This window comes from Coptis chinensis, chromosome 7 (assembly GCF_015680905.1).
Source record: "Coptis chinensis isolate HL-2020 chromosome 7, ASM1568090v1, whole genome shotgun sequence".
NCBI lineage: Eukaryota > Viridiplantae > Streptophyta > Magnoliopsida > Ranunculales > Ranunculaceae > Coptis > Coptis chinensis.
The window spans coordinates 68,302,008-68,374,096 of record NC_141462.1 but is presented as its reverse complement, the minus strand read 5'-3'; the positions used below and the strand labels follow the sequence as shown (position 1 = coordinate 68,374,096).

At 37.2% G+C, this 72,089-nt stretch overlaps 2 protein-coding genes across 5 annotated transcripts; both read left to right on the top strand.

Annotated features, from left to right (window-relative positions):
• Positions 1–40,141: 40,141 nt before the first annotated feature.
• Positions 40,142–48,802, top strand: LOC147488536 (serine/threonine-protein kinase AFC1-like). Of its 4 annotated transcripts, XR_015200686.1 has the most exons (13): positions 40,146–40,366; positions 40,531–40,702; positions 40,796–40,822; positions 40,930–41,083; positions 41,168–41,216; positions 41,337–41,451; positions 41,651–41,742; positions 41,898–42,054; positions 42,145–42,209; positions 44,015–44,112; positions 44,199–44,304; positions 47,653–47,920; positions 48,473–48,802. XR_015200686.1 is itself a non-coding variant. In XM_086569724.1 (12 exons), the coding sequence occupies exons 1-12, from the start codon at positions 40,265–40,267 to the stop codon at positions 47,809–47,811; spliced, it is 1,296 nt and encodes a 431-aa protein (XP_086425850.1). In that variant the 5' UTR covers positions 40,146–40,264; the 3' UTR covers positions 47,812–48,185. The 4 variants fall into 4 exon arrangements, 2 of the variants coding, with proteins under 2 accessions (XP_086425849.1, XP_086425850.1); XR_015200685.1 differs by having other exon boundaries at positions 40,142–40,366; positions 41,898–42,209; XM_086569724.1 differs by lacking the exon at positions 48,473–48,802 and having other exon boundaries at positions 47,653–48,185.
• Positions 48,803–50,927: 2,125 nt separating this feature from the next.
• LOC147488535 (metal tolerance protein 11-like) lies at positions 50,928–55,652 on the top strand. Its single transcript, XM_086569725.1, has 6 exons — positions 50,928–51,181; positions 51,718–51,827; positions 51,934–52,179; positions 54,029–54,109; positions 54,250–54,483; positions 55,113–55,652. The coding sequence occupies exons 1-6, from the start codon at positions 51,013–51,015 to the stop codon at positions 55,458–55,460; spliced, it is 1,188 nt and encodes a 395-aa protein (XP_086425851.1). The 5' UTR covers positions 50,928–51,012; the 3' UTR covers positions 55,461–55,652.
• Positions 55,653–72,089: the final 16,437 nt, after the last annotated feature.

Genomic DNA, 72,089 nt, shown 5'->3' with positions numbered 1-72,089 from the left:
TTTTTACACTGTAGATTGTTATTGTTTAATGAGTATAAATATCGTGCACCTTTCATTTTATGCCCGACTTTTGGAGAATCAATTCAATCGATACTAGATTGATAGTTGGTTTATATTTATTGTGTAAGCATTTTTGTTATGATTGCTATCGTTTTGGGCGTTTGACGTATCACGGTGAATTCATCTCTTTGTAATAATAGTTTCGAAGAAGTTATCAGGGCCTGAGATGTTGGACCAAACAGTTTGGGTTTGTTTATACAGGTTGATGAATATATTTCAGTAGTTTTAGCACAATATTTCACCCCAAATTTTTAGGAAGTCTTCCAACAATCTTTCATATAGTTGGTCAAAATATAATAAGTAATTCGAATTTTTTCTTAACACTGTTGGTTTGTCTATTTATGCAGAAGAAAGGCTCGGTAGCTACTGAGGGGCAGGTCGGAAAGGCACATGCACGCACAATTGAACTTGAAAAGTAGGTTAGTTAAGGATGGAATTGAAGAAGACTCCACCCTCTTGAAAACAATTATAAATGTTTAAGTTAGCTGATTATAAATGAATGTCTTTTAACCATTTATTTATTTATTTTTGTTGTCTGCTCTACGCACCTTAATTGAAAGTTGCAACATCTCTTTGAAATAACTCTCTTTCTCTGAATTGTTGTTTGTGTAATGCTTAAGAAGAAAGCTCTGCTCACTTGTTCTTTGATTGTCCTTACTTGAAAGTTGTCTGGCAAGACTTCAAGAAAGCAATGGGGTTAGCTGATCAAAAGAGTGAGATCCTCACATAATGAGTGGTATTACCTCATGAGAATATGTAGGGGGAACTCAGTGGCGTCTGAAGTTATACGGGCTTTAACTTGTGCAGTTGTGCAAGTTATATGGAATGAAAGAAACTGGCGCATCAAAAGAAAGAGATTCTTATCTGCTGAATCTGTAAGCTTCAAGGCACTGAACAACATGAGAGTATATCTCGGGAAATCACTAGATAAGGTAAAGGAAGATGGGGCTACTAGAATGGTGTTGACAAGGTTAGGCCACAATTTCAAACAGAGAGAAGAGCAGTGGGTAAAGTGGGAGAAGCCTACCACTAACATGCTGACTTTAAACACTGATGGCTCGCTTCAGCATGGAAGAGCTAGTTATAGAGGGGCTTGCGAGACTGGAATGGGGATGTGCAAATGGTGTTCACTGGAAGCTCAAAGAAATTATCAGTTTTACATCAAGAACTGTTGGGATCGGAGTACTTCAAGGGCTCAAAGGGGTGGCAGCCATGAATATCAAGAGATTGCAAGTGCAAGCTGACTCAATACGCATTGTGAAGATGTTGACCAAAAAAGAGGACCCACAATGGCACTGTTGTAACTTAGTTGCCTAAATTCTTGTGGAGCTAAGGAAGTTTGAAGAAGTGAATTTCAAACATGTTTTAGGGGAACCTAACCAGGTGGCAGACTATATGTCAAAGCTACATACTACTGATTTAGATGGAATCAGTGAATGTAAGGAACCTTTATACTTTATGCCCCCCATGGATCACAAAATTAGTGAATTGATCAAAGGGGATAAAGAAGGGAAGTTGTATTTGAGAAGTTGATATAAATAAAGGTTAGGGTACCATAACCCCTAGTTGTTTAAAAAAAAAAAAAACTCTCTTTCTCCCCACTTTACTCGAGCAAACATATATGTACCCTCGAAATTAGGAAATAAGAATAAGAATCCTTTGTATGGTAAAACTTTCCAAAAAACAAACATATATACTACTAACCACCGAGAAAAAACAGTTCGTTCAACCCCTTTATTTACTTTTCTTCACCGGCAAAAAGCTTTTCTTCACAACCCAAAAAAAAAAAAATCCATTAGAGCAAGTTCGACTCTCTTTAGTGGTTTCTACAAGTATTCCAAGAGCACTCCAAGTTCCACTCTTTAGTGGGTTTCTTCAATAGCGGCAATAGAAGGTGTTTTCATCCAATTCCTATGTGAATCTTTAATTCTTAGTTTGATTGTCACATTATTGCCTTATTTTTAGCAATTCACTGACGCTACCCCGTCAACTTATACCGACTGGCGACTACAATCCACTATATTCCTTGAGAAAGCTATCTAAAGTTTTTTTTTTTTTTTTTTTTTTTTTTTTTTGTATCGATCAACTTTACAATCTAGAATGGAGCCTCTAAATGAGTGTATGACTGAACTTTTCAGAAACTTAAAATAAGTGTTTTGGCAGGTTATCTTATGCAAGGAATGGACTCAATTTTTAATACTTTGCATGACTTTGAGATAATGTAGTTCCATAGTACCATGTATTTACGTTTTGGAATGTCCAAGCTAAGAACACCAATTCATCTAAAAAATTCTATTGTACATTAGACACCAAGGTATTTGTGTTGGATGCTCACACTCTTTTTATCAAAGGTGTATACACTAGAAAGTTAAGGAGTATGCACGATCAGTGAAGACTAAGCACTACTATTTTTGTGGGGTACCATTTGAACATTGATTAACTTTGGCCATTATTTAATTGGTTGTGTGATGATACAGGGAATCAAATGAATATGAAATGAAGCCTCTCTATTTTTCAACTTCAAAATTACGAATGAATAGCATTGATCAACTGGGAAAGCTATCCATACTTAACGTTAATCTGTTGTGCTTATTAGTCCGATCTGCATATTGTTTTATGTTCCATCATAACTAATGTGGGTGCTTACTATATATTTTTTGTTCTTCGTGGTTTGAATTGCTTGATGATAACGAATTGGAATTTTCGTTAAGTTATTGTCATAGTTCATAGTGTTGCTCTGTAATTATTTTCATTGTCTTCTTAGACATTGTTTGAGTTGTTGTATGCTTTGAAAATTGAATTTATAAATAACTAAACTGGCACATTGTCGTGTGAAGTTATTTATAATCCATATCATGTCTAATATCAATATGACGCATACAGGTTCATTTCATATGTAAAAAAAAAAAAGGGAAATCATGCCAAAATTTTAAAAAATAAATTGGTGTAAAATGGCGTTTGATTCAATAAATTCACCCATAATAACAATCGAGTGTGTTAGAGTTATCCTTCACATGAGGAAGAAGAAGAGAAATAGTACTGTTCGTGTGAAGAGGTCTGAGCGCACACGCGCTCAGATTGGTCGTGACCAAGGAGTGCCCGCGCCCTTGCCGTGAAAAAGAAGATAGTTTTTTTTCAGCCTCATGAAACATGTCTACTGGAGTTTTGGGATGAAAAATTAAAGAGGGCGGGCGCGCTCAGATTTGCCTATCTGAGAACGCGCCCGCGCTCATGCCTTAACATCTCAAGTTTCTAATTTTTCTACAGTAATGTGAAATTTCACAGACGCGTTGAAATTTTAGATTACTATAAAAACAAAAGTTAGGTTTTGGAAAACCAAGTCTTGAATAGAAACCCAATTTTGAGAGTAATCAAAATTTAGATAAAACTCTTGCAAAGAGAAAAACTTGTAAGGAGAGAGGAGTGATCTAGTAAGCTGGAGAGACTTGTGAGGAGTGATTGTAATCTTCCTTCCCATACTTATAAAAGGATTAGTTATTGTGGAAGTAGGCATCATTGGCCGAACCATGGTACATCTTTGTGTTATGGTATGTTTTACTTACTTTATATTTCTATTGCTTGTTTGTGATAATTATATCCATAGTTTAGGTTGTGGTTGTTGGTTGTTGGTTGTAGTTAAAGTTTAGAATTTTTATTGGAGTAAAAGATTGTCCAAGTGCAAGGTATCTTAGTGGGGATCGATTGGTATTGTTTCCCCAACAAGTGGTATTAAAGCCAGTTTGGATTAAGCCTAACAAGGTTGTTATCCAAATCTTGCCCAAAAGGTGTTTGATAAAATTCCTGAGAGAAGGTTTGAGTTGAAATAGCTTGTAGAGATGGACCATTCTGTAAACATTCGCATGACTAGTCTAAATAGAGCTAACTATAATATTTGAAAAGCTAAGATGGAAGACTTGCTCTATTGCAAGGACTTGGCACAACCCATTAAGAATGGAGGAGTAAAACCAGACACAATAGTGGCGGTTAAGTGGACCAAGCTTGACAGAAAAGCAATTGGGTACATTCAATAATGGATTGACGACAATGTCTTCCACCATGTATCCCAAGAGACTACCGCTTTTGACTTGTGGAAGAAACTCGAAGACCTCTATGAGAGGAAGTCGGTCGAAAACAAGATACTGCTCATTAAGAAGTTTGTTAACATGAGGTACAAAGAAGGTTCCCTAATGTCTGAGTATCTTAATGAAGTACAGAATACCATCAATCAGTTGCACTTGATGAAGATTGATATGGGTTGAGGTTTTGTTCTTATTAAACTCTCTACCCGACAATTAGGAGACGTTAGCAGTTTCTCTTAAAGGAGCTGCTAAGGATGGAATAATTTCCATGGAGATGGCTATCGAGGCCTTGTTGAATGACGAGACAAGAAGGGGTTCATGAAGCAGCTCTTCTCACTCAGAGATTCTTGTCACAGAGAAGCGGGGGAGAGGTAAGAGCAGAAAACCATCTCATTCTAGAGGTGATGACAGAAGCAAATCTAGGGGTGAAGCTAGAACTCCTAAGGCAGAGAGACAATGATACTATTGTACTACCAAGTGTCACTTCAGGTATGAGTGTAGAACACTGAAGAGGGATGAGAAGAATAACTGTGTACATGAAGACATGGTAAAGAGGAACGGAAGCACATGCAAAGATACTACCGCACTAGTCGACGATGATCTAGTGGGAATTGTGTCAGATTGTGGTGAGTGTTGTGTTAGTACCTTATGCCAGGATACAGAGTGAGTGATAGATACAGGAGCATCCTATCACGTCACACCGCACAGGGGATTCTTTACTACCTATAGCTGTGGTGAATTTGGTGAGGTAAAGATGGGTAACAGTGGAGTCTTAAAGATTATATGCATTGGGGATGTTCATGTAGAAACCAATGTCGACTACACCTTGACACTCAAGGATGTAAGACATATCCCTGACATTCAGCTAAGCCTAATTTCCACTGGGAAGTTAGATGATGATGGCTTTCAAAACTCATTTGGTAACGGGGTATGGAAACTGAGCAGAGGTTCCATTGTAGTAGCCAAAAGGAAGAAAGCTTGCTCACTTTACAAGACACAGGCTAGTTTGTGTAAAGCAGAGTTGAATGCGGCACAAGAAGAAGCTTCCTCCGAACTATGGCATAAGAGACTGTGTCATATGGGAGAAAAAGGCATGAAAGTTCTTGCCAAACATAAAAGGTACATTTTTAAATAGATGTACTAATTGTTTGGTTAGAAAGCAACACAGGGTGTCTTTCTAAAGATTCCTCTCTCATAAAAAGGACAATGTCCTTGAGCTAGTACACAAGAATTTATGTGGTCATATGAAAGTAAAGTCCTATGGGGGAGCTTTGTACTTCTTGACTTTTCATTGATGATGCGTCAAGAAATATATGGGCATATAGTCAAAAGACCAAGGATGAAGTACTTGGCATGTTCAAGACTTTCCATAGCATGGTGGAAAGAGAGACAAGGAAGCTTTTGAAGTGTATTCGCTCAGATAATGGGGGTGAGTATATTGGGCCATTTGAAGAGTATTGCAAGAGTCATGAGATTCGTCATGAGCAGACCGTTCTCAAGACTCCGCAACATAATGGTATAGCCAAGAGGATGAACCGGACTATTATAGAGAGGATGAGATGCATGTTGTCTCACTCTAAGTTACCTAGAAGTTACTAGGTAGAATGTGCACAGCCGTACATGTGATCAACCTATCGCTTTCGAAGTCTCTAAATAGTGATTATCTAGAGAGAGTATGGTCAGGCAGAAATGTTGATTATAGATACTTGAGGGTATCTGGGTGCAGAACATTTGTTCATATTCCCAAGGATGAGAGATCCAAGCTTGATGAAAAAGCCAAACAGTGCATTTTTCTAGGTTATGGGGATGAGAAGTTTGGCTACAAACTTTATGATCTGATCAACAAGAAGGTAATTCGAAGTCAAGATGTTGTGTTCTTAGAAGACCAAACCATAACAGACTTTGAGAATGGTGAGAAGCTAGAAGCTTTCATTGATGATCTTGTTGACTTAGAACTATAAGTTCCTACTGTGGAATGTGCAGAAGGCATTGAGAATGTAGATAACCATGGGTTTGAAGCTAATGATGATGATCTTATAGCTTATGATAAGATATAACCTATTGATATAGAAGATGCAAATGAAGTGCATGGACCACCACCTGAGCAAGATGAAGTGCATCCTCCTGAGCCACAAGAAGATGGGGGTAAGGAGGTCCGACAGAGAGAGACAAGTTTTAACCAGGTATCCACCACATACATATATTTTACTATCTGATTGTGGAGAACCTATGTACTATCAAAAGGTTCTTGAAGGTACAGACAAGGAGAAGTGGTTGAAGGCCATGCATGATGAGATGGATTCTTTGCATAAGATTCACACTTATGGCTTAGTTGAGAAACCAGAGGGAAGAAAAGTTCTCAAGAATAAGTGGATCTACAAATTCAAGCATGAGGAGAATAATCCACACCCAAGCCACAAAGCTCGCCTTATTGTGAAGGGATTCGGTCAAAGGAAAGGTATTGACTTTTATGAAATTTTCTCTCCAGTAGTCAAGATGACTTCTATCAAGGTGGTAATGGGTTTGACCGCAAGTATGAACCTAGAGGTTGAGCAACTAGATGTCAAGACAGCTTTTCTTCATGGATACCTTGATGTCTACATGGACCAACCATAAGAGTTTTAGGTCAAAGACAAGGAACACCTAATATGCTAGCTGATAAAGAGTTTGTATAGGTTGAAGTAGGCACCGAGACAGTGGTACATAAAATTTGATTCGTTTATGGTGAAGCATGGCTACATGAAGTCCGCTTCCAATCATTTTGTGTTTGTTCAGAAATTTCTATATAGGGATTTCATAGTGCTCTTGTTGTATGTGGATAATATGTTGATAGTTGGCCAGAACATCAATAAGATATCCAAGCTAAAGAAAGACTTGAGTAAGTCCTTTGAGATGAAGGATTTGGGTCAAGCAAAGTAGATACTTGGTATGCGGATCACTCATGACAAAAAGAGTGGGAAGTTGTGGCTTTCTCAAGAAAGCTACATTGAGAAGGTGTTGAAGAGATTCAACATGGATCAAACGAAGCCAGTCAGTTGTCCACTTGGTGGCTAGTTCTGCATGACCAAAGATATGTGTCCAAAGGGTGAGCATGAGCAGAGTCAAATGGAAAAGATTCCTTATGCATCTACAGTGGGCAGCTTGATGTATGCAATGGTGTGTACAAGACCGGATATTGCTTTTGCTGTTGGTGTTGTAAGCTATTTTCTGTCAAATCTGGGTAAAGAGCATTGGGAAGGTGTTAAGTGGATATTGAGATATCTCAAGGGCACTTCCAAAGCGTGTTTGTATTATGGTGGAAGTAAGACCTTGCTTGAAGGCTACATAGATGCAGACATGGTAGGTGATGTTGACTCGATGAAGTCCACCTCTGGTTATCTGTTTACTTTTGCAGGGGGGGGGGGGCAGTTTCTTGGCAATCTAAGTTGCAAAAGTGTGTTGCCCTCTCCACTACAGAAGCCGAGTATATTGCAGCCATTGAGTGTTGCAAAGAGATGCTATGGTTGAAGAGGTTTTTCGATGAACTAGGGCTAAAGCAGAAATAGTTTGTAGGTTTATGTGACAGTTAGAGCGTCATCCATTTGAGCAAGAATCTGAGTTTTTATTCTAGATCCAAGCACATACATGTGCATTATCATTGGATTAAAGAAGTTCTCGAAGACAAGCATTTGTATATTAAGAAGATTCATACCAACAAGAACGGGTCGGATATGATGACCAAAGTCTTACCAAAAAGTAAGTTTGATGTTTGTTGTGCTACCGCCGGAATGGTAACACATTCCTCCTATTGATTTGGGAATGCATGGAGGTATCCCCCCCTCACTTTTCGGGAGGGGGAGATTGTTGGAGTATCCCTCACATGAGGAAGAAGGAGAAAAATAGTACTGTTCGTGTGAAGAGGTCTGGAGCGCGCACGCGCTCAGATTGGTCATGACCAAGGCGCGCCGCGCCCTTGCCATGAAAAAGAAGATGGTTTTTTTTCAGCCTCTCGTGAAACATGTCTAATGGAGTTTTGGGATGAAAAATTAAGAGGGCGCATGCGCACTCAGATTTGCCTATCTGACAGCACGCCCGCGCTCATGCCTTAACATATCAAGTTTCTGATTTTTCTACAGTAACGCGAAATTTTGCAAACGAGCCGAAATTTCAGATTACTATAAAAACAGAAGTTAGGTTTTGGATAACCAAGTCTTGAATAGAAACCTAATTTTGAGAGCAATCAAAATTGAGAGAAAACCCTTGCAAAGAGAAAAGCTTGAAAGGAGAAAGGAGTGATCTAGTAAGGTGGAGATACTTATGAGGAGTGATTGTAATCTTCCTTCCCATACTTATAAAAGGATTAGCTCTTGTAGAAGTATACATTATTGACCGAACCACGTTACATCTTTGTGTTGTGGTATGTTTTAATTGCTTGCTTGTGATAGTTATATCCATAGTTTAGGTTGTGGTTGTTGGTTGTAGTTAAAGTTTAGAATTTTTTATTGGAAGAGAAGATTGTCTAAGTGCAAGCTATCTTAGTGGGGATCGATTGGTATCGTTTTCTCTAACAGAGTGGCATCGTCACGGGTTAAATTCTAGTATATATATATAATAACTTTTGTACAATGGTTTTTATAATAGATCTGCACTAGACAACATGCTATATCTAATGGTTCATAAAGAGGTGAGTTGGCAGCTATTATTAGTGTTTAAGTTGTTAAAAGACATAGTTTGAGCCAAGCCGAATAAAAAGAAAAGTAACCCATGTAATCTCTTCCATTCCTTCTTTTCGTAAGGAAAAAAAAAAGCTCTTTTTATCAACTTATTTTCTCTAGCTTGTTAATTCAATTAGATACCAATAAAAAAAACAATTAAACAAGAGTGCATTTCTCTTGTCTTGTTCTATTTTCTCTCTTTTAGTGTTTCGACGAATGCAAGTGAAACAAGGATTTGGGGGTGCTATGAACAAAGATGAATTTGGTTGATGCTCAAGACAGAGAACTTGTAAATCTACGTTGAAGGGTTGATGTGCTAAAACCTTGCGACTGTTTATATTTAACAAAAGATTCTAAAGCTTGTAAATTTGGGGTGTTGTACGTTTTTCTTAAAATTTTGTATTTTTGGTAGTGAGATTATGCCAATTTTTGTATGGGTAGAATGTTTTTGACAAAATGTCATTTTCTTCAATTAATATGAAAGGTTACTTTTGAAATATTACGTTTGACTATTATTTTAGTTGTCATCTACGGCCTCATTTGTAGCATGTTTCATTAAATTTTTGTTGGCAACTAGGCACAATGTGTCAATGTTGGTATGGAAACCATTGTATACAACATACTTTCTCACACTAGCAGCCAACACTGTCCAAGAACTATATTTTTCTCATTCATGTAATGCTTTGGTCTAAAGGAGGCAATGAAAGAGGTTGCTCCAAATACACGTCTACTTTACTGTAATGGAAAACAAGACAAGCTAAAAACAATTCAAATTACTTGACAACTGCAGTTACAAGATAAAAATAATTTAATGACCTGGAGCGTTCATCTTAGAAACTCGCCACTATAAATTACAAGAAAAAATCACCCATTGACGTGCCTTGCTGATTCAACTTTGAATTTTTTTTTTTGAAGGATTTTGAGGACAATTGTGACTATCATGATTAGCATATGAGTTACAAGAACAACACTTTCTTTTATTCTTACTTCTTGCTGCTTCTATAGGATGCACATATCTACCATGTTTTCCTTTCGCACCATCTTTCTTTGGATCCTCTTTCTTTTTGGGGTTTTTTAGACATTGGTCTTACTATTACTATGGTAATTAGACTTTGGTCCAGAAATGCTGAAATATTAGGTTTTGGTCCTACTTTTGTTACTTGACCGTCAGTCAACTTTGTTGACTGTGGTCATGTTGTTTGCTCTTTTGAGCATGCGTCACACGTGCTTACAAGTAGGACTAAACTCTAATATTTAACTTATAATAATGACCATGTCCTAACGATGACATTATTATCTGGGTCAAATACCAACTTATCTTTAAGAGTGAGAAAGGACGATGGTTTAGACAATGTGTTTCTTCCAATACTACTATTTCGATCTTCTGCAATTCTTCCTTATGCTCTCTAAGTTTTGCAAGTTTTTCTTCCAGTTGCATAATATATGCCTCGTAGAGAATCAAAAAAGCAAAAGAAAACCAGAAGAATTGTTTAGAAAGCACATACATAGAAGAAGGAAACTAGAAAATTTGTTTTGAAAACACATGCATAGAAGAAGCAGCACTATGGTGTCGTGAGTATCTCACTACAAAGTAAGTAGTCACAAAAGAAATAAATATGCATCTTTCTAGTAGGATCTTGGAACATGTTATCCAAGGTTCGTATAATCTTTACATGTTCGGTCCATTATATATGAGGTGGAACGATAGAACATATTAAGTTTTTACTTGAACATTGAATGACAATTTTACTTTCTGGAATTATACCCATAATCTTTTCATCGGATACATGTTCTTGATGTATACCCACAGAGATTCAATACATACACTTGTAAAACATCCATCGATCAAAAAATGTGTCATGAAAATATGAACCCTAGCACGATTAAAAATAAACAAACAAGAAAAATCTTTACTCTAGCAGAAAATCCTATAGATCCTAAAATAATTATAGTGTCCAATGTTTGTTATATGTTGTTTAGTTTCTTATCTATCATACATATTACTATTTCTGGCACAAAAGATGTCACTGAAGGTGGTGCTTTGAATTTATTCCCCACTGAGAGAATTGGTTTATATATGCAACATATCAGCCAATTTCGAGGCAATTTATTGTAGAACGTGAAAAAAAAAATTCCTCAATATGGGAATCAAATTACATCTGAATGGTCAATTAGAACTCTCAAGTAAAGAATAGTCTTACTGTAAGTTAGATATTAGAGTTTAATCCTACTTGTAAGTTAGATATTAGAGTTCAGTCCTACTTGTAAGCACATGTGACACACGCTCAAAAGAGCAAACAACATGACCACAATCAACTAAGTTGACTAACGGTCAAGTAACAGAAGTAGGACCAAAACCTAATATTTTAGCATTTCTGGACCAAAGTCTAATTCCATAATAATAGTAGAACCAATGTCTAAAAAACCCTTCTTTCTACCTTTAGTTTGTGATACATTAGGATATAAAATTGGGTGAGGTGAAGAACGATCATCCCCTGAATCACATGGAGCACTTGATTCGCTTGAAACATCTTCTTCAACAACTTTATAAATTCAAGAGTGATTTATGAAACTTTTGTACCAAGTTCTCTTAAACCATCCAAGGACACTTTGTAGCTTACTAGAGTTTGGGAGGCGACACACACCCATTTAGTGGCTTCTTGGCACAAGTAACTAAGGTTCATAGCATCAACTTGTTCTTGGCAAAGAGACCCTTCCTTGTCAACCCTCCTAAATCGGTTAGCCCTTTTCAACCATCTTTCATTAATGAAACATTTTGGAATTTCATAGACATCAAGTTTGGATACCACCTTAAGTATGTGAGCACAGGGTATTCCAGCAAACTCATAAAGATGGCACTCACAAACTCCTTCACACATCTGTTGATTCCATTTCACAATTCAATACTCACCTTCTTCATTGGTCTTGCTACGGATGAATTTCACATCATATGTCATTATCTCACCAGATACCATGTTAGCTTTGTATAACTCAACATTAAAGAACTGAGTCCTAAACTTTTCAAAGATTTTTCTTGTATATATCTTCGCCCCTTGTTTTAAAATGAAGCTTTTCTCAGTGATAATGCGATTCTTCTGTTCAGACTAAAAATCCTAATTTTTCTCTTTTACTTCCATAGTCTTCAAGGCTTGTTCATACTTTTGAACAAAATCCATTAAATTGGTCGTATGGTTGGTATGGTCTTTAAAGAAACCGTTGACTCCCTCACTACGGCCGGCCAATACTGTTCAAACCAGCAATAAAAGAAGTTCGATTGTACACAGGTACCCACGCCTCACGATTTTCATATAGCCCCATGAGCCAAGAATTTTCACTTAACTCATACTTTTCAATCAATGTGTCCCACCTTCTCTTGAAATCCTCAATTCTGATAGTAAATCGTAGACATTCTTTCATCGCTCTTTTGAAACATGACTTTTTAAAGTACAGGTGGCCTAACTTTTCACCAAACTTCTTTTTGATATGCCAATAGCATAACCTATGGTGTGTAGTCGGGAAAACTATAGGACTTGCAGCTCTCATAGCTGGATCTGAGTTAGTAATCAACGAAACTGGATCCTTTCCCCATACATTTTTCCAATTAAGTCTGAAATAGCCATAAAAAACTTTCTTCCGTCTCATCCTGTAACAATCCACATCCAAATTGGATTGTTTAAAAGTGGTGATTCACACCGGTGAATGGTGTAAACGGGATATTATTCTTGTTAGTCTTGTAAGTGGTATCAAACGAGACTCATATGACATACGCGACCTAGCATCAATCCAAAAATAATTTGCTGCTCTCTCTTATGTATCATATTGCATCGCAGAGTAAAACTAAGGATTCTCAACTTGTCTTTTTTTAAAGTAGTTAAAGACCCACTGAGCATCCCCAATATCAATTTTTTGCCTTATGTCACGAAGATGATTCCAACATCTATGGTCATTGAAACCAATCACATCACCTCTAAAAATATCCTGACTTTGTTTATTTGTAGGTTTGCATCACAAAAATGTTCCACCATTCCTTTCATTGCATCAGGCATGTTTGGTTTGACTTGAGGAGCACTATTTTTTAGGGTGAGACAAAGGTGTGATTGTGTTCATCACAAAATTGGCTAGCCTCCCACTTCATTGTAGTTTAACTAAGCTTAACATACATTTGAGCTTTGCATTCCCCTCTCTGGCTTGACGTATTCAAACACGGTCGTCTGTCCACATTTTCATTAATTTTTTTCTTGTGAGACCCAAAATATGAGCAAGCAAAAGAGATATTTGTCACTCTGTCACAATGCCTCCAGCCTTTGTTAGATGATCTCGTAACGGTAGAAAAAGCTTTGCTTACAACATACTGATAAGCACCTAAAATTGTAATATAAAACCTCGTAGAGACATAGCATTTTGGTTAATTATGTGTGTAATAATAATGAATTAATTATATTTTCGTGATTTTACATGTTTTCACAATGAATGTAAAAATGAGGATAAAGCCAGTATTTAAGCACGGAATAGTGTGTCTACATGAAGTATTCTGATTTAGCCCATGTGAAGCTCCATGAAACCGTACCAAAACTCAGGACTCAAACATGACATTTCCCAAATCAGAACTGGGTTAACATGCCAAAAAACATCAAACTTCTGACAAACATATCTTCTGAACCTAGACTCTAATTTCGGCAAGTGAACCATCAGAACGATCAGTGCGTTGAGCTCTATCCAATGCCAAATTTTGCAAAAAAAATCAACAGTCAGACCCACCACTGACCTTGCCTCTTTTATGTGTGAGATGAGATATGGATGATATGGATAGATGATGTAGATGGATGATGGTCGTTGAACAAAATAGAAGCATATCAAGACCTAATTATTCCTCAATGAGTAAAGGATGAGTAAGGTATCGTTCCACTTTTAAGTGTATATTTATATGAAGGACAGGACTGGAAAGGGGGTTTGAGGGATTAAAAACTATTATTATAGATATTATAGATTATAATGCTAAACTAAACTAAACTAAACTAAACTATTAAGAATTTATAAGAGAGGGAATTCAAGAGATTAGAATCCACCAATACTTTTGATTAAATAACCTTTTGCTTCATGGTTGTTCTCACAAGTAGACTACAATTAGGCAATCGAGCGAGTGTCGATGTCTTCTTGGACGAAACATCGTTAACGAATAACTCTACTCAAGGTTGTTCCTAAGTTTTATGTTACTAGTATCTTTTTTCCTTTTATGTAAGCTCGGGCAGCCATTCAATGTATTACTGAGAGCAACATCAAGGAGTACTTCCTAATAGGGCGGCCATTCAATGAATCACCACTTAAGGCAAACACAAAGAATACTTCCCCTAGGCCACTCCCTGAGCTACCCCTTCTAAGGCAACACAAATAATACTTCCCTAACTCTAAATAACTATACTACTAGAAGAAAAGTAAAGAACACTAGCATGATATATATTGCAAAACATAAACCCTATTCTATATATACTTCTATCCCCTGGTGTGGGCAATGAAACTAATAACTAAAAACATAAATAACTAACTTGATTGAAGAACACCATGAACCAGAAGAATCATTAAACCTTAAGCACCGGCTTCATCTCCTCCCTTGAAGGAGAAGATTAGCCTTCCATAAAGAAGGAAGAACACAAAGAACGAGAAGAAGAAGAGTCGAAGAACATAAGACTCGAAAGACTAATTTATTAAGACTCGGCTAGTTAAAACCTAATATTTTATTATTAATCTCTCTCTGCCTCAAGTTATGGAGATAAGAGTATAAATGAATTGACAAATTACATGAGGCACTTAGGTCCTCTATTTATAGGGGTTACAATGAGTTTTAGAAGCATTCCAAACAGCCATTTGTTTCCTAATATAAATAGACTTCTTTCAGAGTCCGACTTCGTCTCCAAAACTGAGAAGGAATTGGCTACAGTGTCGTTTCATGCATCTAGGACGCACGATCCATACGTCCCAGACGCGAGCAATGCGTCTGGACGAGCGATCCATGCGTCCCAGACGCAAAAGTCTATTTTGTCTCTTATACTCTATCATTCTATCCTCTTTTGTGGGCTTTGGTCCAAGCAACGAATTCTTTGGCCTTGGGCTTCCAAATAGGCTTTAAAATAGGTCCAAATCGCATTTTTAATAGCTTCAATTTCTTGGCCTTCTCCATAATTGTCCACGGCCTTCCCATGTGATCCTTAATGCTCCGAATTGCTCCGTTTTACTCCTTTTTCTCTAATATTCCACAAAACTCTTTCTTTCACCTGTAGAATCATAAAATATAACTTACAAACACTATTAGTCCACTAAGAAGGGTAAACAAGAGGCATAATTTAGGGTTAAATTGCACTTTTTGAGCACTTATCACAACTCCCAACTAGCCTTTTTCTAGCCTCTTAGCAAATAAGATAAAAAATATATAAGTGATCAAAATCACATCCTAATAACAAAAATAAAATCCTAACTCATTTTTGCAGGCACCGCGATTGTATTTACCATATGCAACAAGGCTTTAAACCTTTAAATTCCCAAAAAGGACGAGTTATAGTCTCGTGAAGGTTTTTAGGTGATATACCCACAAAATCAATCAATAGCATGTTCAAGAATGATAGTATTTTTCAGAGAGAGAAATTCCTTACCCACTCAGTGCTTACTCCAATAGACGGTCTCCATTGCTAACTACATTGCTGCAAATACTCATAGATTATGATGGGGGATTGTAAAAATTGACAAAATTCTCAATCAAGGCTTATGTGTGTACTTAGTCAATCTCCTATACTCTCCTATCCAAGAAACGAAATCCCTAGTTTACCATAGGTAGATAATCTCGACTTTCAATCCTTACCGGTCATACTCTCAGAAGATGGTCTACTATTTTACCTCATGTATGTGGGGAAAAGAATAATGAATACGAACATCCCACATACTACCTTGAAAAACAGACTTCTGGATGAAATCAGTCTCATGGAAAGAATGTCAATCACATACGAAGTGTCGGGTCCTTCACTTTAGCATCCTCTCACCTATTCTAGACTTCGTATCATACTATAGTGATAAGTCATAGGTTGTAACTTGGCTTGGGTATTGGTTTATGGAGGAAAGGTAAAAAGGATTCTAAGGTTGTTTCTGAAAACACTAAGGGTTTTGCTTCATTCCATGGAAGATTTCTTCAAATTTTGTATTGCAGAGAAAATTCTTCCTTTGTCTTAGCTTTTCCATCCATTCTGTTCAACTTTTTTTTTTTTTTTTTTTTTTTTTTTTTTTTAGCTCAGTGGTATATCCTTGATTAGTACTGGATATGCTTGTTTTCCACTAGCTTCTTTCACTTAGAACAGAATGATGGTCTTCATTGTATCTCTCTGGTATTTCCTTCTAATTTTCCTTTTGTGCTATTTCTTCCTCTTTGTGCCCCTCGTATTCTCAGAAACATATGGGTATAGCTGATAAAGATTTTGGCTATACTCCTTGTCTGGAGTTGGGTAAATGGTAAAGGGTGAAAGAAAATGGCTTATTATAAGGCTCAAAAGGGTTTAACATGATGGACCTACTAGGTGGGATAAAGGCTGAATGGGTTCACTACTTGACTTATTAGTATGATACTCTATTTTGAATAGACTATAAGACCTAATGGCTATCTCCCCTGTTGATGTCACTTCGTGATTAACCAAATCAACAAATAATGAGACTATATTACAACGACATAAAGAACTGAAAAATGTTGAGTCACTAAGACTCGGATTTTTCGTAAAAACTCTCCAAAGAATGGGTATAAAGCTCAAGTCTCATGGGCTAAGTTTAAAAATTCTACTTCCAGTTTACTAGGAGTTTAAGTCTCTCTTCTAGCAAAAGTACACAAAACTGACCAAGTATTATGGTGGTGCCTTGATAAAAAATTCTATCAACAAGAACTATGTTCGAGCATAATAAATAGTCTAAGCGGTAATGAAATCAATAATATCAACTATCTATCAAACTCAACACTAAGCAGTATAGAATATATATCCCAGACTCATCATTAAAATTCATTTTTCTCATGCTTATCGATATAGAAACAAAAATATTTTTGTTTTGAAAACTAATTTTCAAATTCATTTCTCAAGTACACCCTCCCCCCTACTTATGCATGCATTGACCTCAATGTATAAAGAAGTAAATGAAATGGATGAGAAAAAGGTAGGATATTACCATTGATGCCGAATATCAAGAATTAGTTCAAGAAACAAATATTTTTAGGTCTTTTTACGTCATATCCCCAAGACGTAATGTGAGTCTTTTAAAGTCAGATTCTCAAGACTTTTGAGTCCTTTATAGTCAGATCCTCAAGACTAGTATTCCCACCCACTAGGTTCCACTTTGTAGGAATTCTTCTGATCTCTCTCAGCATGTGATTGACAAAAGTATACCTTGTACCAACAATTTTCTTTTAATGGTTGTAACCCAGGACAAATTTCAGAATGGCAATTCTTACAACAACCTAGCTTACTTCCTGTAGACATTTTCCCTTGATCTACTAGAATTACTTCCTTTGAAACTTGGTGACCCAACACTATCTCTTCCTTTACCATGAAGTGACACTTTTCCCAGTTCAGAACTAAGTTGGTATTACAACAGCGTTTAAAGACTAAGGAGAGATGGTGCAGACAATCCTCAAAAGGACATGTGAATGTGGTATTCTCTTGGTCCTTAGGGTGAATATGGATCTGAAAATATCCTAAGTAACCATCAAGAAAGCAGTAGTAAGCTTGTCTAGCTAATCTTTCTAACATCTGATCGATGAATGGCAATGAAAAATGGTCTTTCCTCGATGCGCTATTCAGCTTCCTGTAGTCGATGCAAACTCTCCATCCAGTCTGAATCCTGGTTAGAATCAACTCATTGTTCTCGTTCTCGATTATTGTGGTTCCGAACTTCTTCGGCACAACTTGAACTGGACTAACCCATTGACTATCAGAAATAAGGTAGATAATGCTGGCATCAAGGAGTTTGACATCCTCTTCTAGAACTACTTCCTTCATCTTCAGATTAAGCCTCCTCAGTGGTTGCTTAGAAGTCTTGGAATCCTCTTCCAAATGAATCCTATGTTGAACTATCATAGGGCTGATCCCCTTGATATCATCAATTGTCCAACCTATAGCTGACTTGTGTTCCTTTAAAAGTGCTACTAACCTGGATTCCCGCTCCTCAGTAAAATCTGATGCAATGACTACTGGGTAGGTTCCCAAATCTCCCAAGAAAACATACTTGAGTGTAGATGGCAAAGGCTTCAATTCTAGCTTAGGCGGCTTCTTCTTAAGCTCTTTAGATGGTCCATCAGGCATAGGCGATTCAAACTTTTCTTTGAACTTGATGTCATCCATGACAGGTGATGAATCCAAAATTGCATTGATTTCCTCGACACTAAGTTCCTCATAGTCTGAGTCTGTCTGACCTTTCAACAACTCGTCAGTAGGATATGAATGAGTCATATAATCTTGTGCTAACGCTTCAATCATGCATACCTCGTTCACAGCACATACCTCCTGTGGTTGTTGTAACATATGGAAAACATTGGTCTCGACTCTCATATTACCAAATGATAATGTCATATTACCGTTTCGATAGTTGATGAGTGCATTTGCAGTGGCCAAGAATGGTCTGCCTAGAATGATTGGTATCTGCCTACCAAATGTAGGTTCTGTGTCGAGTACTATAAAATCAACCGGATAATAGAAATCTTTGATCTTGACTATGATGTCTTCAATGATTCCTTTAGGTATATCTTTACTGATCTATCTGCAAACTGTAAAGTAACATCAGTCGGTTTTAGATCCTTCAAGCCTAACTTCTCATAGACGAAATATGGTAGAAGATTCACACTGGCACCCAAATCTAATAAAGCTTGCTCCTCCAAAGAATCTCCAATTCTGCATGTAACAGTTGGACTTCCAGGATCTTTCAATTTTACAACCGCTAGATTCTGTAGGTACAATGAACATCTTTGAGCGATAAAAGCTTCTTTCGGAATGTTGGTCTTCTTTTTCACTAGATCTTTCACGAACTTGGCATACGAGGGAACTTGCTTGATGGCGGTCGAAATGGGATATTAATATGCAAATTTGAAATACATCACAAATCTCCTTAGACCGGTCATCCTTTTGGTATTCACTAGTTTGAAGGAAATGGTCGGCGGATTCTTCAATATCGGTTCTCTTCTTTTTCGGCCCGGTTTTTTGGTAGCGGATAGTGGAGTGACAGTGGAGTTACTCGTGATGGCTTCTTCTTACTTACTTCCACAGTAGTTCATTCAACTTCTTTTGCAACAGTTTCTTCAGCAAGTGGCACAACACTAGATATATCTGGAATGTTAGAACTGGGTAGGATGGTGGGGACATAAGTTACTTTAGGCTCTGCAGAATCTTTTCCTAGTTCATAGACAATCTTGTTATCAACTTTCTTGCATGACCTCAGAGTGGTGACAGAATTAACTTGGGCATTCAACTGAGTAATCTCCAGGTTATCCACCTGCAGGACACCTCTTCCTTTCGGATATGGCTCCAGCTGGCTTGGTAATGCTCCTTTTGATCTTTCCGTCAAGGCGGTAGCGATTTGCCCTATCTAGCCTTGAATGACACTAAAGTTATTCTCCAACTTCTGGGTTTTTTTATTTGTCTGTTTCAACTCATTGACAATGGTGGTGATAACTTCTTCCAGATGTGGGATAACTGCTTTGCTTGACTGAGGCGTAGGGGCAATGTTTCCACTCATAAGATCTAGTACTAACTCTCTATTTGTGTTGGCTTGGTATTGCTGGTTATAGTATGACTATTGATTTCTGTATGATTGATGGCAGTCTTGGAACTGATACTGGTTATTTTGGAATTGATTAGACTGATTTTGGAATCCTGGAGGAAAATTCCTCTGATTGGTATTTTGTGGATTCCAATAATTCTGTCCCTGATTGAACTGGTTATTTCTTCCTAAAGAGTTGATACTACATGCCTCTACATTAGTATCCAGATAGTACGAACACTCTTCAGTGGTGTGGCCTTCATCAGAACATAGCTCACAAATGGCATAACAAGGCTTGGTTGGCTGAGGTTTAGCTTGGAAATTGTTTGGTTTTGGAGGATTCATGGAGAACTAATCAAACTTCTTGTTCAGAGTTTCAAGTCCTGTTGATAGGCTTTCCATAATTAATAACATCGCTTGATTTGGGTCTTCTTGAATTTGGTTGCCAAATTGCTTCGGCACCCCCTCCACTCTAGCTATGTCCTCATTGTTAGTACTCCATTGTTGAGTGTCTTCAGCTAAATTCTCGAGAAAGTTGTAGTCTTCCTCTCCATCCAATGATGTAAACTTACCTTGATGCATTGACTGTATCATCTACTTGTTCATAGTAGAAAGTCATCGAAAGAAAAAATGAGCCAGTGTGCTCTTATCATAACCATGATGTGGACATGAGACTAGCAGATTATTGAATTTCTCCCAGCTTTGATGATATTCTTTAGTCACCTTCCCTTTGAAATTGTTGATGGCTTGCTGTATGGCATCTGTCTTCTGGGGTGGGTAGAACTTGTTCATAAACTTTGTTCTTAACTTCTCCTAGTTGTTGATTGAATTGATCGGCTATGCAGTTAACCATTCGGATGCTTTAACTTCGAGTGAGAGTGGAAAAAGAATTAACTTGATACTCTCATCCCTGATATTCTGGTTCTTGAAAGTTTTGAGGACTGATAGAAATTTGTTCATGTGGACATAAGTGAATGAACATTTGCGAACCATTGAACTTTGGAAGCATAAAGATTCCGATGCTCTAAGTTCAAAACCCGGTTAGCTTTACGTCTCTGGAAAAACAATCTTGCTTGGTGGGTCTCCAATGATTGGCGAATAGAAATCACTCAGCTTCTTCCTCTGTTATGCTTGCATGGGTGGGATAGCTTCAGGATTATTGGTGTCCATAACACCTCCATCATTGTGTGCGGCCATTGTATTAATCTCGTCTAGTATTCTTGTGAGTTGGTTATTAAACCTTGTCCACTGTTGTGTTCTTACCGGATGATGATATGGACGACGGGGCATACACTAGAAAATGCTATGAAAATGACGAAAAACTATCCTACAATGCTTATAGTATGCAATTATTCTAAGTTATACTAAAATGTAAAACTACTTTCCATCAACCGGATTGGGCTTTGCAGCTAGTATCTCGCCCGTTGTCTAAAGATGTCTCTTTAAGGGTTATGGTGAATCACTTGGATTGCTTAAGTACCACTACCCACAGACGATAGTCCGTTTGTCAAGATTCAGACAAGAAACACTAGAGTTTGATATTTCACTGTGTTACCTTACAACTTCAATTGTTGAAAAAAGTCCTAAATGCAATTATATTAGAAAGCAATAAAACTAAACTATGATGCAACTATACTAAGAATGAAATAAAAAGAATGAAGATTCAACTAACCTGGATGGTAGATCTTGTCTTTGAGATGTCCTTCAAACTTCTCTCTTTCTCAAAAGGATGGATGATGCGGCTAAAATTACCTCAAGATCCAAAATTCTAATCTTGAAAGAAAACGTTAAACATAAACAACTTAAAACGGCAGCGGCGCCATTTGACCTTGCCTTTTTTTTTGTGTGAGATGAGATATGGATGATATAGATAGATGATGTAGATGGATGACGGTTGTTGAACAAAATAGAAGCGTATCAAAACCTAATTATCCCTCAATGAGTAAAGGATGAGTAGGGTATTGTTTCACTTTTAAGTGTATGTTTATATGAAGGACATGACTGGAAAGGGGGTTTGAGGGATTAAAAACTATTATTATAGATATTATAGATTCTAATGTTAAACTAAACTAAACTATTGAGAATTTATAAGAGAGGGAATTCAAGATATTAGAATCCACCAATACTTTTGATTCAATGACCTTTTGCTTCATGGTTGTTCTCACCAAGGCCCAAAATATCGATATCGATGAATATATCGGTGTACCCAAAAACCGATATATATCGGATATTCGGATATCGGATATATCCATTTTTTTGGTAACCAGTCCAAACTATTTAAAATTTCAGAAATATCGGATATATATCGGAAATATATTGGAAATATTGGATTTATATTTTAAAATGGTCAAAAAGTCAACCGATATATATCGATTATATCGGAAATATCGATTATATCGGCGATATAAAATTTCATATCGGAAATTCCGATATATATCGGAAAAAAAAGAGTTCTATATTCGGTGGGTATATGTCGGAAATATCGATGTCGGTGTACCAAAATACCGATATATATCGGCGATATATCGGATATATCGGCGATATTTTGGTCCATGGTTCTCACAAGTAGACTACAATTAGGCAATCGAAGCGAGTGCTGATGCCCTCTTGGACGAAACATCATTAACGAATAACTCTACTCAAGGTTGTTCCTAAGTTTTATGTTACTAGTATCTTCTTTCCTTTTATGTAAGCTCGGGCAGCCATTCAATGTATTACCAAGAGCAACATCAAGGAGTACTTCCTAATATGGCGGCCATTCAATGAATCACCACTTAAGGCAAACACAAAGAATACTTCCCCTTGGTAGCCACTCCCTAAGCTACCCCTTCTAAGACAACACAAAAAATACTTCCCTAACTCTAAAAACTATACTACTAGAAGAAAAGTAAAGAACACTAGCATGATATTAATATTGCAAAACATAAACTCTATTCTATACTTCCATCCCCTGGTGTGGGCAATGGAACTAATAACTAAAAACATAAAGAACTAACCTGATTGAAGAACACCATGAACCAGAAGAATCATTAAACCTTAACTAGTACCGGCTTCATCTCCTCCCTTGAAGGAGAAGATTAGCCTTCCATAAAGAAGGAAGAACACGAAGAACGAGAAGAAGAAGAGTCGAAGAACATAAGACTCGAAAGAATAATTTATTAAGACTCAACTAGTTAAAACCGAATCTTTTATTATTAATCTCTCTCTGCCTCAACTTCTGGAGACAAGAGTATAAGTGAATTGGCAAATTACATGAGGCACTTAGGTCCTCTATTTATAGGGGTTACAATGAGTTCTAGAAGTATTCCAAACCGCCATTTGTTTCCTAATACAAATAGACTTCTTTCAGAGTCCAACTTCGTCTCCAAAACTAAGAAGGAATTGGCTACAGTGTCATTTCATGCGTCTGGACGCACGATCCATGCATCTCAGACGTGAGTAATGCATCTGGACGCGCGATCTATACATCCCAGATGCGAGCAATGCATCTGGACGCGCGATCCATGCGTCCCAGACGCGGAAGTCTATTTTGTCTCTTCTGCTCTATCCTTCTATCCTCTTTTGTGGGCTTTGGTCAAAGCAACGAATCATTTGACCTTGGGCTTCCAAATAGGCTTTAAAATAGGTCCAAATCGCATCTTTAATAGCTTCAATTCCTTGGCCTTCTCCATGATTGTCCACAGGCTTTCCATGTGATCCTTAATGTTCTGAATTGCTCTGTTTTACCCTTTTTTCTCTAATATTCCACAAAACTCTCTCTTTCACCTGTAGAATCATAAAATATAACTTACAAATACTATTAGTTCACTAAGATGGCTAAACAAGAGGCATAATCGAAGGTTAAATTGCACTTTTTGAGCACTTATCAACCACTGGTCAAAGTACATGGGCCCACTATGATGACTGATAAGAGCCCAAAACTATAGTTTTAACCCTTTAATAGTATTATATTTATAATAAATAAGAGTTAGTAATATTTACGTATTTTTGTGTATTTCAGGTCTTAGAATCAATTATGTGAATAAATACGTTACTTTTGGAGTAGTAAAAGTGAACGAAAAGGGTATTACAGTAAATTCCAACAGAGAAACCCTTTTTGGACTTAAGTAATTAGGTTTTGGGTTTGATTTAATTAGTAGCCCAAAACACAGCTCCAAATCCCATGCACGAAATTGTAAACCTAACCCTCTCCTATATAAAGAGGATGAAGGCAAGACTCTATGCTCTCTCTCTCCCACTTAGTTTAGTTTAATTAGGGTTTAATATTAGCTCTCTCCTACCTCATTTCTTTAGTTTAATATAGTTTAAGTAATTAGGGTTTATAATTGTAGCCACCATAAAACCTCCATTAAAATACTTTCAAGTTATTATTATTATTTAATTCAATTGCTTATCTTTCTATTATGTTTTCTTCTCATTCTTTTATTCATGATAGTCCCATGAATCAAAGCTAAACCACCATTAGAGAGGGTTTGAATGAAGCTTTGATGAAGACTTGATTTGTTAGTATAGAATTGTTGGTTAGAACTTCAAATTTAGCACTACAAGAAAAAAGACTTTATATCACTGTTAAAAACAGTGACAAAAAGTCTTTTGTCATTGTTTTTTTTTTCCAAAACCATGACGGAGTGGGGGTCATTTTTTTCCCCAAAACTGTCACAAATACTATTTAAAGAACAGTCACAAAAAAGCTGAAAACAGTCAATCAGTCATAATATAACCACCTTTTAGTGACGGTTTTTACTGAATAGTGATAAAAGTTATCCATAACCGTCATCAAAAGTAACCCTTTTATACCTGTTTAAAATTTTTACAAAAAAAAAACAAAAATTCACTGAATTGGTTATGCACTTCATATCTCTACTAAATGCTTATACACCTTTAAAAAATCTTAACATATATAATCCATTAAATTTCCAAATATCATTCACAAACACTAATTCCATTGAACCAATCAAATCCAAACTAGACTTAGATAATTGTTACATGTATTTAAATAAAAATTAAAATGAAACATCCCAAAAGTTAAAAAAAAATAAATCATCTTAGCCCGCCGGAGTCGTCACATGAATTTAAACACACTTATCATTCATTTTGAGCATAGTCCTCAACACGTTCTTGGATGAAGCTAACAAACTCGTATCCTTGCTTCTCAGCGTAGTACACTTCTAACACGACTACAATACTCCGGAGTACCTCACAAGGTGGGGACTACTCTTAGAATAGCTCCCTCCACAACTTATTTATGATATTCAATCCCTCCTGTAAGTAAAACAATTAGTGAGCGCAAGTCAAAACTTCTATATAGTGTAGAAATTACAAGGCAATACCTTGAACCATTTTAGAAGATTCTTGTTTGAATCAAACAGATTAACAAGTGCGAATTTCAAAATATAGAGAAAACAACGAATAATTTCAGTGGACTAAGAAAAGGTTAAAGAAAATATACCTTCAGCAAGTCACCGGCCACAAGCATTATAACGGTTCTCATCCTGAAAAAGCTCCATCTCAGTGAGGTGAAAAACAAGGAACAAATAAAAAATCATTCATAGCCTAGTTATCACAAGATAGAAAACTTAATATTGCAACAATCAACTCACCACCTAAATCATAATGAAAACGTGTTGCTGCAAGCACCAGCCGAACACCAGAAATCATAATGGGTGTCTTAAGATCTTAAGATTTACTAAACAAGTGTGGTCAGGGATAAAGAGAGTCATGGGACTCATTGCAGTAGTAATGAACTCTAACTTTAACGGTTTGGCTACTTAGGACAACAAGGAAACCTCAAGCACACACACACACACACACACACACACATATATATATGGTGTGTGCGAGTGCATAACATATGGAATGAAAGGAACTGCTGATTGTTTGGAGGGGGACATAGTGTTGATGTAGTGTGTACTGACATTCTTACCAAAACCTATACAGGAACTAACTCATACTAGTGCTGCAAGAAACATTATTACCTCCCAACACAATATACATGGAACAAACCACCTGCAGGCACTATGAAAATAAATGTAGGCGAATATATGAACTCAAATGGAACAGGTTATGGTGACCTAATTGGAATCCATAATGGCGAGACTATCTTAATGTTTTGTGCAAGCTAAGATGCAAGATGTTGACTATTTTAATGAAATGTTACCCAAGGTTCTATCTTAATTCACTACAAGCACAGTGGCTCATTCGCAAACATGTGAGCTGTCTTTTTGGCTTGAAATTGTACAAGGCAGTCTGCATGCTTGAAATAATTGTGAGTTTATATGCTAGCTATATATGTAAAAGACTAGTCGACAACCTAAAAGTCTAAAATTAACCAGTGATTGGTACTACAAGTCTACCAACATAGTTTCATTGATAAACAAGTAATTAATTCTCCTTTTGAATTCATGATACATAAGTGTATTTCCTTTCGTATAAGGACTTAGCTATGAACCTATAGAAAATATAAGAGAATGAAAGCCGCACTTGAGTCCTGTCAAAACTATAAAAAGTACGATATGCAATAGAAAAGACTGATTTCGTTGAGGTTCTGGCATACTTAGCGACATAAGTTTTTCCTAATTATACTAAATTACAATAGCTCCTTCGCTAAACCTAATGCTACCCTCCTCACTTCTAAGTTGAGAAGTTTCCCTATCAGTTTCGTTACCGTAACTAAAGCTATTAACAAAAGGTTTATTTTCCAATCAAGTTGTCAGTGGTATTCCAATAGGTAGGCACTACAATGCAAAGACTTAAACTTTGGTTAGCTGAAATGTATGTACTTCTAAAAGTGCGGTAGTCTAGGCATATCAAAATTTGGAATAAGGCAACACATAGTAAAGCATCTCCAATGGAGTGCTCCTCTGCATTCGAGGATTTACTATAGGTTTCATAAGTAGAAGCCTGTGTAAAACCAAAACCCAAGAAAACTTTTTGTTAACCTGAATGAAAGTAAGTAGTTCTAAAATTAAAGCATCTAGGCAAAAAAATTGAAAGCGTGGAACAGCCCAAAGAATATTGCAACCACAAGAAAGCATCTCTAATGGACTGCTCTTAATGATCAATCGACAAGGATAGGAGTATGAGAAGACTGCATAGCAATAACACTCTTGCTCGGGAGTAGCTAATGGTATAACAGAGGCTGATCATATTTATATTCAGACTCAGATGTTGTTAATTACAAGACTCATCTGCTACTAGAGTTTTGCTTGATAACATTAAAGTTCTTATTGCGTACAAGACTCCTGTTACTAAGTGTAGCTAAATAAGACCACATGCTGGTCCACTCAAATTGTGCACATAGGAATGTAATGTATATCCAACAAAGGGTTTGGAGTGGTTAGATTAATTTGTATAACACCGACTGATCGAGAACAAGACAAATCAAACCAATTCAAGATAAGGGGGAGGGCCAACTACAAAATTGAACCCAATGACAACATCAATTACTCGACCAAAATCGTAAGGCCAAAAAGACAAGCCGAGTTTACTTTGCTAAGAATTCAATTAAAAGAGATTTTATATTTCCAGAATTATCAAACCTGATACCATTTTAGGACCAAACCACCCTCAAAGAACTAGATTAGTCGGGTTACCCACACACACAAGAACAAACAAGATAGACAAATAATACAAGATCCAAAGAAACGCAGACAACCGAAAGCAAGATAATAAGTATCACTATTTTTGTTGTCAATTTCGTAATCTGATTGGACTCAAAACTCTTAGTAGGAAAAAAGAAAGAGCACAAATGTACTTAACCACCATCAATAAATTAGACCAAACCATTGTGTACTAACCACTATAGACCAAGACATTATAGGAAAGTAAGAATCAAGAAAAACAAACCCATTGCGGTAAGCAAAAGTCGCGACGCAAAACACGCATTTAATTTCAAACACGGAGAATACCTTTCAGGTCATTGACGCAAACCACGCCAAACAATAGTGCAAGCACGAGCAACACCTACAAACTTGCAGCAAGGATCAGGTTTAATCTCAAACATACCGCCAGCCTTAACTGTTAAAGAAGAACTAGCAGAGCGGGGGATATCACTACCCCAATTATTATTACGCTTTGTTTGATCTTCTAAAAACCTATAAGCCTCTGAGGCTCCTTTACTGAGGAAACTACCCCTATTCATTATATCAAGGACCTCTTTGTGATGGTGTAAAAGCCCCTTGAAAAAGGTGCGAATTAACGTGTCTTTCGCAAGGTTATGATGTGGACACTCTATAAGAAGATCAGTGAAACGATTCCAGGCCTCTGAAAAGGATTCATGAGGATTTTGGCGAAAAAAATGAATCTTGAAAAACATTTCATCTGTCTTTATTGATGGGTAAAAATGTTCCATAAACAATTGTACAAGTTTGGCCCATGAGTCCACAGAATTAGGCGCTTGGGCAGTTAACCAAGACGCCGCCTTATCGGCTAGGGTGAAAGGAAACACCCTCAATTTAATTTGTTCTACACCTACCGTAGCATGATGGAATGTGGTAAGAACTTGTTCAATCCTACACATATGCTAATAAGGCTTCTCATGGTCTAACCCATGAAAATAAATATATTTAGGGGGATTTAGAAATCCCCCACTGGGTCTGCAAGAACGATGCAAGACTTAGGACTATCGTTCAGGGCTTTGTAAAAGTTAGAGAGAAGAGTCTCTCTTTCTTCAGCCATTATTTCAGGTGTAGTGTGTGGTATATACTAGATAGGTGTGTGTGTTGACGTTCACGATAGATTACATTAGTCGTTTTTTCTCTACCTAACATTAATCTCATGCAAGGCTAAGTCCAATATTAAAGAAACACGATAATAGTCAAAACAACCCTAATATGCTAGAATAAATCTTTTAACAGGAGAGGCGAGGAGTGGAAGAAGGAGTACCTGAATGTCTCTTTGCTACGCGTCTGAATAACGTCTTCTATACGCGATTTCAGTGTATTCAAGCAGATAGCAACACTGAATAACTTGAAAAAAAATGAAAGTTTGAACTAACCTGTGAAATCAGGCTTATGTAGAAGAGGGCGCGGGGCGTGCTCAGAATTTGCCTAACAAGGGTGCGGGTCGCGCTCTTGCCTGACTCGAAGTCCAGGCACTTGAGGGCGGGGCGCGCTCAGAATTTGCCTGTGAAGGGCGCGGGTCGCACTCTTGCCTGACTCGAAGTCCAGGCACTTGAGGGCGGGGTGCACTTCAGAAATAGGCTAATGAGGCGCAGGGTGCGCTCAGTGTATTTCTACGGAAAAAAATCAGTTTCTGAAGCAAACAACCACAGTTAGAACCAAACAAGGGTGGGTGGGTTTAATGGGATTTTGGTAGGATTAACACTACTAGAGGAAATGAATCTAAACAAAACTAAGATGGCAGCGGCGCCATTTGATAAACGTAAAACAGTATAGTTTTACCTAGACTTAACTAATTAAACTCAAGAATAAGTAAAACTAAATGAATTTTACGCTAATGTATCAAAGTTCTACTCTCGTTATCAATGCAATATTTGGAGTAGAGAATTCGTTCCACTCCTAGTTCGTTTAAACGTAATATTTCCTAGTTCATTAATTCTAACAAAACGATGAGAGTAATAGATTTGCAATTTAACTAAAATGGTGAATTAACTAATCAAGATGTTATAAATCAAACTACAGCAATTTAATACTAAGATGACAATATGAGAATGAATTAGGGGAATTTGATTCCACCTTGATTCGACTTAATAAACTAGCATAAAATTCATTGTAATCCTAATCTTTATATTTTCGCGTAAAGATTGAATATTTCTAATCCCTAATTATTCATGACAATCTCTACCAACTAATAATTAGCATGTGAAGCAATTAAATTCATTCTCATGGTGAACTAATTACTTTCTAGAGTGGAATATATTATCACAACTATATCTACACTAACTCAATCAAGTCTTCATCAAGACTTCCTCAAACCCCTCTAATGGAGGTTTAGCCTTGAGTCATCAAACTATCATTTATAAAATAAGAACAATAAGAACAAAACATTATTGAAAGAAAAATAATTGCTTTATTAAACTAATTGAAAAAGTTTAAGAATTCAAACTGTATTCAAATTAATTCAAAACTAAGTTTATGAATAACTAACTAATTAATGGAATAAAAACTAAGTTATAAACTAAGTACTGAATTATAAAACTAAGTACTAAATTATAAAACTAAGTAACTTAAGAGTTAAGCCTTAATCCTCTTTATATAGAAGAGGCTAGATCCACCATTTCATGCATGGGCTTAGGAGCCATGTTTTGGGCCGGAAAATTGAGCCCAAAACTCATTACTTTAGTCCACAAAGGGGTTTTCAACTGGAAATGATTTCAACAACCTTTTCGTCCACTTCTGCTTCTCTGATTGGATCAAGGTTTAAACCATTAGAAAGCTCATTCCAAGACGGTCATTTTGCCATATGGTAGGCCCAATTCCGAGGTATGAGTCCAAAGATACGGCCTGCGGAAGTCCTATTGACTTTTGTGCGCTATTTCTTCCCGCGTTAACTTTGACTTTTCAGCTTTGACCGGGATTTGAAAAGCCTTTTTCTCCTTGAATCTTGGCCTTTAATCATAGAACTTCTTAGCAACCAACCTTTGCTCATTTATCTCGCAAAAGGGACGTATTTCTTCTCATATTCGACTCCAATGCCTGAAATACACGAGAGCACGATAACAGCACTAACTCTTACTTATTAATCACATAATTGGTCTAAAAGTAATATTGTTAAAGAGTTAAAACTACAATTTTGGCTCTTATCATCAAACATTATTGGATTTAGGTGCTAGTGTGAATTTATTACCATACTCAGTTTATAAGCAACTAGGATTAAAAGACTTGAAACCAACAAATGTTAGACTACAGTTAGCTGATAGATCTATTAAGATTCCATGAGGGGTAATAGAGGATGTGATTATTAAGGTCTCTGATTTTTATTATCCCGTTGATTTTATAGTTCTTGACACTTAACCTACAAATGGAAACCAAATTCCTATCATCTTGGGTAGACCATTCTTAGCTACAACAAAAGCTTTAATTAATTGTAGGAATGGGAACATGTCCTTCACTTTAAGGAATATAAGAGTAGATGTAAACATCTTTACATTATTTAGAAACCCTGACGATGATACTGAAAAGATGGATGATCTATGTGCAGTACACACAATAGCTAATAAAAGTTTTATAAACACTCATCACAAAGATCTATTTTTATCATGTTTATCACAATTAGGCACAAATTATAACAAGGATAGTCTTATACACCATATTAATACATTGCTAGATGTAACCCATCCACTAGACACTGGTCAACCTCATGCAAAAAATAGAAGACATTCGAGCATTTTTATGTTATGATAGCTTTAATCATAAATTTGTAAAAGATTTAATAAAGATGGTTCGCCCTCCTACTAAAATGTATAGGTCAAGCATGGAAAAGAAGGAAGATAAAAAGAGTAAAAAATCAGATTAGAAACAAGTTTTAAGTCTAGGGAATCTGACTATAAAAGACCCACAAATTTATAAAATTAATTACCTAAGCTAGTTAAGGGGGTAATCTTAATTCCCCCCTTTAAGTCGGATGGTGACGTTAAACGTAGCACTAATGGGAGGCAACCTAAGTAGTTTAAGATAGATAGTTTATTTAGTAGCTCATGACAATGAAATTGAACTAATAAAATGCGTACCTATAACTATCCTGTAGACATGAATCTGCCCAGCATCAAGAAGTTGTAGCTTTGCGATCATGACTAGGAGAGAAGTTGGGCACGTCTTAAAGTTTTCCAATAAAGTTCAATCTTGTTGAGTCTTCTGAGTTCATGACTTAAACACTTTCTACATCTCTATATTCTCTATCCCATCACCACAACAAATTCAGGAAGGAGCTTTAAGCATCAAGAGTATGGAGAATTGATTAGTTTTTAGTTGTTATGGTATAGTATTAGAAATAGGGTATAAGTATAGTTAAGTTTATTTCTTACTGTCATGAGATTAGTTGTTTTAATTTCTTAGAATATCAATAATTATATATTGAGTGATATTTTTATGCATGAGTATTAAATTGATATGAGCGTAGAACTGTTATTTGATGCATCTGTGTTGTTGTGTGAAGTAGTAAGGTGGAATCTTCTCTGTTTCGGACAAGTAAGTTAGAATCCTTTTTTGTTTCGGACCCCAATCCTAATCGATAACCACTTGGGCCTAAAAACTAAAAAAAGCCCAATCGACTAAGGTAATATTATAGAAAACAAAGAAGGCCCGATACTTTCTTTCACTCATCGCCTCCATCTTCTACCTCTAGCCGCACTAAACAGTAAACATTCCACCACTCCCCCAACTACCTCTTCGTCCACCACCACTCACACTCCCTCACCATCTATCACCACCAACTAGGCGCTTCACCACTCACTTTCAACCTAAAACAAAAGCTACAGCTTCATCTTCTAGTCTACCAAAGACGTGGCACACTTGGTAATATGCAAGTATTAACTCCGATAAGTTCACACAATGTTTTAAAATTAAAAATATGGAACTCTACATTTCCAAATAGTGGTGTTGGACGTCCTCCTCTCCGGATAAGCTATCCCCCAATTTTAGAATCCTCTAAATTCTAGAAGCTCGATCTCGATTGTGTTTAATACGTATTGGGTTTCTATTTTTGTCATTGTTACAATGTGGGAGAGAGAAGAACAAGAGGGGTGATAAGGAGGTTTTGGTTATAAGGAAGGAATGGTAGATATTGGGTATTTAGTTTAAGTTTAGGCTTGAGAGAAATTGGAGAGAAAGAAGGTCTTGAACTTGACGACTTATTAGCCAAATAGCTACCGTCCCTTTGGTTCTTTTGTGGTTCTTTTCTTAAGTTTGGCCAATATACCTTAAGCCATTTCAAGGACATTTTATACGCAAATAGATGTTAAAAAGAGAGGCCACCCAAAATTAAAAATAGTGTTGTTCAAATACTTTATTTAGGCTCAAATTAGTAAATATTTTGACCACTAATGTACTTGATTGTCTATTATGGTTTTATCACTCTTATTTGTAGGCAGAGACAAATCTTGTATTTCGTGTAACAATGAAATCATTGATTTAAGTTATTATTATTATTATTCATTGTTTAATTTTTATTTTTATTTTTTCAGTCGTGTCATTTGTACATGTGACTCATGTATTCCACTCTAGCACCTTTTCCCCACCTTTTTAGAGACATGTAACTCTATGGAATGAGTACATGACAAATATTTAGTCGTTGTAGTAATTTTAATACTCATGAATCTTTACTCTTATTTGTTTTGTTAAGGATATAAATTATACAGATTTTAGCTGATGTAATTTTACACGCATTTAAGGTAATATCCCTCATTGTATAATCATTTAAACTATGGTAAGCTTTCAGTTATTTTATTTAGTCATTGAGGACAATGCCTAATTTAGTTAGGGGGTGAGAATTAAAATTTTGCAATATTTTAATTACAATATTTGAAAAGTTATATGTGACTTATGGTGATTCTAGGTGAAAACTATATTTTTATCATTTAAACTGGCTAATAAAATTGGAAATTATAAGTCATAGTCAGGATTAGTAAGACTTTTAGACTAAGTTTCTATTACTAGAAATAGATCTCACTGATAAAAGTCTTAGTCCAGAGTAAGTTCATATAATACACCACTAGAGGAATTTCAAATGAAAAAGCAACTTAAACTTCTACCAAACTAGATGATTAGCACAGAGACTTGACTTGTGAGACTTGAGTCTTTCAATTTTAATTTCTTGGAGAGTCTTTACATAAATATGAGTCCAAGTTTACTCAACCATTTTTCTGTGCTTAAATTCATTGTGTAGTCTCATTTATTATTGATTTGGTCAATCACGTGGTGGTATCAACTGGGGAGATAGCCATTAGGTCATGTAGTCTATTCAAAGCGGAATATCATACTGATAAGTCAAGTAGTGAACCAATCAACCTTTATCCCACCTAGTAGGATTATCATATTAACCATTTTTTAGCCTTATATATTAAGCCTTTTATTCTTAAACCAATCATCTTAAACCCAACTCCAGATAAGGAGTATATCCCATATTATTAACCTTACCCATATTTCTGAGAATTTCTAAAGAACTAAAGAGAAAGCAAGAACGAAGAAGATTTTGAAGGAAATTTTACCAAAGTCAAATGAAGAAAATCATTCCTTTTGTTCAAAGAAAAAAAAAAAAAAAAAGAAAAGAAATATAAATAATTGAGCAGAAGTAGTCATAGAGTTCAAGTGTTGCAATCTATAAGTGAAGAAAATTTCCAATAAGGTCAAAAGCAAAATGGTCTTTAGTATATTCTCTGAAATATTTGAATCTCTTTTACCCTTTTCTTGTTAACCTATCCTAAGCCCCGTCTTTATACCCAGACTTATCATTAAAGTATGATATGAAGTATAGAATAGGTGAGAGGATGCTAAAGTGAAGGACCCGACACTTCAAATGTGATTAACATTATTTTCTTGAGACTTTATTTATATATTTGCAAATTTCCATCTTTCTAACTAAATATGTGGGATGTTCTACATTTTACTCATTTCCCTGCATATGGAGGTAAAATAAAAAACTTATCTGAGAGATATTTTCTTGTGGGTGTATGAAATGGTGAGATTTAAAGTCAAAATACTAATCCAAAGGTAAGGTAGAAATTCCGTTGCTTAGAAAAGAGAAAGAAATCAAAATGGTTAAAAATGAATAAGCTCTAGTTAGGATGATTAGTCAGTCTTTTCTATCTTTATGAATAGAACCTTAGCCTAATGTTTTATGATCATAGGTTTGATAAGTAGTAACCTTTTAATTTAGACATTTTAACTGAAAAAATTGTTTTCTCTAGATTTCACCATAGTTCATATGTAAAATTAATTTTGTGGGTATATCAACTAAAAGCCCTCACGAGGCTATAACTCGTCCTTTAGGGTAATTTAAAGGTTTAAGGCCTTGTTGTATATGGTAAATGCAACCGCGATACCTGCGAAAGTGAGTTAGTTTATTATTTAATTAGTATTGTTAGCTTTGAACACTTCTATAGTATAATACATATTTGCTAAGAGACTAGCAAAATGCTAGTTGTGAGCTGTGATAAGTGCTCAAAAGTAATGATTTATATCTCTAATTATATGTATGTTAGTCTCCATTTTATATTTAAATATTCTAATATGATGCAATTTGGGTTTTTGCAGGTCATAGAACCTAAATGTGAAATATGGAGGGAAAAGAAGTCAAACAAGTCAAAAAGAAGTCACTAGGAATTACAGCTAAAGGCCTAGGGCAAAAACGTCATATTTGTCTTCATAAGTGTGAAACCTAATGTGACTCTAAAAGAGGATAATAATTGAGTTAGAAGAGTCCTAAATCTGATCTCAAAGCCTTAATTTCGACTTCATAGGAAGAGGAGATCAACATGGAAAATAATTTAGAGTTTCACAAGAATTAGGAAATTGAAAGCTGTCAGAAGCTACAGCTTGGGAATAGCCTGCAGGAAAAAGTGGGCCACATCCAACTTTTGTCCAACTGAATCTAACTTTTTCAGTATTGTTTTTAGAAATATTTCAGAGAGTTTGACACCAAATAAACATAGGATTCAAATCTCTATTTGAACGAACATGTAAGCCAATATATAAGGCACAAAAACCTCAGTTTACATCATCTAATAAATTTAGTTTGCATCTTAGATCTAGAATTAAGAGAAAAGAAAGTTCATACCTTTTTCACCATTATCATAAATAAAGATTATTCTTTTTCATATTGTGTTCATAGCATAGTATGAGGAGCTAATCTCCCTTCTCTTAAGAGGGGAGATGAAGCATTTTTCTTATATTTTAGTTTAGTTCTTCTTCTATCATATTTTAGTTTAAATCCCTCATTGAGTTTCTTCTTATTCATCCATTGATCTAACGCTCCTTGTGGAGATTAGGAGGTCTTAGGGTAATTCATGATTGTGTAAAGCCAAATACCACAAACCCTATATTCATTTCTTCTAGTTTTTAGTGTTATAGTGTGATGATTGGATTCTTTATGACACCTCAATTAGTTGTATGGTTAATGCCACATGTGGATTTTCTATGGCACCTAGAGTTGTATATTGAATGTCACTTAAAATACAATTTGGTTAGATAGAAGATATCATTGGAGATTGAAGAAGTATTTGATGGAAAGATAGAAAGCACGTTGAAAGCCACATATTATCATCATAGTTATGAACATAAGGTTTGTAGGTATAGTGAGTTTCTATTAATGATTTATATTAAGCATGATAGCTAGATCTATTAAACTAATTCTATGATTTTGGTGGATTCATCTCTCCCAAGATATTCTCTCTCTTGATTCATATTAATATATTCAATTTAGTTTATAGTTTATGAATAATTTAAATCTAAAATCAAATCAACCATATATTCATTATTACTTAGCCACATCTTTTACTTGCATCCATTAGAGTAATTTAGATTAGGAATTTCTATTATCATCAACTAATTATTTAGAGTATGATTGATACTTTGCTAGCCACTATACTAATCAATAAACAATATGCTAAGTAAGATTTGCAAAAGAAATGTAACACAAACAATGACATCATAAATAATTACGTGTTAAGTGATTTTTCAATGGCGCCTGCTTCTTTGTTTTTAGGTCGGGCATGTCCAAGAACGTTTGAATCTGATCTGGGTTAGCTTCTATCACACGCTGTGAGACCTGATACCCCAGAAATTTCCTAAAGGATGCTCTGAAGAGGCATTTCTTCGGGGTTCACTTTCATCTAAGTTCACAGCAGTCTGGAGAACGCTTTTGCAAGATGATCTAAGTGATCTACGGTTTTCTTGCTTTTGACAACTATGTCATCTATGTAGACTTCCATGGTATCGCCTAACATGTCTTAGAACATTTCTGTGACAAGTCGTTGGTAGGTCACTCCAGCATTCTTGAGGCCGAACGGGAGGACGTTGTAACAGTAAATTTCTTGCTCTGTTACGAACGAGGTTTTCTCTTGGTCTTCTTCTACCAGTGGGATTTAGCTGTAGCCATTGTAGGCATCCATGAATGATAGGAGTTCGTGACCACAGGTCTGGTCCATAAGTCTGTCGATTCTCGGTAAAGGGAAACTACCTTTAGGGGTTTCTTGATTAAGATTGGTAAACTCTACGCAAAGGCGAACTATGCCATTCTTTTTTTGGACTGCTACAATGGTAGCAATCCACTCAGGGTACTCTACCTTTCTAATGAAGCCAACTTTTTTGAGATTGTCGATCTTATCATTTACTGCTTTTTGGAACCTAAGGGATAGTTTCCTAAGTAATTGGCGAACTAGCTTGGTGTTTGGATTGACATTTAGTTTATGACATGTAATACTAGGATCAATTCTAGGGACATCGATGTACAACCAAGCAAAAACATCTTTATTCAATGATAAAAAGCTTACAAGTTGTGCCTTGATAGTAGGATCAAGGTTAGCTCCTACATAAATGAACTTAGGGTCTTCCTCAGTTCCAAGGTTGACTTTTTCCTTCAGTTCGGGCTGAGGTGTCGCAGTAATGGGGAGCGACATCTAGGGTCTTGGTCTCTTATGGTGCCTCCCTCTCCTGAGTTTGCTGGGCGACCTCAGGGTCTTGACTTCTGGGGTGACTCCTTTGGTTGAGCCCTCAGCATTCTCCTTTTCCAATTCGCTAGATTTGGCCTTGGCAAGGGTTTTGACTTTAGCAATGAAGTCTTCTGCCAGCTTTGTTTTGGCGCAATCTCTCCCTTATTTTTGAGTGAAGCCCCAGCAGGCTTGTTGACTGAGAGGATCTGGTTGCAATTGTGAGCATCGATATGGTTGCTTCGGAGCTCCATCATGCCTCTGGGGCCTGGGAAATGCAACACTTGATTGAGCGTTGATGGAACAGCTCTCATCTTGTGGATCCAACATCGTCCTAGAATAGCAGTACATGACGAGTTGACATCCAGAACGCTGAAACACGTCTTAATACTTATTTTGTCCTCTCGGGACCCAACTGAGACAGGTAGGATAATGTTGCCAATTGGATCAGCTCGAGATCCATTGAAGCCATAGAGGGGGCTATTAGATCTATCATTACCGACTTGGGGAGGCTCATCTCATTGATAGTCTGATAGAACAAGATATCGCATGAGCTGCCTGGGTCGATCAGGACGCGCTTTACTGTCCAGTTGCTAATTTTGACGTGGACAACCAGAGCGTCATTATACGAGAGGCACACCTTGTTGAGGTCGGCCTCAGTGAAGGTAATATCTCTTGAGTTGCGGCTAGATGTGCGTGGGGAAGGAGCCGCTTGTGAGGAGAACTGGAAAACTTCTTGCAGAGCGCCTACCCATCTCCTTTTTTCCCTTGTGGACGTGACAAAGTCATCCTGAAAGGTGATCATGTTGATCGTCCTGTTATTATCTCTATCAGATAAGTGTTGGCGGCACTTATGGCAAGATCGTCGCTCATTTGAGCTTCCTCGAGCTTGAGAACGCTCTCTATTGGTGTTGCGTGGTGGAGTTCGTCTTCGCTCTCGGCGAGCCATGAGCTTGTGGCGCAGGTCGCCATCGGAAATATTAGTATAATGTTTGATATGCCCTGTCTCAATGAGGTCTTAGAGGTAGTACTTGAGTCTGCAACATTCGTTGGTCTCATGACACTTTGCTTTATGGAAAGCATAGTACGACTTTCCTGGTGTGTCTTCTGGCCATTTTACCTCAGGTCGGTAGTAGGCCGCTGTTTTTATTTTCTCCAGTATGTAGCTTGGAGATCTTATGAGCACAGCGAACTCGTGTTTCGTGTGCATCCTGGTACCAGGCCTATGTTCATGTTGTTTGGGCCGCTTCTATGAGGATGGGGCAGCGTCTGAGATTGCTGCGACTTCCTCTTGTTTGCCTTCATGGTCTAATGCTTCCTATAACTTGATATACTTGTACACACGAGTGTACAAGTCTTCCAATTTTTCACGACGCTCTTTCATTAGTGACCTATATAGCCAGGTGTTTTTCTGGATATCCTTGGTAAAGGCCAAGGTGGCGAATGACTCCTTAAGGTCGTTATCCATGGACATTAACTCGGTCTTGAATCGTCCTAAGAAGGAGCGGATTGATTCGTCGCTCTTCTAGGGACAGCAGGAAGAATGAGTCGAGGTCGGCTTTTTTATGTATGTTGTGGACGTAATGGCTAGCGAACTGATCAGTTAGCTTCTTGAAGCTATCGATGGAGTTCAGTTCCTGTTAGTAGAACCAGTCGAGGGCTTCGTCTTTCAAGCTTGCAAGAAAAAAGCGGTATTGCAAGTGGTTGAACTCCTATGCACTATAGAGTGCGAGGCTCTGAATGTAGCGAGCTACGTGTTGACCAGGGCACGTACTGCTATCATACATCGCAAAGCGCAGTTGGATGGAGTACTGAGGGGAGGGTTTACTGAGTACCTCCGCTGTGAATGGGGACGCTCTGTATGTCTTCAGCATCTTTTGAATGATCTGGGTGGCGTCTTTCTTCACAATATTTTGATCGATCCACTGGGAGAGGTTGTCATCTATTGATTAACTTCGTTGATGTCGTCCTCAGCGGTGACTCCGTTCGGGTTCTGGGACTTGACCTGGGTTCTGAGTGTAGGGTTTTCTTGCTGAAGCAGAGTGATGCTGTCATTCATCGTGCCAAGTTGGCTGACCAGGTGCTGGACTTGCTCATGTAGACTTTCCATGCTTTGTGGGCTTGAAAATTGACAAATTTATGAAGATGATTTGAAGAAATTGAAATTTGCGTAGATGAATTTTCAAATAATTCGATCCACAGACGACGCCAATGTAAATGTTAGATTTGGATTAATCTTACAAACGTAGGCAAACTGAGAGAGATGGGATTAATGGGTTGGATATGACCGAGTTTGTGTGGACGAATTGCTTACGTATCAAATTCTTTCTACTGGGGAGAGACTTGAATCAGGTCAGACGTAGTTCCTCATCCTCTTTATATAGGCAAGATGCTCACGCCTCCTGCTCTCCCGCGTCAAAAAGGTAAAATAAAATATACAAAATGCGAGCTAAGAAATGATATCTTGATACTTGAATCATTAATTAGATTACACGTTTAATTTTTCATGTTGGCATTCAACACTCACGATATTTATCCAATTCATTAGCAACTCGAATTGATTTCACAAAGAGAAATGCTTTAATTTTTCATGTAGCATGGCGATTAACAAAACAAAATATCTTGACTTACGATATTTTATCTCTATTCGCCGACGTCATTGGCCTGTCTTCATCATCCATATGACAAAAGTTGGTTTTCAATTCTCTCAATCAAATCAAAGAAAAAAAAAAAAATTGGAGTAGGCAAAATATGTTATGGACCAGGAGTACGCCGAGGATACACAGAATAATTGAGAGTGGCAAGTGATATGTGCGAAATGGTATAGAAGTGGACTGACTGTACAGGATAAAATGTTAAAGGAAAAGTCTGGGCCTCAAGAACCCAAAACAAAGCCCAGATAATCCAGCGTTTCTAAACTCTGGTTAAGCTATAGAACCTAACCATGGTTAGTTAATCTCTTCTCCACCTGGTTCTTCTTCTTTGCCTTGAAAAACTAGACCTCACCATTTTTTTTTCTCACATTTTTCACTTTCTTGAGTTTCAATCATATATCAATGGAGACACAATGGATCACAGAACTTCCACATAGTAATATGGATAAACGACCAAGAAAACGAGCTAGACTAACTTGGGACATGCCCCCACCTCTTCATAAGGTATATTCATTATTTCATTTCATTTATCTCGATTCTTTTTAATGTTTATTGATTGTTTGTGAGTTTAATTTAGGAATTGATTGTAATTATATGATTGGAAGAACAAAAGATTGAAAATTTCGTTATTTAATATGCCCAACGTGGCCATTTGTGGATAAATGTAGGGGATTCCACCAGTGTATTGTGGGCAAGAATATATTAATGGAGTGGCTTCGAATCATGGGTTTTCGTCTATGTATTATAAAGTACAGCCTCGAAATTTATCCCCACCTTGGAGGAATGATGATAAAGAAGGGCATTATGTTTTTGCCATTGGAGACAATCTGACTCATCGTTGTAAGTTCTGGTTTTAATACTTACTTGTATTCAACTTGTAATGTTCTTTAAACTCAATTGTGATTCGTGAATTGTGTTGTCTTAATTTCGCAGACCGAATTATGAGTAAAATGGGCGAAGGTTAGTTTGTGCTGTCTTTGGGACTATCATTGCTAATTTAAGTTGAGTGTCGGAGTTGCAATTAGTTTGATCATTATGCTGAGTTCATCTTCTGGGTAATATTTCAGGAACATTTGGACGAGTGTTGGAATGTTGGGACAATGAAAAGAAAGAATTGGTGGCCATTAAAATTGTCCGTTCAATTCACAAGTACCGTGAGGCTGCTTTGATTGAAATTGATGTTCTTCAGAAGCTTTGCAAATTTGATGTTGGAGGCACTCGGTATGGATCTTGTTTTTGTTTGTTCAATTTTGGTAGCTGAAGATGTTTTAGTTGAATGTGGTATAAGTGGTTCTATTCTTGCAGTTGCGTGCAAATACGGAATTGGTTTGACTATCGAAATCATATTTGTATTGTAAGTATTTGATTATATAATGATACTTGTATGTGATTGATATTGAAGGGCAATGAGTTCCCTTCCTGCCTAAATTTCATGCGAGTTAAAACTTGCATATGAATTTAAATGGTTTAACAGGTATTTGAGAAGCTAGGACCAAGCTTATATGATTTTCTCCGCAAAAACAGTTACCGTTCATTTCCCATTGACCTTGTTCGGGAGCTTGGCAGACAACTCTTGGAGTCTGTAGCATGTGTGTGAACAGTAATTGCACCATTTTTTTGTCTTGCATTTCTCTTGATGGCCAAATGCTGTCTTTGAACATTGAAAGTTGGGCATCAAGGTTCTCGATCACCATGTTATGGTTCCATCATGAGTAGTTGAATGACTGTTGTGGTTGGAACTAGGAACTGCAAATTTTCCATACTCTGACTCATCTGTGTCTTTGGCAGTTATGCATGATCTGAGACTTATTCATACTGATCTGAAGCCAGAAAATATTCTTCTTGTTTCTTCGGAATATGTTAGGGTGCCTGACTATAAGGTAGTGACATACTCAACCCTTTCTAAATCGTCGTTATGACAGAGCTTGACTCTGACACAAATTTTCTCGTTACTGGTTGTTCATTTAGCATTTCGGATGTTTTTAATTAGCTCGTAACTGATACATTTTATTTCTGATTTTTGGCTGCAACTAAGTTTCTGTCGCGTTCCACCAAAGATGGTTATTATTTCAAGAATCTTCCGAAGTCCAGTACTATTAAGCTCATTGATTTTGGAAGTACAACTTTTGAGCATCAAGATCACAGCTATGTGGTATCAACAAGACATTACCGTGCACCAGAGGTCATCTTGGGTAATACTTTGTTCTTGCTGCAACTGCTGTTTTATTTTATTTTCTTATTACCTAGCTCTACGATAAATTGTTTGGTACCGTCTGTTGCAGGTCTTGGGTGGAACTATGCTTGTGACTTATGGAGTGTGGGTTGCATACTTATTGAGCTTTGCTCGGTTAGTTCATTGGATCCAATTATTAATATTATTTAAACTTGTTATTTTGTAAATTCTTATGACTTCAGGTTTCTTAGACATCATTACGACAGTACATATTCTCAGATTCTTGAGTTTAGGCCTCTAATGATACTTGGTTGAGAGGACCTAGGAAGCACGGATATGGACACGTGACAGGGATACGACACAACACGGATATGCGGACACGTTATTTTTCAAAAATATAGGACACGGATACGTCATGGACACGTTTGAATAATATATATATAAATATTATATAATTGAGCATTTTTCACCAAATTAAAATTAAAATGGCAATTCTACTTCATAAAATGACCAATTCAAACACATTAAGCAGCAACTTACATGTATAAGTGTATAACACTGCAAGCAACTTACATGTATAAGGTTTTAAAAGGAAGTTTCCTTTTTTTTGCAGATTAAAATTAGTTAGTCAGGTACCACTTAATCACTTCATCTTTCTTCTTCTTCTCTTGCATCTCTTCTTATCTTGGATTTTATTTCACTTGTATTTTTTTTGTTGAAGTTCCAAAAAATTTTTGTGAGATTACTATTCTGGCGTGTCCCCCGTGTGTCGGAAATTAAAAAAATTAATTATAAAATCGGATACTCCAAATCGCGTATCCGACACGTATCGGGGCGTATCCGTGTCGGACACGTATCGGACACCGATACTTCACCCTTACAGACGTATCGATGCTTCATAGGAGAGGACTTAGGCTAGAGGACCTCCTGTTTGGGTGGGATAATGTAATTTTGACTTACGATTCTTTTGAACTTGGTGATGCTATCTCTCTACCTGGATTTATACCTACCTTTTTCGCCTTGCTAAGGAGGGTAATCTCGATGTTTTTTTACCCTTCCGAAATCACATGCAGGCTGTATTTCACGGGTATGTGGAAATGGTTGCCATGTCCAGAGTCGTGTCGTGCCAACAGCGACACGGACCTAGTACGACACAGATACGGCATCTACGGTATCAACGAAGAAGATGATCAGATTTTCCAATATTGGTTTTGGTAAATAGGATTCGTTTCTTAGACATTGTAGTGTGTGCCTTTACTAAATTAAGTAAATTCATGATTTTCTTATCTGGGTTCTTCAAAAAGAAGCAATATGAGATTTCATTTAAGACATGTACCAGCCCATTCTACTGTAAACATATATTTCCAACGTTAATGGCAAATAATATTCTTTTTTATTTTTTTATTTTTTACAAATTAAATTAAAATATTAGCCTTGTCCCCGTATCTGATTTTTAGACCTTGCTGTGTCGGATTCGCTGTACAGGTGTCCAAACCCGACACTTGTACCCGTACCAATACCCATGCAACATAGCATGCAGGCATTTGCGTTTTCTGACCCTATCTTTTGGTATATCTTAATCAAAACAGTCGTAATACTGTCAATCAAACTACATTATAAATGTGAACATTTGTTGGAAGTTGGAAAGGAGTAGAGGCTTGTAGTGGTGGTTGGGGAGGTTGGTCTTCTCCTATGGCAATGATTTAAATGCTTAAACACTCTGCAAGTTTGTCTAAAATGAAGTCAAATGACACCCACTGCTGTTATTTTCATTGCCCTGTTTCATAGTGTTACCTTAGAGAAGTCTAGATTTTCTTATAATTATTTATGCTTGGACTATGACATAAAGAATGCAGTACTTCAACCTTTTGTGTTATTGCATGTGATCTATATGTAAGTCTATCTACCTGGTTCAGGAAGTTGTTTGTTTAAATTGGAAGTAATTCAGAAGCTTATTCCGTTTTTCTTTTGATGTAAAGGGGGAAGCTTTATTCCAAACTCATGAGAACTTGGAACATCTTGCCATGATGGAGAGGGTGCTAGGCCCACTGCCTCAAAATATGGTGACAAGGGTGGAGTGAGTTTCTGTTTTGTCTATTTTGAACTTCCTTTTCAACTCCACTTATTATGCATAGAACTTATAAGGTACACTGTTCTGTCTAGTCGGCGTGCTGAGAAATACTTCAGGAGGGGTGCACGATTGGATTGGCCTGAGGGTGCTACTTCAAGAGAAAGCATGCGAGCAGTTTGGAAACTGCCACGTCTCCAAGTAATCAAGTCTTACTTCTTATATCATGGATATCTGTGCCCTAAATTATGCTTCAAATGACTGATAATGGCTGTTATATATGACAAAAATGTTGTTAGTTTTGTGGATGTGAATGTTTTTTCTGAGTGAGTGGGTAAACGTGGTTGGGATGGATGAACCAAAAAAAAAAAAAAAAATCATGAGAGCATTTTCAATTTGGGGTGTAAACAGTATAAGTTGTACTCCCCATCATCAAGAACACCTGTCCAGTGGGGGGTGTAAATTGTATAAGTTAGTTATCAATTTGTAAAGGGAGGAGAAAATTCTCATCAGTTTACACTACTTTTAAGAGACAGGCTTTAGTTAGAATGACGTGTGGGCGTTATGATAGTACGAGTACCTCCAACTGATGTGGGTGTGTTGAACTACAAGACATGTTCAAAGTAAGGACTCCTTCATAAATCTCCATTGTGAAGGGCAACTTTCCTCCTTTCTTCTCTCACTATCTCCTACTTCTCCCTTAAACACCACCACCCATCACTTATGTTCTTTGCTAATTTCTATCATCTCAACCATCATTTCTTAATTTGTCGTTTTCAGTTTCACAATCACAAGTTCTTAAGAGACCCATTCTGAATTCGCCAAATTGCAAGAGATTAATATTTTTGAAAAGGAGACAAATTGATAATTGTTTTTCCAAACTTGGCTTAGATATATTTCTGATTACTAACTTTGTGACATTTGCACAAGTTTTTGGTGATGATTTGATCAATTGAAGATTGTTCCTACAGAATTTATGTTTATAATTTGTATCACTTTTATGATTTATAAATTTTCTTGATTTCCTAGTGAACTTCTAAATATCAAGCTAGTGACCCAGATTGAGTTATGGTAATCTTGTTTCTGAAAAAGAGGAAACGAGATTGAAATCTGCATCATTATTTTGTGGGATCGAACTTATACAATGGCGTGCATGTAAATTTTATGGGGATTGATCCCACTTATTTAGCTAAGATGTTATCCAGAATGATGTCAGTGTTTATAATATCCAAATTTGTATATTTTCTCCATTGGAGACGTTCAAGTGTTTTACTTTTCATACCAAACACTAGAGTGGAGTTGGTGGTGATAAATCGTAAGTGGAGCCTAGGTGGATTTGTAATTTTACACTCCCCTTTGGAGATGCCCTGAGACAAAATGATCTGTGGTTTTTGTTTGTTCCAGTGCCTGTCATTGCTTTGTTTTTCTCAGTTTCTAACTGCAACTTTCAAATATACATCTGTGTTTAATGAACATTAAGCCTTGTGCAAGGAAGATTATAGTCTTCCTCTCCTCTGGTTTAAGTCTCTATGTAGAGATGTTAGGATCTTTGTATCTTTGTTAATTAATAATTATTAATGACGAGTCAAACTTTATTAGTAAATATGGGGAAGATGGGAACATGGATGGAATTTTCTATCTTCAGAGGCCAGGTCTGGTGGTCTGGTTCTTATGGGATGCCCTAATGGTAGAGTGCAAAGGAAGTCTGAAAGGCGCTTATTCACTATCTGCTAGATATATTAATGATGTTGGTGGTTTCAGATGGGTTTTCAGCAATATTTATGGGCTGTCATTAGTAGAGGAAAATGAACAATTCTTTGCAGAATTAGTAGATATTGGACTATTGGACGGTGTTGGAAAGCTCCTTGGTGCTTGGGAGGGGACTTCAATCAGATAAGATTCAGTAGAGAGAAAATTGAAGGTTGTAGATTGACCAGAGAGATGCATGAGTTTAATCAATTCATCAATGATTGCTGTAATTTTAATGAGCGAAAAAAAAAAAAAAAATCATCAATGATTGGGGTTTGGGAGATTTTCAATTACAAGGGTCGATGTACACATGTTCTAATGGACAGGAAAGGGTCAGAATGAGCAGAATTGATCACTTCCTAGCCACATCAGATTGACTTGAACACTTGGGATGGAAGATAGAGAGAGCATTAGGCAGTTTCTTTTCAGATCATCAGATGATTCTCCTTGATGCATGGAAACTTCCTGGAGGAGCAAGACCGTTACAATTTGAGGTATGTGGTTCGAGAGTTTGGATTTGGTGCATTTGATGTAGGGGTGGTGGAACGAAATCCATGTTAGCACCAAGACTGGTTTTGGTGGTGTTTACATAACTCGGAGACTAAAACACAAACTAGGAGACTAAAGATGCTGGTGTTTACAATTGATGCAGGCTAGTGTTTACAGGAGTTCAAATTTCAGACCTATTAGTCTCCTTGGTGTTAAAACACTAACTAGGAGACAAAAGATGGTGGTTGAACTTATCATTTTTAAGTACCAACAAGCTTCCGTAAGCAATAGACAAATTCTTGATGGCGCATTGACTGCTAATGAGATTATTGACTCTCATAATAGAGCTTATATTCCTGGGGTCGTTTGTAAAATGGATTTCTCTTGTGAATTGGGATTTTCTCGATCTTGTACTTGTAAGAATGGGGTTCAGGGTTGAATGGATTTCTCATAATAGAGCGTACTTTGTGTGTGTGTGTGTGTGTATACTGTAGATATATATACGTTTCAGTTTTTGAATCTATCCCAAGCTACTTTCAGTAGTTATTTTGTGGATTATCAGAAATTAGCAAATACAGAGACAAGGTCAACGTGTCGTCAAATGTAAATATGGATACATCATAAATGTATGGTTCTTTTTAGTTATTACTTTTGCACATTGTTTCGACCTCTGTGGTACTGAACGCACTGCCATAATGGTATTGGAAAAAATCATGGTGATGAGACTGAAAGACCATCTATTATATCTGAACTCCCTCGAGTTATTTCTGTTTTGATTAATAGTGATAAAATGGGGAAGGGAAGAAGAAAAAAGAAAAATAAGTACGTATTTCACTAAGTACATTGACACGGATAGGTGTGTCCGTATCCGACACAGATATGAAGAGTTGGACACGGCAAATTTTCAAAAATTGAGGTATATCACACACAATGTGTCTGACACGGACACATGGATACATATCCGACACAGATTATCTTCAAAATATGGCGTGTCCATGTAACTTAGGTATTTCATACCAACCAAAAAAAAAAACTTAGGTATTTCATCAATCAAAGCTTCAATTACCGATAAAATAACAAGAAGGTTAAAGTCAATCAACAGTATTGGATAAAAAGAATATTCAATTTACCAAATTTCTCTTCGATATAATCTAATAAACTAAAATTAACCTTCTGGTCATTGCTTTATTTTTCATAATAATGTTCTTATTTGATTACTGAATTACGCCAAGAAAAGTGCTATGCAGCTGGAATTTTTTAAGGCTTGTAATATAATGGTCTGATATATAACTACTCGTTGGTTGCTTGCAGAACCTTGTGATGCAGCATGTGGATCACTCTGCCGGAGATCTAATTGATCTCTTGCAAGGCCTCCTCCGTTATGATCCAGCTGAGCGGCTGAAAGCAAGGGTAGCACTACGACATCCTTTCTTTACAAGAGATCAGAGAAGGTGTGGCTATCCCTTGTAGCTACTAGTCCGACATAAGAGTCTGTTATGAAATGAACGCTCTAAGGACAAAACAAAAGTGTGGAATGCATCGATCCGCAGAACGTTCTTCTTACTCTGCCAAAAGCATTGTAAGTCTACTACTGTACATGGAGCTATTACTCATTTTGTTATTGTCTTTTCGCAAGGCTTTGTCTGTCTGGAAAAGTGTAAACTGTGTACAAGATGAGAATCTGTAGTAAAAATCATACATCTTTGATTTGTGTTTTCTTATAATATTTTCCCATGTACTTTTCCCTGTTTTTGAACTTGTACATTGTAATTAAGATATGAATCTCGAGGTTACAATAGACCTCAGAAGGAATTGGCTAATGAGTGATGGTAAGTTCTGAGTAACACCAGACATGTAAAAGCATGTGGTATTCTTCAAAATCCCAACAATTTACAGGACTGGCAGAAAGCTTCAACAGAATGTTTCCTTAAAATTAAAATTTCCAGAAAGATTGTGAATGAGATTTTTTTTGTGAACGAGATTTTTGTTTTGCTACAGTTCATAAGCCCTAGAAAGGAAAAGACTGAGCACATGAAAACCACAAATTTTTTTTGACAGGATCATTGCTAAACTTTCAGGAACCGATTGGCAGGTAAACGAGAAAGGAAATTCTAATGTATATTTTTTATAGGGATGCACCGGAGAACCATCAATGTGATAAGAGGAAGAGTACAAAGAAAGAAAGGCGCACCTTCAGTCAGTGGCTGCAATGAGCGGATGTTTCAGAGCAGGTAAAGAAGGGTAGTTATGAAGCTAAAGGGTTTCAGTTCCAAGAAGATATCAGGTGTGCTGAAGCCATATTAAGATGTGCTAATTCCATTGGCCGTTTTCCAAGCTGCTAGCATATGATTATATAAAATTAGCACCTGCTACTGAATATAGAATTAAGATCTTGTCATTAATAGTTGAGAACTTAGGTCCCGTTTGAACTTGACTATCAAAGATGAGCAAGTTCATCAAACCTGCCAGACTACAATATAGGAGTTGGATTTGTTGTCTAGGGCATGATTATGTCCTCAGAAGCTCATTCCGCTCTATTGGGTTAGTGGGTGGTTCATTAGTGTCGTAGCTCATGGGGGAAAATTTCCATATAGCTCTGCAAAATTGTCCACATCTGCCAGGCCACCCATTCCGGCTCGAAGCACTTCCACAACCCCAGTGCTTGGCCATCGTGTAGCTGTTTCAAGTATCTTACTTATGAGTCAGTATTTTTGTGCCTTGGTAACGTTGTTTCAATAATGCTGAGCATCACCCCCAGTTCTGGCTTATATATAGCTTCAGAATAATGCTGGCCACTGATCAAAATTCATTTTTGGCTATGAGATTTTGGACATGTACTAAATTCGATGTTACAATTGACTGATTAGCGTGGGCAGTTCGATATCACAATGGGATAATTGGTCAATCGGCTTGTTGTTTGGAGGCAAGTGTATTGCGTTGAAGATTTGAAGTGATTATGGGAAGTGTAGAAATGGACAATGTTTTATCGCTCAGGCCTCAGGGTGTCAGTGGGTTGGGTCAGGCTCAATTCCTGACTTTAAACGATTCAAAGAGGGTAGGATTTAGACCCTAGATTTTAGAGTCGTCCTCCCAGAACAACCTGCTTGTTGCTTCAAAGTAAAAGCTAAGACTCATTGCAAAATGAAAGAAATAAGTCCAACTACATTTGCAAAAGAAAACTCACCTATAAAAACAGCACGTGGAAACGCAATCAGAATATGAATATGATATTTGGATCAGCGTTAAAAGACATTAATCGGAAATTAAAATCCAATCATTGAGAATGTCATATCATCATACCCAAACATAATTTAGATTCGAAGTTCCAACCTTGTAAATTTATCCTCCAATGTGTTTTGCATGCATCAATTTTTCATGGTGAACATTAAGAAGTCAGAGTCAAGGATTCATGGATATGATCTTGTGTTTTGCATGCATGGTGAAAATTAAGAAGTAAGAGCCAAGGATTCATGGGTATGAGATCTCCTTGTTTTGCATGCATGAACTTTTCATGGTGAAAATTAAGAAGTAAGAGCCAAGGATTCATGGGTATGAGACCTCTTGATTATTCCTATAGCATACACGCCCGAATCGAATAACAAATTTATGTTTTAGTATGTCATTTGTCCTACCATCAAAAAAAGTATGTCATTAGTCGATCATTGGACACTTTTGTCATACCGTGGTGGATTCCATAGTCCATAATCATCGAGTCATCGTTATATATTTAAGTAAACTCTTCCAAGCAACTTTTATCAATAAAAAAAGTCCCATACTCATCATTCAAAGATCCGCTTTATAGTTTACTGACGTGTACGCTACCGTTTTAATTTAATAAGTTATCTCAGCTAGGATTTTCATTTTAATTTTAATAATAAATAAGAGAATTTCGTTTTCTTATTGTAATTTTCTTTTCTGGTTCGCTAAAGTGGGATTGATTCTAAAGTTTTAGTGACAAACACTTTTCCTTTTGAGGACCTTTTTTTTTACATTTTCTAGAAAGGTGTCAACATGATTGCATTATATATATATATATATATTTTTGATAAGTGATTTGTTTTTTTAGGTAAACTTGACAATTTAAAATTTCATCACTTTAATCCAACTAAATTGTATTCCATTAGTCCATTACATGGTGTCCTAAAATAGATTGTACCGAAAAAAAACAGGCATGAAATAATGAAATTATCCCTTGTAAACTATGGTTATTACCAAAACTTGATTAGGGGCCGAAAAAGATAATCAAGCTGACATGGCCATTACTAAAACTTGTTTAGGGCTAACATGGCAGCCAAAACTAGAAAAAGTAGTCCCTGTCTCAAATACAACCCAAACCAATTTACAGCTTTGGTGTGTTGTCCTCAAAAAACAAGTTCGCTATTGCAAGAACAACACGTGATGAAGGGTTAGTCTTTCCAAATGGGCACCGTGATTCCCACAAAAGAGAATTATTAAACAGAAGATCGGTCACGTTCAGTCTTTTTCTCTATCCCGAGTAGCACCACTTTCTCTCTCCACCACATCGTACTCGACACGTGTCCAGCTTATTCGACTTACGTAACACTTAACCCCACTACCTACTGTCCTACTCAATAACCACCCTCCCCACTCTAAAAAAAAAACTAGTTTCTTTCATACCATTCCTCAAAACACAAACTTCTAAGAAAAAACATGGTGGAGGTAGTAAAGACAAGTGTGGGCAGTTCAGGAGAGGAAGAACAGTTCTTGTTGGACTCAGGAAATGAGGAAAGGTCTTGGAGGTTAAACTTTGATAGCATTCAACGTTGTTCTGAGTATACTGATAAACCACCTCCACGTCATTACTGTCTTGGTGTCCTAGGTATGTTTAGTTGTTTTTAGTAAAGTTTTGTTAAGTAGTTGGTGTGACTTGTTTAAAATCTTGTGTAAATAAATTACTATTGGTTCTGGTTTGTGTAGAGAATACATTTGCTATGTGGATCTTGCCAAAAAGAATAATAGGCTTTGAGAAGTTATGAGTCAGTTCTGATTAAGTTTTTATTTCAGTTCTGTTAAAGACATATCAACATAAATGGCTGTAGCAGTGACTTTACCTTTGCTTTAGGCATGTCTATTTTTTACATACATGTAATGATGCTCTTTGCTCATTCTCTTTACTCTAGAGAGTAAATGGAATGCCTCTGTTTTACTAGGAATCTTCATAATATGCAACTGTGAAATGAATTTTCCTGAAAAACGAGCGAAATACAACCTGGGAACCTATGTATACATTGGACACATTTTAATTGTCTAATTTTGTGTCCAAGCAAACTAGAAATGCTTTTGGATTGATGCACTAAGATTCCTTCTTTATAAAGTGTGTGAGCCTTTTTTTTATTGCTTTGTTTGTGGGCCTAGCTTCCGAAGATGTGGTTGCTGAGTATTACCAGCAGCAGGTAGAAATGTTGGAAGGGTTCAATGAAATGGATGCCTTAGCAGAGCGTGGTTTTCTTCCTGGGATGTCAAAGGTTTATATGATCTCTGGCTTTTATTGGTCTTCTCTTAGAGGGGTACTACAGCAGTAATTAATTTTTATCCCGTTAAATGCTTAAATGTGCTTTTGTCTATTTCTAGGAAGAGCGAGATAAGATGGCAAGGAGTGAGACAATGGCCATCAGATTATCAAATTTTGCAAACATGGTTCTTTTTGCTGCTAAAGTTTACGCATCAATCAGGAGTGGTTCATTGGCCATCATAGCATCTACATTAGACTCACTTCTAGATCTATTGTCTGGTTTCATCTTGTGGTTCACTGCATTCTCTATGCAGACGCAGAACCCCTATCAGTATCCCATCGGGAAGAAACGTATGCAACCACTGGTCAGTTACCTTCTGTAAACTTTCTATTGCCAGAGTCATATACGTTATGGACTTATTGTTGATAGCAATTTAAGTTCTTACATTTCTTGACATATGTTGCAAATGGTGGCGAAGATTAAATTGGAATCGTATTCTAAAAGAACTTATGCACACTACAATTGTACTAGTACATCATCATAGGTCATGTGTATGGATTGGTCTGTTGTTCAGCCTTTTTTCAATCAGATAGTCTGGAAATATTCTCTTGGACATTGCACACCCATTGGGTTGCTCTTAAAGTGGGACACATTATAGAAGTATTGCCCATTTCCTCTTTGAGGGTATTGGCATATTGCTAAAGAAAATTATAGAGAAAACTGTTTTTTGTTTTTGTTTTTGTTTCAAAAACTTTCAAAACCAAAAAATATATTTTATTGAATATTGGAATGAAATCATACAAAAGTAGTAGGGGACAAGCGCGCTACAAGTTGCAAGGCGTCTCTGAACAGGAAAAGTAATATTTGCCGTAATTATTTTTCTTGTAATAATTCTATATATTATAATAGTGTTCGCGATATATATATATATATATATATATTTATTTTTTTATTTTTTTATTTTATTTTTTTCTTTCTAAAAGGTTATTGTATCATATAGCAAAAAAAGTGTTACTAAGTAGTTTACAAAGAATAAGAGATAAGATTGGAGAGTGCTTGATTTGTAGCATTAACTTTACACCATTCTTCCGTTCACAAATCTGTAGTATGTCGTGTCCTTGCTTTCCATTATGTGTAGAAAGGGTGGCGTAGAATTCCACCAATGCCTCATTACATCGGGCAGACAAAATTGCTTTTCTTGGGCGTCTCTCCACACTGGTGGTATTTATCTGATGTGATTAGGTTTTTATTTGATCCCAGGTTGCTATGAGCCTCCGATGCACCTTGTCTTCTTGAATTGATTTAACTGCAGGTTTACAATCAAATTCGAACCATATATTCCTCAATCCCAGTTCTATTTCCTTATTCCCTCCAGCAAAACTTTCAGCAATGAAATAAGTAGCAATGTCTAGTCTTCCAAAATAAAAATTAATGACAGCACTGTTACTCTCCCTCAGTAGTATATCCCTTCCAGAGACACCTGGGTTATGCTACATACATGACTGATGGGTGGACGATATGTGCAGGTTGGCATGTAGTTCCTACTATCTAGTTGTTATATGTAACTGGTTAATATTAGTGGCTTAGGTAGCAATCTTGAGTATTAGTGGTCTGCTTAATTGTAGTTTTAGTATGGTAGTGGGTAGTTCCTTGCTACTATCTAGCAAGCGGCGTAGTGGTACTATCTTGAAGCTTGTGAGTGGATCAGCAAAGGTAGGCAGAATATATTGTGATCTGCACATTGTGTTGATCTTGGAGGCATTGGCTCCCTCAGGTAAACCATATCGGAAGCGGAATTTCCTCAAACGAATTCCATTGTTCTACTCTTGTTCTTATGTTAAAATTATTTCGAGATTTTACCAGGTCACCTTTGAAAATCCATTAGTATTACCTGTATTCATGCATGAAAAGAGGGAACGGGGGGAGGGGGAGGGTGCCAGTAGCATTCAAGGATTTCTGAAGAATGCGAATAATCGGCACTTCCCCACAGTTAATGTTTCCGTTTATTTACTGGTTCAACTCTATTTATTTCTAAAAGTATTCATAATATTTGTTGTGAACTTGTGAGAAGAAAGAAAGAAAAACAAGTGGCCTCGTTACTTCTTTTAACTTACAGTTCTCTTCATATGTAAAAATGATCGTGCATGGTACTAATTGTATGCATTGTGTAGTTGGTTTATCATACTCATTTCCTCGAATGAAAATGGTTGCAGGGAATCCTTGTTTTTGCCTCAGTTATGGCGACATTGGGTATGCAAATCATCTTTGAGTCAGTTCGGACATTGGTATCTGATGTAAGTGCATCATTGAAGTATACGTGATTTTTTTCACAGCTTGAATCAGGGTGCTGCTGCTTCAATTTTCTGCTTGTTGATTGGGCATATTCTTTACTCCCAATTCTGTACTTAATTGATCGTTGGTTTGTTGGCTGTAGGAGGATGACTTTCATTTGACTAAGGAGCAAGAGGCATGGGTCATTTCCATCATGCTTTCAGTAACACTGGTGAAGCTCCTCCTAGTACTTTACTGCCGCTCTTTCACAAATGAGATCGTCAAAGCTTATGCTCAGGATCACTTCTTTGATGTCATCACGAACATTATTGGTCTTGTTGCTGTACTCCTTGCAAATTACGTAAATGACTTTATGGACCCTGTGGGAGCTATACTTGTAAGTGATGTATCCCCCTTTTCTTTTGAGGAGTAGCTGCCTAAGCATGAAGATGAAAATTCACTAGTTTCCATCTATGCTAATGCTTATTAGGAACACTCTTTGATCCATTTATGTAATAGGGTAAACTTAGGTTAAGATCTATGCTTACTGCTGAATTTCACATCTTGGCAAAAGACTTTTCTTCTATTTCTGTCCATTTGTTAGAGTGTTTCTGTCCAACCAGATCTGGCCCTAAACTATATTAGGACAACTGATCTGGCAGTGTGGTTTTACTATTATCCCGAACGAAGTGAGTGTTTGAGTCAGGAACGCTTAAAACGACTTGTCCGTCTGTCCTTGTCTTTTAGTGTTCCAAAAAATAAAAAAAAAACTCGTAGCACCCCCTCCATCCTTCTTCTTCCTCAAAACCTCAACCACTTCTTCTGTCTCCACGCTGCTTTCAGATAACCCCTCTCCTCATCTTCTTCTTCCTTTCTACTCCGTTCGGCCCACCGGTTACCGGTATACTAGTTGTTATACAGGAAGGTCTGGTATGATTCTAGTTATTATTATCGTGTCCAGACTTGTTCTTGTTTGTCTTAGTTTGGTAACCTTGTTTGTATGACCCGACATTTTATCACATGCAGTTGGCATTATACACCATCCGAACATGGTCGAGTACGGTGCTGGAAAATGTAAACTCCCTGGTAGGCAAGTCAGCAGCCCCAGAGTATCTCCAGAAACTAACGTATCTGTGCTGGAACCACCACAAGGCCATCAGACACATTGATACTGTGCGTGCTTACACCTTTGGGTCTCACTACTTTGTTGAGGTTGACATTGTCTTGCCATCTGACATGCCCTTGCGGGAGGCACATGACATCGGGGAATCCTTGCAAGAGAAGCTTGAGCAGCTGCCGGAGATTGAGAGAGCCTTTGTTCATCTTGATTATGAATTCACGCACAAGCCTGAGCATGCACAATCACATTCTTAGTTGTAGCGCAAATGTTTTTGGCCATGAGATGGACATCGCACAGAAAGCTGTGTTGTAAATTATGTGAGTTGGGTATAACTGTGCAGTAGTTGAAAGTACCCACATCGTAGCCATTGTGAAAAACTTTTATGGTTTATTTAGTTAATATATGTGAGGCCTAAAAGATTCCAGGTCCTTTAAATTTCTGATTAATCTGGTATTTACTGAAATTATCATTTTTGTTGATAGGAACCTAAATACATACCAAGTCGCAAGGCATCAATAAGTCTTCAATGTAAATGTAACTGTAATTTAGATCCACGTGCGGTGTAAAATCCAAATTACAGTCCTGCTGCGGGTAGGATTTTATGAACCACAATGGTAGAAACATAATCATGGTTGTCATTGTTTTGTTCATTTGTCTAGTCGTTCTCCGAGAGTAACTTTTTTTTTTAATTGGCAATGAGATTCTTTGATGTTGGCAGGGTTTATGTTATTACCCAAAGATTTTACTGACTTTGCTAGTCGGCACCTGCCCCAGAGCAACTTGTTTCTCTGTACTAATCTTCGAAAGTAACTTGCCCGTTATATGAACTTCATTTATACGAACTCCAAACAAACTCCACTATGAAAAATATTGAAATAGAGGCTGATTTTTGGTGGAGATAGTCTCCTCACAATATAGATTATCCTTAGAAAAAAAATCATCACTTTTGAAGATGTCTAGACTCTATACGTATCAAAATTTGTAGATTTTTCAAATTTCAAAACAACTTTTGACAAGGTTAAATATTTTTCGTTTGGGCTGATTTTTGTAGGGAGATCCTCCGTTATGAGAAAACTATCTTCACCAAAAATCAGCCATTGATTCATCTTATAAATCCACTTTTAGTGGAGTTCATATAACGGACTCGAGTAAGTAAAAACCAAGACTCTCAGCAAAATGGAAGAAATAAGTCCGACTACACTGCAAAAGAAAACTCATCTGTAAAATTGACACAGACATCCAATCCAAACATGAAATGATCTTTGGATCATATCCAATCATTGAGAATTTGGCATCGTCATACTCATACCCAAACATAATTTTGATTCGAAATTTCTAACTTGTAAAATCACCCTATAGATCCGTTTTACGGTTGCATGCATGAACTGTTTAAGGGGAACATTAAGAAGTCAGAGTCAAGGATTCATGGGTATGACCGTATGAGATCTCCTTGATGCCGATAGCACGCACGCCCGAATAGAATAACAAATTTACGTTTTAGTATGTCATTTGTCGACCATTGGACACTTTTGAGTTTTGTCAAACCGTGGTGGATTCCATAGTCCATAATCCATACTCATCGAGTCATCGTTATATATTTAAACTCTTCCCGAACAACTTTTGTCAATAAAAAAAAGTCCCATACTCATCGTTCAAAGATCTGCTTTATAGTCTACTGACGTGTTCGCCACCATTTTAGTTAACTAAGTTATCTCAGCTAGGATTTTCATCTTAATCTTAACAATAAATAAGAGAATTTCGTTTTCTTCTTGTAATTTTCTTTTCTTGTTCGCTTAAGTGGGATTGATTCTAAAGTTTTAGTGACAAACACTTTTCCTTGAGGACCTTCTTTTTTTACATTTTCTAGAAAGGTATCAACATGATTGCATTTATATATATATTTTTGATAAGTGATTTGTTTTTTAGGTAAACTTGACAATTTAAAATTTCATCATTGCTTTAATCCAACTAAATCGTATTCCATTACAAGTGTCCTGAAATAGATTGTAACGAAAAAAAGGCATGAAATAATGAAATCATCTCTTGTAAACTATAGTTATTACCAAAACTTGATTTGGGCATCTCCAATAGGGTGTAAACGGTAGGGGCAAGTGTCAAAAAACACTTTCTAATGGGAGTGATATACCGTAGACAATAGACTATTAGTTGATAGAGGGGGTGGAGAATTTCCCATATCGATATTAGTTGATAAAATAGTCCGGGCGACACTCCAACACACGTCCAAAGAAAAAAGACGTCACTTAAAGTAATGTCTCAAGATTTATTTAATAGCTTTGCCACGGAACTGGTCCGTCGCTATGGGTTTAAGTGAGAATGGAAATCACGGACGTCACTTGAACTCACATCTCAATATTTACTAGCATCATGCACGTGTAATGCACGTTTTAACAATACAGATTTATAGAGCACAGTGCCTGATCACGCTGTTCTGTAAGAGTTCAGTAAATTATGCTTTAATTGAGACAAAAAAATTACAAAGTTGATGTCGCATGTACAAAAATACAAAAAAATAAACTTAAGTATAAAAACATCACAGACAGATACATTAGCTGTAGGCTACTGCCCCAATCTTCTTTTACCACTTGATCCAGTATGCTTCATATATATGATACTTAGTTACGTTGTTTCAGCACCACGAACACAGAAAAATAAGTACATACAATGACCGACTACTGCTAGCAAAGTTTGTCCTGCTTTAGAAGCTTGGACAATCACTTCGACCGACTACTGCTAGCAAAATTTATCCTGCTTTAGAAGCTTGGAGAATCACTTCCATTCCTTTTTGAGCCTGCATAATAAGTAAAGTGCCGCTGCTATACATTTTGTGTTCCTTCAAACATTGTTGCTTCTTGCACTGACAATTTAATAGGAATAATCAATGGTAAGTACCATCCAAATCTGTTTCCAATAAAAACTGGGAAGCGATGGTTTGTCACCCAAGTCTAACGCCTATAGCAGGTCCGATCCGAGTATATTATTTAGTTGAGGCACTACAAATCAAGAAGATTCCTTCAGAGAGAACAATGTGAGTATCGTTGTTTTGGCTTCTTCCAGGATTAATTTCCCAAATCAATGCCCCCTACTATTGGACAAACTTCAGATAGTGAATCAACCATATCAACCTGAAATAGCACCACATATCATTTTCGGAACAAACACACACGATTGCATTATGAAATAGTAGTTTTAAGAGGCTTCTAGCTTAACATAACTGCAATTGAATGCACTTTGTGAAAAAAAAAAAAAAAAAAAAAAACAAACAAACAAACAAACAAACTGCATTTGAATGCACTTCGCCAATAAAAAAAAAGAAAAAAAAACTGCAATTGAATGCACTTTACCTTCATTCCGAAGGGATATATTGAACTTTTAGGTACCAAGTTGAATGCACTAAAAAAAAAAAAAAAAAAAATGCACTTTGCCTTCATTCCGAAGGGAAATAATATTGAATTTTGAGGTACCAAATTTCCCTGCACATTATATATCCAACTGCCTTCAAAAAAAAAAATTGATGAAATGCTTTCATCAGAAAATTTTGATGAACTAATTTCATGTGGAACTACATATGTCCAACTGATGTAAGTTATACATATAACACCTGTTGCATTTTTATTTTTTGGTAATCAACATTCATGCATATATATATTAAATTGGTTTAGGAGTTACAACGGATCAATTCTCCTCCAAAGCGTCTGTCAACCAAAACGGTGGCAATGTAATCCACTCAAAACGTGGAGGGAGATCTTGTCCATGTATGGCTAACATATGGGCTACTCTATTTGATGTTCTTGGTACCCAATTTATACATGTATAGTCAAAACAGAAAAATAGTTCCATTGCATCAAAGAGCATAATCTCTGACTTCCAGGAAATGTTTGCACTCCTTTTGTTCAAAAAGTTGCATATGTTTCTTGCATCTACTTCCACTTCAAGATTGGCAGTCGTGAATTTTCTGCTCCATTAAATGGCCCTGAGTAATCATTGGCTTTCTGTCTCTTCTGTTGTATTCACATTTCCTCAATATGTTCTTGCAGCCACAAAGAATCCTTTTGAGTCTCGAATACATATCCTAATCCACTGAATTTACCTTGTTCTTCATGCTATTTATTTTTGCGGAGAAAGGAATTAGAGAAGAGAGAGAGAGATTGCCCTCGATATATTTTCTTGCGGTTTTGGGCGTACTTTTTTTTTCTCGCCACGTCATTGCAACCAACCAATTAGAAACGACTCAGCAAGTTTTTTTTTTTTGTGTTGGATTATGTGTTATAGTCGCGCCCCAAACCAATACCCACCTTTCGTGTGTTCTCAAAAGCAAGTTCGTTGTTGTAAGAACAACACATGATCAAGGAAATTTAAGTCTTTTCAGGGCATATAAATAAATCAAGGACATATAAATGAATCGGATGGTTTGTTGTTAATGGGGACCATGGGCTGGGCGACCAAGAGTGCGATAACTTAGGATGCATCTGTTTCCTGTGCTCCTTTTTCCTTCCCGCTTTTAGTAAAAACTTGTTTTGGTGAGCTAACCTTATCCTTCTTGCTCTCTAGTTCTTTTCCTTTTCAGGTAAAATCCTCAACTGTTGACAGTGTGAGTTCTATTAAGGGGGGCTTCTAAGGTTCTAGCTTCCAAGTTTAGTAACTCTGTTGGTAATATCTGCTTCTCCTTCTTGGTGTTTGCCTCCTCTAGTAAAATCCTCCAGTGTTAACATTGTGAGTTCAGAGTAGGAAGAAAGCGCCTTACCTCTTTATCTTCGTAGTTGAACTAGTTTCTATAGATGGATTCTCAGTTAGATAATCTTTAGATGTTTCCTCCTCTCTCAGCTTCTCGCGAGCAGGGACGAAATCCAACCTTAGTTAACAACCAGATGCAGAATAATATTATGAATGCTACATGTAACCAGGCGTCGAACTGGAGCTCTCTCTTCCAGGGAGGTAATGTCTCTACATCGGATACCTCTCTCCAAAGGTTTGATCTTGAAATGATTGAGGGTGTTACCCAAGTGCCGATGGATTTGAGGTGGAAAGGTCTCAATGTGTGGAGTGAATATGTTGTGGATTTTTTTTTCTGGAACAGAGGCTTCCATATCCGGTGGTAAAGGAGTTCTTGAAGAAAAAATGGAAAACAAAGGGTGAATATGAGATGGTTGCTGATTCTGATTCTGATCTTTTTTATTTTAAATTTTCTAATGAGGAAGATAAGAGGAAAGTGTTAGAAAATCCCCAGATCTACATGGCAGGGAAATGTTTCATTGTTACTCAATGGTCTTAGGACATTGAGAGGAAAAAGAATTCCGTTAAAGCTATACCAATCTGGTTAAATATATATAATGTGCCTAAGGATCTATGGACTGGAGAAGGGTTGGGTTTTTTAGCCAGCCGAATAGGAGATCCACAGAGGATGGATGAAGCCACAGCATCAAGAAAGAGATTATTGTATGTGAGGGTTTGTGTTCTAGTTGAAATTATTGCAGAGTTGCCAGACTCATTCAAAATAAATATGGGTGGTGAACATGTTAGGAAAATCTCTGTAGAGTATGGGTGGGTACCAAAAAAGTGTGATTATTGCAAAAGGTTTGGACACAAGACTGATGACTGTATCAGTATAGGGCATATGCACAAGGTGATACTCCTGTGGAAACTAGGGTGCACACAAATGAGATTACAAGTGTGACCACCAATAGCATTAGAAATGATTCAGGGGCAGAGAACAGAGAGCACAATGAGGCACCAGTCACAACCTCACAAACTGAGATAGATCGGGAAGAGAGAGGTGTTCAAATTGTGGAGTGTGCTACTGAGGGCACTATGAATGACATGAATTTGGGAACTGGAGGTTTAAATGCAACTGGGGTAGATTTGAACAGTCCAGAGAATACCATGGGTGAAGACAATGCAACGAGAGTGGATGCAAGAGTGGAAACAATGATAAATGAAGAAGATCCTACATTGGGATTAGAAGAGATGAATACAATAATGGAAAGGGTAGAGAACGAAGTGATGGCTATAGTGTTAGCAACAACAGCAGAAGTACCAAAAGAATCTGCAAACAGGCAGGAAAATGAGTGACAGTGAATCAAACGTATGCTAGCGTAATATGTTTGCGGCCTTAGTACCTTTTGAGAACACTCAAACTAATGAAATGCAGATAAATCCAAATCCGTTGATGCATTATGATGTTGAGCAGAATGAATACAACAATCTCTTTGATGCAACCAGAAATGGGGACTTGTCCGATGAGGAGCCTTCATAGGAGGAAACCATCTACTTCAAGGATATGAATAATATCCCCCTGTCTGTACCAGAACCACTTGCTTCTCCAAAAGCTGGTGTGATGACGAGGAGTAAAGGTCAAACACCTAATCAGTCAAGTGGTAAGAAAAGCAAAGGAAAGAAGAGCAGGGGACGCCCCAGGGGTTCAAAAAACAAAAACTCAAATCTCTAAATGATAGGTCCAATTTGTATTTGGAATGTGATAGGAGCAAATGATCTGTTGAAAGCAACATAAATAAACAAGGTGAGACAAAATAAGAAGTTGTGTATCTTTGGTCTGCTAGAAACGAAAGTTAAGCAAGCCAAGTATGACCTCATAAGACATATATGTTGCCCTACATGGGAACATACTAATAACTATGATAGGAGTCACTCTGGACGTATCTGGATACGCTGGGATCCGTCTGTAGTCAGAGTTCATTGAACAGACGCTTCAGACCAGTATATACATTGTAGAGTTACATATCTTCCAGCACCAGAAGAGTTCTTGCTCACAGTGATATATGCTAGTAATGCTCCACAGGAAAGGCTAGTGTTGTGGAAGGATTTGCTGGGCATCCACATATCGATTCAGATGCCATGGTGCATAGCAGGCGACTTCAATAACATTTTGTTTGCAAATGAAAGGTTAGGTGGAGATCCTATGCATCCGAATGATGCGACTGATTTTTGTCTATGCATACAGAATGCGGGACTCTCAAATATCAAATCTACAGGGTTCTTTTACACCTGGTGGAATAAATCTATCTGGTCAGCCAGAATCATGTCGTGGATTGATAGATGTTTGGTTAATAGTTTGTGGCTATCTCGATACCCGCAAACTTTAGCTGAATTTTTGCCACAGGGTGTTTCTGATCACTCCCCTATACTAATTACATGGAATGATCTTAACAGAAAGCCAATACCGTTTAGATTCTGCAACTTTTGGGTTTATCAGGCTGAGTTTAAGACTATGCTAGGGGAAGTTTGGGCAACTCAAATCTATAATAATCCGATGTATATCCCGATGCAGAAACTCAAGTTACTAAAGGAAAGGTTTAGACCATGGGCAAGAAGGAATTTCTCCAATTTACATGAGAGAGTAATTGTTGCTAGGCAAAATCTGTAGGATGTGCAAGTGTTGTTTCAAAATAAGTCTGATGATGCTATGTTGGGAGCACTGGAAAGGGCTGCAATGCAGAAGTATATCAGTCTTGCACGAGCAGAAGTGGAGGATATGAGACAAAAAGCTGAGGAGAAATGGATGATAGATGCACCAGATTTTTCTTCAATTCATTGAAGGAAAAAGCTGCCAAGAAAGGTATTTGGGCAATTGCAAATGATCAGGGGGTTATAGTTCATGGTCAGGCAGAAGTATCAAAAATCATTATTGAGTATTTCAGAAAGATGATGGGTACTGATGCGCCGCCAGTTAGAGAGAGAGAGTTTTTCATGGATTTGAAAGTCCGGAATGTCATCGAGCCGAACATGAGGGAGGTACTTGATGCAAAGGTTACGGGAACAGAGATTAGGCAAGCCATCTTTGACATGGAGAATAATAAAGTGCCTTGTCCGGATGGGTTTAATCCTTTCTTCTTCAAATATTGTTAGGAGACAGTGGGAGATGATGTCATAAATGCTGTTAAAAATGTGTTCAGATGTTTCAAGATGCCGAGGGGTATCAATGCAACCTTCCTCTGCCACATCCCAAAGGTGAGTAACCCTTCAAGAGTGGAAGAGTTTTGACCCAGAGCACTGTGCAACACGATATATAAGTGCATATCAAAAGTAATCACCAATAGAATACAAATGGTGATATCTAAACTAGTACATGAGAATCAGTTTGCTTTTATCCCAGGTAGATCTATTCAAGATAATATCCTCATGGCTCATGAAGTGCTGAGAGGATATAATAGACGTCATGGCACACCCAGATGCTTAGTTAAACTGGATATCAGAAAGGCATATGATACGGTAAGCTGGCAAACGATCCTCCTTTTGTTGGAGAAATTTGAAGTCCCTCAGAAGATGCGACGATGGATTCATATGTGTATTAGTACAGCTTACTTCTCTGTCCTGGTGAATGGGTCTCTGGAAGGGCTTTTTGCTGGGGGAAGAGGTTTGCGTCAGGGCGACCCCATGTCCCCGTATCTTTTTGTGCTAGTCATGGAAATTTTGGGAATTGTGATCAGGGAAAGCATAGAATCCAAACTCATGCGATACCACTCTAAATGCAAGAGGAACTTGTTGACGCATTTGGCCTTTGCTGATGACGTTCTCATTTTCTGTAAAGGGGAAGTAACCTCTATAGTAGCCCTTAAGGACTGTTTACAGATATTCAGTGAAACTACTAGACTCAGCATCAACCCTCAGAAGACTACTATTATGACGGGAGCTATGATCTATGATGATGCACGAGCACTGGCCCAGATCCTAGGATTGGAACTTCGAAACCTCCAGTAAGATATCTCGGTCTCCCACTCATTTCTGCTTGCCTTGGAATCAAAGAATGTCAACCATTGATTGAAAAGGTTACAGGCCGTATCAAGGACTGGAAAGCTAAACTACTATCTCATGTAGGCATACTACAGTTGATCCTCTCGGTCTTGAGCTCTCTAAACATTTATTGGGCCAAAACATTCATACTTCCTTTAGCTGTTCTGGAACAAATTAAGAAAATCTGTGTCACCTTCCTATGGAGTGGAACTGATTCCAAATGTTGTGTGCATCAAGCAAGCTTGAGCACTATATGCAAAACAAAGGAGGAGGGCGGTCTAGGGATGATGAATATGGAAACATGGAACAAGGGCGCTCATTGTGGGTTGTTGTTCAAGATCACAAGTAAAGAGAATAGTGTCTGGGTCAATTGGGTTTGAAAAACCAGTTGGAGAGTAAATTCTTGTGGACTATGCCGATTCCCATAGATTGTTCTTGGTCATGGTGCAACAATTTGAAGTGTAGAAAGGAAGCAAGAGAGCTAATCTGTTATTCTATCTCAAATGGTGAAGATACTCTCTTATGGCATGACATTTGGTGCAGCAGCAGTCCTCTCTTACATAATCCACAAGCGGTAGCCAAAATCATGCTTCTTCTCAATGCAACAGTGAAGGAGCTATTGACCAATGGAGGCTGGAATGACATTGTTAGTAATTTACAGTGCAGTACCCTCAGAGAAGATATTTTGAGTACCAAAATTAATCGACACATAAAGAGAGATCGAGTAGTGTGGATACCGCATCACAGTGGATCATTCACGACGAGCAGTGCGTACCACTCTCTGAGAAGACATGGGGGAAAGGTTAGATGGCAACGCCTGGTATGGGGCCGACTGGTTATACCTAGTCATTCCTTTACTGTCTAGCAATTATTCTCAAACAGTCTCTCCACTCAAGACAGGTTAGTATACAAAAAGATTCTAACACATTCATCATGCTGCCTGTGTCAGCAAAGTCGGGAATTCTCAAATCATCTATTTTTTTACTGCTCCTTTTCTCGAGAGGTGATCAATGGCATTAAGATAGTCTTGGGTATTGTAACTGATTGCAGAAGCTCAAATAGAGAATGGTCTTCTCTTTTGAAACTTTGCAGAGGGTCTAGCCAGGTGGTGGAAATCTATAAGAGTTACATATGTGCAATAGTTAATGGGATTTGGAAGGAGTGCAATGCACGCAGGTTCTCTAATCATAGTAGGCCAGCATCAGTGGTGTTGAAATGCATTCTGAGGAATATGAGAAGATATATACAGGTGAAGGTATCGGAAATGGAGGACACTGATGATGCCCGAAGGCTAGCTCAGGATCTCGGGATCCAAGTGAATTTTAAAAGTGCGACACAACAATATTGCACTTGGGATCCACCGAACAGATGAGTTAAACCGAACACGGATGGGAACATGCGCAGAAATGTAGGGGCCATGGGGGAGCAATCCGAAACAGTAAGGGTGAGTTATTGACTGCATTCACTGATAGTGGAGGAGAGAGGTCAGTACTCTTCCAAGAACTGAAGGTTATTGAGATTGGTTTGTGTAGATGTTTGGAACTAGGCTGTGTACAAGTGGATGTGGCATTGGACTCATTACAAGCAGTACAAATGATTAACAAGCTAGCCAAGCTGCCATGGAACTGTCAAGATGTGTTAAACCACATTTTAGATACATTGTCACAGTTGTTAAGTTGTACCTTCTCACATGTTTTTCGGGAGTCAAATAGAGTTGCCGATCACCTGGCTGGCCTCTCTATTGCCCATGGTTTTAATTTTGTGAATGTTGGTCCTCCTATATGTAGAGAGTTGTATAATCTCATTGAGGAGGATGCAAGAGGCACCATTTATGTAAGAATTGGATGATGAATACAGGTGAGGGTCAGCCTAACCCTAGCTCAAAGTTTAAAAAAAAAAAAAAAAAAAAAAAAAGGGTTAGGGAGTCTTTTCAAATGTCCACCATGATTCCCACAAAAGAGAATTATTAAATGTTCAGTCTTTTTCTCTGTCTTGACTACAAGAAATTGGGTTAGGGAGTCTCTTTTATACACTCAAAAGATTGAAGAATATTGTTTTATAAATTTACTACTATTTACCTTTTTTATAAAGTGGAAACTACATACTTGTACAAAGAAAAAAGGGTTAGTTAGACTTACAACCCCCAATTGCAAGATCCAACAGCTACGAGATGATTTTTTTTTCTCGGATTTTTTCTTACAATTGTATCACTAATATTTTTGAAAATGAGGGGGTAACACTAATTGGTAACTAGTAATGGGGGGGTAAGTCTATCTAACCCAAGAAAAAAACCTAGATGCAAAGGTTTTGACTATGACTACCCACGTAATGTGGAAGTGGATAAATTAGTTGTTGGGATTTGTAACTATTTTATTCTCTTTTTTAGCCTTATATAACTACCAAATTAAATATTTTCACTAAAGCTAATAGAGTTCGATTATAACTACCTGTTTTGCATTTTAAAATGCATATGTATCACAAATTAAAACCACACCCACGTAATAAACTTATTTTAAAATACATGATGCATTTTAAAATGTAGATGGGTTTCTGCATTTTAAAATGCGCACAGATACAAAATGTTTTTTATTATGCAATAGGTTCGACAATGCAACGAGTTAGATTATAGGGGGTTAGGATTTAGGGGGTTTATGTTTAGGGTTTAGTGTATAAATGTTTTTAGGGTTTAGGCTCAGGGTCTAGTTTATTGAGATTAATTTAGAGTTTATGGTTTAGGCCTAGGGTCTAGTTATAGAGATTTAGGGTTTTAGCGTTTAGAGGTTTGGAGTTCAAGCTTAGGGTCTAGTGTCAAATGCCTATGGGAGACACAATGTTTTTAGGGTCGCGGTATTAGCACCCTCATAAATTGGACTAGCACCCCTTTGACCAATTCAATGGTACTAGCACCCCTCCATTAAATACACAAAAAACACTAACGGCAAGCACTTGCCGCGGGATCGCACAATCCACGGCATCAGGTTGCCGCGAGATCCCATATCCCACGGAAGGTGGCTGCCGTGGGTCTTTTTAATTTTTTTTTTTTTTTTTTTTAATAGCCACCATAAAAAAAAAAAAGTTAGTTGTCGCGAGATGATTTTGTTTACTAAAATGGAGTATTTGCTTGTGTTAATTATCAAAACTCTTATTCATTAATTTGATCACAAAATTTTCTTATAGCATATGAAAATATTTGCCGCGAGATAGCAAAATTATGGCTCGATTGTATATTTTTTTTGTCATGGTTTTGGTGTTGTTCTTGGAGTGTATAAAGAAATTTTAAAGAAGAAAATGAGGTATCCATATATCGTGTGTGTTCAATATGCAAAATTTGAATTGAAAAAAAACAAAAAAACACAAAAAAAGTATGCCGCGGCAACTGCTTGCCGTAGGATATGCGATCTCGCGGCAACCCGATGCAGTGGATTGTGCGATCTCACGGCAGTTGCCTGCCGTGGGATATGAGATCTCGCGGCAACTGCCTGCCGTAGAACTATGGGTATGTGGGGGTGTAAAATGACATATAAGGAATAACCATTATTGTTTTACTTTTTGTCAAAGGGGTGCTAGTCCCATTTATCGGGGTGCCAATACTGCGCCCCTATTTTTAGGTTTTACCATATATGCATTTTAAAATGCAAAGTAGGTGATTATAAGTCTATTGTTTTTAAAATATTAATCGAGTTAAAATGCATTTTAGTAAGGGTGATATTGGACATACCCAACAAAACACTCCCATACCCCATAACTAACATAAATTTTTGTCATACCCCAATAACTGCCTAAATCCAATAATATCTTCAATATATTTTTGGGGTATTTTTCATAAGGGCAAAAAGATTAAAAAAAAAGAAAAACAAAATAACACACGTCTATTTGTACCTTTTTATTAGTGAAAGTTTCTTTTCGCATTTTTCTTCATCCTTCGCTGTATCTTCTACACAAAGTGAAAAACGAAAAAGAAAAAAGAAAACCTTTCGAGTCTTGCAAAAAGGAATTGGGTCTGTTGTATGAATTGGGCGTAGTCATTTTGGTGAATGGTGAATGGTTGTTTGAAGTGAGCTTCATATATATTTTCAGGGGATTGTTAACCAGTATTTTTCCACAATTACAATATGTTGGTTTCATGAATTGGGTGTAGCAAAAAACAAAAAAGATATATTGAAAAGAAGGAAAACAAAGGAATAAGGACTAGTATGGGGTTCTAAATATTTTTTCTCCAAATACAGGGAGTCATGTAACCCAGTTGTAGAGGTGTATGTTGTGGCTAAATTTAGTGGGTTTTCTAGTGTTGTCCCCATTCATGTCTCAATCTTGAATTCAGTTTTCTTCATATAAATACCACGTCGTTATCCTCTCTGAGTAAAAAACACAAGGTGGATTGCAGAGGAACGGATCAAGATGATGAAATGGGAAAAGGAAAGAATTGCTGAGGATATACAAAGAGAAGAAGCCTTATTGAAACATGCAAGCAAAAACTTTAAGTGCCAAAAGGAAAAGTGTCTGAAGTTCATTGCTCAAAGCTCAGAATACATAAATCAGGTAAGCAGTAGGCATTCATTGTTCTTTTGAGTGTGGCTGCTATCTATATTGCTAGGGAAAATATTCTTAGCTTCAAGTGTTTAACATTAAAAATCTGTTGGCAAGTCCTTATAATTCTTTTGGTGTTCTTGGCTAGCAATGATTGGCCACCCTACAAAATTCTGTTGGCAGTTTATATCACTTAATTGTGTCAGATTTCTTATATTTGTTTTACATCAATATATCTTCTATTATTTCGTAATTTTGCACAATTCTTATGTTGTTTATTTCTGAAAATCCAATGTGTTTTATACTTTTATATGAGTGTAATTTCTCGCAATTTTATGTTATTTATGTAGGGTTTTTACCGATATCTCATGCATGATTCCTACGATATGTATAATTACACTATATCACATGCATAAAATAGCGCAGCGGAAACAGAAGATCGTACCTTGGTCACAACTTTCAATTTGAAGTTCCAAGCTTTGATCTCCAGGAGAAGATGATGTTCTTGGCACACTCAAGATCTTCTTCTTCTCAACTTAGCTGGAGTCAAGTTCCAACCACAAACGGGAAGCAACCTTTGTTCACAAACCAAGAACCGATAATGGCTAGGGAGGTTACCACCTATGGAATCTCCACAAATTACTAGCTTATTCTTTAGAAAATGTTGGAGGCCACCATTAAAGGAGAGAGAGCTTTTCTTTGTTGGGATGATCAATATGTGAGGGGGGGGGTCTATTTATAGAGCTCTCCCACCTCCTCAATATTGGATAGGATAGAGTCTTATACTCATCTAATATCAGATAGGATAAAGTCATATACTCATCTAATATTAGATAGGATAGAGTCCCACACTCATCCTAATACCGGGTGGTTATCCTTATCTTGGTGGTTTATCCTTATCCTGGTGGGCGTTTATCCAGCCTTATTTCCAACATCTCCCACTCGCACACAACGGCGAAGAAGGTTTCTAAGAGAAGCATTTAAGTAGAATGCTCAGCCATTTGTGTGTCTCACACGGCAAATGGTTCGTGTGACCCTAGCACACGTATCATGATATCTGTGAAGTAGCAAGTCGCAATGAAAAGCATGGCACAATGATCTACCATGAAAGTGATCTTAAAGAAGACGAATCCGGAAACCTAATATCCGGAGAGTGTGTGTATACCCCAAGATCTGTTTGTTTCATCACTTTGACAAATAGCACTCATCCCTATGAGTCCACACCATAAAATCAAAAAACGTATCACATGATTCACAATTATCATCAATTGTCCTGGCCAGGTAGAATCCCAGTGATTGTGTGATAAACCTTCAGTTCTTTTACCCTTTGCATGGAAGTCATTGTCGCAAGAGTTCTACCAACTTCCCAGTATACATCCAGTCAGCCTTTTAGTAAGAGCTTGTGGGGAGCAAACCAAAGTTACAAGTAGTCCTCTTATTTTCTTGACAAGGTCAAAAGTTCAAAGAGGGTACCATTCGATATGTCTTAAACAAAAAACATATCAATAGAGCTCACATAGCAAGAATTTTTAGGGATATTTATTTTCTTGCTCTCAGGTGGTCAACTATACACATGTTGTGTGAAAACATGTCATGGCAAGAGTATCTAATTTGTTTACTCAACAATAGATATTTGTATGTCCACTCATACCATGCAAGTGTTGTCATCCCTAATGACAATTCCAAGGATACTTTGCTCCCACTTGGCAACAACCGTTTGTAGGTTTAGACAGAATCTTCTCTATGAAGCATGTTTCTTCTTATCCAATTATAAGAAGGGGCATGACTCGGCACCAGGTCCACCCTTCCCATAAGGTTTAGTGACTTGTCAAGCTAAACTCCCACTGTTTAAAATGGAAGTGACTGTTCATGTGAGTAAACCAAATCCAACCCTACCGACATACATATGAGATGATAAACAGATAATGAGAATGCAATCGATCTGGAAAGAATGCACGTTTATTCATTAAACCATCAAAGTGTTCTTAGCATAATCACATCCTCTTTAACCCAAACATTTTTACATGTGCAAGGAAGAGTTCCTTTGGAATAGGTTTGGTCAGTGGATCCATGAACCATCGATCGGTGGATATATGTTGTAGAACCACTTTCTTCTTCAGTATCATTTGTCGTACGTAGTGGTACTTTAACTCTATATGCTTGGTTCTTCCATGGTACTTTGGATCTTTAGCATATGCAAGAGCAGCCATGCTGTCAGTCCAGATGTGAACTAGTTCAGCACCTCTTCAGAACACTGACAAGTGTTTGATGAATCGTCGAGCCACCACGCCTCTCGTGTGGCGAGCAAAGATGCAATATACTCAGCTTCCATAGTTGAAAGTGTTATGGAAGTTTGCTTCTTGTTGCTCCAGGATATAGCACCTCCATTCATTATGTAGGTATATTCTGAAGTTGACTTCCTCTCATCAAGGTCTCCAGCCAAGTCGGCATCGGAGTACCCAATCAGCTAAAGATCTTTCCATTGGTAGACAAGTGAGTAGTCCACGGTGCCTTTAAGATACCTCATTATCTTCTTGACAGCCTTCCAGTGTGCGACCCCAGGATTTGTTTGGAACCTTGATACTAACCCAACTGCATAGTAGATGTCTGGCCTTGTACACAACATTGCATACATAAGGCTTCCGACTGCGCTTGAGTATGATACAGTTTTCATAGCCTGAGTTTCAGTAGGATTCTTGGGAGACATTTTAGAACTCAAAGAATCTCCTAGACTTACTGGGAGATCCACTTGCTTGCAATCAGTCATATTGAATCTTTCCAAAATCTTCTTGATATATGTTTCCGGAGACAAAGATAACAAGCGTTTGGGCCGATCCTGAGTTATTTTAACTCCTAAGACATAACTAGCTTCACCCATGTCCTTCATTTTGAAGTTTAATGACAACCACTCCTTAGTGGAATTTATCAATGTCTTATTGTTACCTGCTAACAAAATGACATCCACATATAGAGATAGAATCACAAAACCATTTTTAGATGTCTTGACATATACGCAATGGTCCTCATTTACCATTTCGAATTTGTCTTGAAGCATAGCTTCATGGAATCTCAGATTCCACTGTCTAGAGGCCTGTTTTAAACTATATATGGATCTGTTCAGTTTACACACTTTGTGTTCCTGGTCCTTGATTGAAAAACCAGTAGGTTGATCTATATAGATTTCCTCTTGCAATTCTCCATTGAGAAAAGCAGTTTTGACATCCATCTGGTAAAGCTCTAAATCTAAGTGGGCAACCATTGACAAAAGGAGACGTATGGAGGCAAATCTCACTACTGGTGAGAAGGTGTCCTCATAGTTTATTCCTTCTTTTTTGGGTGTAACCTTTTGCAACAAGCCTGCCTTTGAATTTGTCTATGTTCCCTTCCGCATTTTTCTTGATCTTGAGAACCCACCTGTTCCCAATAGATCTCTTTTTTGGAGGCAGATCAACTAAGTCCCATACTTTGTTTTTCTTCATCGACTCCAATTCTTCCTTCATAGCTTCCATCCACTTACTTGTATTGGACCCGAAATAGCCTCCTTGAGCGTTTTAGGTTCATCGGATATTTCGTAAGTGCGATGGTCATAT

Coding starts and splice junctions, on each gene's coding strand:
- LOC147488536 (XM_086569723.1), top strand. CDS start 40,265: ATGGAGACACAATGGATCACAGAACTTCCACATAGTAATATGGATAAA. Junction 41,217..41,336: donor ATCGAAATCATATTTGTATT/GTAAGTATTTGA, acceptor ATGGTTTAACAG/GTATTTGAGAAGCTAGGACC. Junction 41,452..41,650: donor ACTCTTGGAGTCTGTAGCAT/GTGTGTGAACAG, acceptor TGTCTTTGGCAG/TTATGCATGATCTGAGACTT.
- LOC147488535 (XM_086569725.1), top strand. CDS start 51,013: ATGGTGGAGGTAGTAAAGACAAGTGTGGGCAGTTCAGGAGAGGAAGAA. Junction 51,828..51,933: donor TTCTTCCTGGGATGTCAAAG/GTTTATATGATC, acceptor GTCTATTTCTAG/GAAGAGCGAGATAAGATGGC. Junction 54,484..55,112: donor ACCCTGTGGGAGCTATACTT/GTAAGTGATGTA, acceptor TATCACATGCAG/TTGGCATTATACACCATCCG.